This window comes from Ranitomeya variabilis, chromosome 4, assembly GCF_051348905.1.
Source record: "Ranitomeya variabilis isolate aRanVar5 chromosome 4, aRanVar5.hap1, whole genome shotgun sequence".
NCBI classification, from domain to species: Eukaryota; Metazoa; Chordata; class Amphibia; order Anura; family Dendrobatidae; genus Ranitomeya; species Ranitomeya variabilis.
The window spans coordinates 271,150,273-271,221,220 of record NC_135235.1 but is presented as its reverse complement, the minus strand read 5'-3'; the positions used below and the strand labels follow the sequence as shown (position 1 = coordinate 271,221,220).

At 47.0% G+C, this 70,948-nt stretch overlaps 3 protein-coding genes across 5 annotated transcripts in view; 1 reads left to right on the top strand and 2 right to left on the bottom strand.

Moving 5' to 3' along the window:
* Window positions 1-12,249: 12,249 nt before the first annotated feature.
* On the bottom strand, window positions 12,250-17,775 carry ATP5MG (ATP synthase membrane subunit g). The gene is made up of 3 exons (XM_077249929.1): window positions 17,577-17,775; window positions 15,083-15,243; window positions 12,250-12,442 (listed from the first exon to the last, which is right to left on the bottom strand). Exons 1-3 carry the CDS (start codon window positions 17,638-17,640, stop codon window positions 12,344-12,346), a joined length of 324 nt encoding a protein of 107 aa, XP_077106044.1. The 5' UTR covers window positions 17,641-17,775; the 3' UTR covers window positions 12,250-12,343.
* Window positions 17,776-23,280: 5,505 nt separating this feature from the next.
* PI4K2B (phosphatidylinositol 4-kinase type 2 beta) lies at window positions 23,281-52,872 on the top strand. The gene is made up of 10 exons (XM_077249928.1): window positions 23,281-23,761; window positions 29,075-29,229; window positions 37,414-37,614; window positions 38,101-38,232; window positions 38,698-38,851; window positions 50,877-50,968; window positions 51,041-51,131; window positions 51,665-51,798; window positions 51,887-51,946; window positions 52,193-52,872. Exons 1-10 carry the CDS (start codon window positions 23,452-23,454, stop codon window positions 52,364-52,366), a joined length of 1,503 nt encoding a protein of 500 aa, XP_077106043.1. The 5' UTR covers window positions 23,281-23,451; the 3' UTR covers window positions 52,367-52,872.
* An 8,859-nt stretch (window positions 52,873-61,731) lies between these two features.
* The window catches only part of ANAPC4 (anaphase promoting complex subunit 4), a 70,782-nt gene continuing 61,565 nt past the window's right edge, over window positions 61,732-70,948 (bottom strand). For 2 of the 3 annotated variants that reach the window (XM_077249927.1, XM_077249926.1), the window contains 14 exons: window positions 69,865-69,916; window positions 69,036-69,091; window positions 68,575-68,621; window positions 68,451-68,507; window positions 68,320-68,376; window positions 68,011-68,104; window positions 67,130-67,227; window positions 66,958-67,019; window positions 66,639-66,677; window positions 66,457-66,558; window positions 65,029-65,106; window positions 64,568-64,738; window positions 63,931-64,054; window positions 61,934-62,906 (listed from right to left, as the gene is read on the bottom strand). In XM_077249927.1, the coding sequence (XP_077106042.1) occupies window positions 62,715-62,906; window positions 63,931-64,054; window positions 64,568-64,738; window positions 65,029-65,106; window positions 66,457-66,558; window positions 66,639-66,677; window positions 66,958-67,019; window positions 67,130-67,227; window positions 68,011-68,104; window positions 68,320-68,376; window positions 68,451-68,507; window positions 68,575-68,621; window positions 69,036-69,091; window positions 69,865-69,916 (1,229 nt within the window). In that variant the 3' untranslated portion in view covers window positions 61,934-62,714. Of the gene's footprint in view, window positions 62,907-63,930; window positions 64,055-64,567; window positions 64,739-65,028; window positions 65,107-66,456; window positions 66,559-66,638; window positions 66,678-66,957; window positions 67,020-67,129; window positions 67,228-68,010; window positions 68,105-68,319; window positions 68,377-68,450; window positions 68,508-68,574; window positions 68,622-69,035; window positions 69,092-69,864; window positions 69,917-70,948 lie in introns of all 3 variants that reach the window. The other variant, XM_077249924.1, reaches the window with a different exon arrangement.

The window sequence follows — 70,948 nt, the reverse complement described above, 5'->3', positions numbered from 1 at the left end:
GACACCATTAAGGCCTATTTGAGGGGTATATTATCTAAAGAGATATCTAGACATAAAACACAAACAAGAGAAGCTGACAAAGTGATATTGGAGGAATTGAAGGCAGCAGAGGCCGCACTTAGTAATTTACGTTCACAGGACACCATGAATCGTATGAAAACGGCTCAGGAGGAGGTAAACAAATTACATCTACGCAAAGCAGAAAGGGCGAGAGCTTTTCAAAGAGAAGCCTTTTACGCGGAAGGAGAGAAGGTGGGTCACCTTCTCTCAGTGGTAACGTCTGCACAAAGGGATTCGTCACACGTACATGCTCTAGAATTAGAGAATGGTAGTATTGTAACACAGGGGGCCCAAATCTTAGATGGTTTTAAGGGATTCTATAGCAAACTGTATGAATCGCACACCGGGCAGGGAAAAGGTGACTGACAGATTTCTAGAGGAGGCAAGTTTACCTATATTAGAAGCTGAGGATAGAGATTGGTTAGATGGGCCGCTTACGGTGGAGGAGTTGGAGGGTGCCTTGAGGTCCATGGCGGGGGGGAAGGCTCCGGGGGCTGACGGTGTCCCTGTTGAGATTTATGGTGTCCTTTCTGAGGAGTTGTTGACCAGATTGTTGGGGGTCTTTGAGGAGTCACTGGAGAGGGGAATATTGCCTGATTCAATGAGGGAGGCCATTATTGTGGTCATCCCTAAACCTGAGAAGAACCCACGACTGCCGGAGTCATATAGACCAATATCACTCCTAACAACAGATGTTAAGATTTTGGCTAAAGCCTTGGCGAACAGACTGACCCGGGTGATAGAAAAGGTGGTCCATTCGGACCAATCGGGCTTTATGCCTAATAAATCCACTGCCATCAACTTGAGAAGGTTATTTCTTAATATGCAGATACCGGCGGAGAATGCTGGGGGGAGGGTGGTGGTCTCCCTCGATGCGCATAAAGCCTTCGATAGTATTGAATGGCAATACCTGTGGTCGGTTCTGAGTCGCTTTGGGTTTGGGCCGGTTTTTGTATCGTGGGTGAAGCTCCTGTACTCCTCTCCAGTGGCTAAAATCAGGGTGAACAATGCACTGTCAGATGGTTTTCAGTTGTTTCGGGGTACGCGGCAGGGATGCCCGCTGTCCCCGTTGCTGTTTGCTCTAGCGGTGGAACCTCTGGCAGCGGCTATCCGAAGGTCTCAGTTGGTAAAAGGGTTTGTGTATGGGAAAATGGAGGAAAAAATTGCTCTGTATGCTGACGACATTCTGCTTTTTCTTGAGGGTCCTGGGGAACCTTTGAGGAATGTAATTTCATTAATTGAAGAATTTGGGAAAATTTCAGGGTTGATTATCAATTGGGACAAATCAAGTGTTTTACAGGTGGATAGAGGAGTGGATTGTACTAGGGAGGTGGAAGAGGGTACAAAATTAAGGGTGGTTTCACAATTTAAATATCTAGGAGTCCAGGTGTCTCTCCCTTTGAATAGATTTGAGGAGCTCAATCTTGAGCCATTAATAACCAAATTACGTGCCAAAATCACAGCGTAGAATAAGCTGCATTTGTCGGTGGTGGGTAGAGTAAACCTTCTTAAGATGGTTGTGATGCCACAGGTTTTGTATATTTTACATAACTCTCCGGTTTGGATCCCACGAACTAGATTCCGTAGACTTAAATCATTATTTGGAGAGTTAGTATGGGGTGGGAGGTGCCCGAGAATTAGGCAAGAGATACTGCAAAGACCTAAAGACGAGGGGGGACTTGCCCTGCCTAATCCCTGGTTGTATTTTTTGTCGGCGCAGAGCCAACATCTTAGGGGATGGGGGAAAGGGCTTGAGGAAGGCCGGGGTCATAACAGTCTGATGTATATTATTGGCATGTGGCCCTTGGGTCAGGGCCTAGAAGCAGGACTATTCAAGAAATTGGGGGCTCGTCTTCACACTATAAATTTAATTCATAATGTATGGCAGACGCTTAAAAGAATAAGAGGGGTTGAGGGATTCACAGAATTTTCATCTATTTGGGATAACCCTTCCTTTCAAGAATTCAATCATATGGAAGGATTGGGGGAGTGGAGAGAAAAAAGCATTGGGTTGATAAGTCAGTTGATGCAGAATGGGAGCCTTAAGCCTTTTGAGATGCAGCAGCAAGAGTTCCAGTTCCTGGGGTTAAAACTATACCAATACAGACGGGTTCAACACGCATTTCAGGCACAGAAGAGGAGGGGGCCTATAGTGATCCAGAAGGATCTAATGTTGGACTTTATATTAAATAATAATGGAACAAAAGGGGCTATATCCGAAGTATATGGGGATCTGCTACACACATTTCTACTAGATTACCCTATAAAGGCCAGAGGGAAGTGGGAGGCCGAATTGGGGGAAATAGAAGATGATAGGTGGGAATCTATCTTAGAATACGTACCCAGGTTATCAATGAGTGAACCTGGGAGAATGTCACAATTGTATGTGATAAATAGGGCCTATAGGACACCTGATATGTTGTTTAAAGCCGGATTGAAAGACGATTCTGGGTGCCCTAGGTGCTCTCAGTCTCAGGCGGGCATACTACACATGTTATGGCTTTGTCCCAGACTATTTGCGTTCTGGGTTGTTGTGCTGAACCAAATTGGGGTGATCTATGAGTGTTCGATTCCCAGGGATCCGGTGGTTTGTGTACTTGGGTATGTGGAGGAAATCCTGACCGACGAAACTACCAAAATGGCTATAGCTAGATTACTGTTCATTGCGAGAAAGGTGATTGCAAGGTATTGGATTAGGGAGGAACCTCCTACTAGACGGGAGTTTATTGCACAGGCTAATCATATTGTCTAGCTCGAAAAAAGTATATATAATAAAAGGAACAGAATGGGCTTCTTTCAAAAGCTGTGGCAGCCATGGCTGGACGGGAACAATTAAGTGACTGTGGTAAAAAGTTGCATATATTATAATATGTATGTGTTGTATCTTTTCTTTTCTCTTCTTTCCAGGAGTAATGTGTGGGCGGAGTTGGGTCTTCAGAGGGGAGGGGGGAGTGGGGGGAGGGAGGTTTCTATTAAATCAAAAACACAAATGTACCCTGTTTATTTGTATGGATACTGATGTCTTTATTTTGCACAATAAAATATCTGATTAAAAAAAAAAAGGTTCAGGCCATTCATGATTGGATCCAGCCCACATCCATGAAGAGCCTTCAGAAATTTTTGGGCTTTGCTAATTTTTATCGCCGTTTCATTGCCAACTTCTCCAGCGTGGTTAAACCCCTGACCGATTTGACGAAGAAAGGCGCTGATGTTACGAATTGGTCCTCTGCGGCTGTTTCTGCCTTTCAGGACGCCGATTTACTTCTGCCTCTGTGTTGCGTCAGCCGGATGTTTCTCTTCCTTTTCAGGTTGAGGTTGACGCTTCTGAGATTAGGGCAGGGGCCGTTTTGTCTCAGAGGAATTCTGCTAGTTCCTTGATGAAACCGTGTGCCTTCTTTTCTCGAAAATTTTCGCCTGCGGAACGCAAATATGATGTCGGCAATCGTGAGTTGTTGGCTATGAAGTGGGCATTTGAGGAGTGGCGACATTGGCTTGAGGGGGCCAAGCACCGTATTGTGGTCTTGACCGATCATAAGAATCTGATTTATCTCGAGTCTGCCAAACGGCTGAATCCTAGACAGGCCCGATGGTCCCTGTTTTTCTCCCGTTTTAATTTTGTGGTCTCGTATCTTCCGGGTTCTAAGAATGTTAAGGCTGATGCCCTCTCTAGGAGCTTTTTGCCTGATTCTCCTGGGGTCCTTGAGCCGGTCGGTATTCTGAAGGAAGGGGTGATTCTTTCTGCCATCTCCCGATTTACGACGGGTTCTTCAGAAATTTCAGGCTGATAAACCTGACCGCTGTCCAGTGGGGAAATTGTTTGTTCCTGACAGATGGACTAGTAAAGTGATTTCGGAGGTTCATTGTTCTGTTTTGGCCGGTCATCCTGGGATTTTTGGTAACAGAGATTTGGTGGGTAGGTCCTTTTGGTGGCCTTCTTTGTCACGGGACGTGCGTTCTTTTGTGCAGTCCTGTGGGACTTGTGCGCGGGCCAAGCCTTGCTGTTCCCGCGCTAGTGGGTTGCTTTTGCCTTTGCCAGTCCCTGAGAGGCCTTGGACGCATATTTCTATGGATTTTATTTCGGATCTTCCGGTTTCCCAGAGGATGTCAGTTATCTGGGTGGTTTGTGACCGGTTTTCTAAGATGGTTCATTTGGTACCTTTGCCTAAGTTGCCTTCCTCTTCTGATTTGGTTCCGTTGTTTTTTCAGCATGTGGTTCGTTTGCATGGCATTCCGGAGAACATTGTGTCCGATAGAGGTTCCCAGTTTGTTTCTAGGTTTTGGCGGGCCTTTTGTGCTAGGCTGGGCATTGATTTGTCTTTTTCTTCTGCATTTCATCCTCAGACAAATGGCCAAACCGAGCGAACTAATCAGACTTTGGAAACTTATTTGAGATGCTTTGTGTCTGCTGATCAGGATGATTGGGTGGCTTTCTTGCCATTGGCCGAGTTTGCCCTTAATAATCGGGCTAGTTCTGCTACCTTGGTTTCACCCTTCTTTTGTAACTCTGGTTTTCATCCTCGTTTTTCTTCAGGGCAGGTTGAGCCTTCTGATTGTCCTGGGGTGGACTCTGTGGTTGACAGGTTGCAGCAAATTTGGGCTCATGTTGTTGACAATTTGGTGTTGTCTGAGGAGTGGGCTCAGCGTTTTGCTAACCGTCGTCGCTGTGTTGGTTCCCGGCTTCGGGTTGGGGATTTGGTCTGGTTGTCTTTCCGTCATGTCCCTATGAAGGTTTCTTCCCCTAAGTTTAAGCCTCGGTTTATTGGCCCTTATAGGATTTCTGAGATTATCAATCCAGTGTCTTTTCGTTTGGCCCTTCCAGCCTCTTTTTCCATCCATAATGTTTTTCATAGATCTTTGTTGCGGAAATATGTGGTGCCCGTTGTTCCCTCTGTTGATCCTCCTGCCCCGGTGTTGATTGATGGGGAGCTGGAGTATGTGGTTGAGAAGATTTTGGATTCTCGTTTTTCGAGGCGGAGGCTTCAGTATCTTGTCAAATGGAAGGGTTATGGCCAGGAGGATAATTCTTGGGTTGTTGCCTCCGATGTTCATGCTGATGATTTGGTTCATGCCTTTCATTTGGCTCGTCCGGATCGGTCTGGGGGCTCTGGTGAGGGTTCGGTGACCCCTCCTCAAGGAGGGGGGGGTACTGTTGTGAATTCTGCTCTTGGGCTCCCTCCGGTGGTTTTAAGTGGTAGCACTGCTGTCTCTGAATCACAGCATTTATCAGGTGTTTTCACCTTTAGCAATTTGGACAGGGCTATTTAGTCTTGCTTCACCCTTTAGTCAGTGCCAGTTGCCCATTGTTCCTGGAGGATTCACATCCCTACCTGGTTCCTTCTGCTTTGCAGTTCTTTTCAACAAAGATAAGTCTGGCCTTGATTTGCTGTCCACATATTGTGGTCTTATTGTTCAGTTCCTTTCTATGTTTTGTCTTGTCCAGCTTGGTCTGTATTATGATTTTTTTAGCCAAGCTGGTATCTCTGGAGATGCAGATATACCCTCCATATCTTTAGTTAGCTGTGGAGTTTTTGTATTTTCTGTGGTGGATATTTTCTAGTTTTTAATACTGACCGCATAGTACTCTGTCCTTCCTTTCTATTTAGCTAGAAGTGGCCTCCTTTGCTAAATTCTCATTTCAGTCTGTGTATGTTTTTTCCCTCTCCTCTCATAGTCAATATTTGTGGGGGGCTGCCTGTTCTTTGGGGATTTTCTCTGAGGCAAGATAGTTTTCCCTTTTCTATCTCTAGGGGTAATTAGTCCTCCGGCTGTGCCGAGATGTCTAGGGAGCGCTAGGTACATTCCACGGCTACTTCTAGTTGCGGTGTTAGGTTCAGGGTCTGCGGTCAGTACAGGTACCACCTTCTCCAGAGTACGTCCCATGCTGCTCTTAGGCCACCAGATCATAACACCCCCTCATTTAAAATTCATAGCATTGGCACCCCTGCAATTGTTCCAGAAAATGAAGTACAGGTGTTTCTCACAAAATTAGAATATCATCAAAAAGTTCATTTATTTCAGTTCTTCAATACATAAAGTGAATCTCCCATATTCTATAGAGTCATTACAGAGTGATCTATTTCACGTGTTTATTTCTGTTAATGTTGAGGATTATGGTTACAGCCAATGAAAACCAAAAAGTCATTATCTCAGTAAATTAGAATACTTTATAACACCAGCTTGAAATATTTAAAAATCCGAAATGTTCCCTACTGAAATGTATGTTCAGTAAATACACTCAATACTTGGTCGCGGCTCCTTTTGCATCAATTACTGCATCAATGCAGCATGGCATGGAGGTGATCAGCCTGTGGCACTACTGAGGGGTTATGGAAGCCCAGGCTGCTTTGATAGCAGCCTTCAGCTCATCTGCATTGTTGGGTCTCGTGTCTCATCTTCCTCTCGACAATGCTCCATAGATTCTCTATGGGGTTAAGGTCAGGTGAGTTTGCTGCCAATCAAGCACAGTGATACTGTTGTTTGTAAACCAGGTATTGGTCCTTTTGGCAGTGTGGACAGGGGCCAAGTCCTGCTGGAGAATGACGCTTCCACCTCCAAAAAGCTTGTCGGCAGAGGGAAGCATGAAGTGCGCTAAGATTTCCAGGTAGGCGGCTGTGCTGACTTTGGTCTTGATAAAACACAGTGGCTCTACAACAGCAGATGACATGGCTCCCCAAACCATCACTGATTGTAGAGACTTCACACTAGACCTCCAGCTGCTTGGATTGTGGTGTCTCCACTCTTCCTCCAGACTCCAGGACCTTGATTTCCAAATGAAATGCAAAATTTACTTTCATCTGAAAACAACACCTTGGACCACTGAGCAACAGTCCAGTTATTTTCCTCCTTGGCCCAGGTAAGACGCTTCTGGCGTTGTCTTTTGGTCGTGAGTGGCCTGACACAAGGAATGCGACACTTGTAGCTCGTGTCCTGGACACATCTGTGTGTGGTGGCTCTTGAAGCAAGGACTCCAGCAGCAGTCCACATCTTGTGAATCTCCCCAAAATTTTTGAATGGACTTTTCTTAACAATCCTTTCAAGGCTGCGGTTATCCCGGTTGCTTGTGCACCTTTTTCTTCCGCACTTTTTCCTTCCACACCCCATTCTTATACTTGGATACAGCACTCTGAACAGCCGGCTTCTTTAGCAATGACCTTTTGTGGCTTACCCTCCTTGTGGAGTGTGTTAATGACTGACTTCAAGACATCTGTCAAGTCTGCAGTCTTCTCCAAGATTGTGAAGCTTCTGAAATAGACTAAGGAACCTTTGTAAACGCTTAGGATGCCTTTGCAGGTGTTTTTTGTTAATTATTCTAATTTACTGAGATAATGACTTTTGGGTTTTCATTGGCTGTAAGCCATAATCATTAAGAGAAATAACATACGTGAAATAGATCACTAATGACTCTAAATAATGAGTTTCACTTTTTGTATTGAAGAATGGAAAACTTTTTGATGATATTCTAATTTTGTGAAAAGCACCTGTAATTTCCCAGAAAATTATTGCAATTAAACATGTGTTTTACAAAATGTGTTTCCTTTATGTGTATTGGAACACCACAAAAAAAAAAAAAAAAAAAAAAGACAAATTGAACATACGGTAACTTCACACAAAACCCCAAAAATGGGCCAGACAATATTGTTGGTACCTTACCAAAATTGTGGGTAAACAACTTTGTTTTAGCATGTGATGCTCATTCAAACTCACCTGTGGCAATTAAAGGTGTGAGCAATATGAAAATCACACATGAAACCAGATAAAAAGGGGAATAGTTGACTCAATCTTTGCATTGAATGCACCACACCAAGCATGGAGAACAGAAAGAGAAGAGAACCATTTGAGGCAGAGAAAATTTGTTTTCAAATTTGCAAAAATTGTTGTTATTTTTCAATCTCAAGGTTACAAGTCCATCTCCAGAGATTTTGATGTTCCTTTGTCCACGGTGCACAACATAATCATCAAGAAGTTTACAACCCATGGCACTGTAGCTAATGTACCTGGATGGCAAAAAAAAAAAAAAAGAAAAAAAAAGAAAAAAAAAAAAAAAAAAAAAAGTGTTTGAAATGTTGCAACGCAGGATAGTCCAGATGGTTTAAAAGTAGCCCCAATCAAGTTCTAGAGAATTTCAAGCTGTCCTGCTGGCTCAGGGGGCATCAGTGTCAGCGTAAACTATCCATCGACATTTTAGGCTATGTTCACACACTGCGGGTTTTGCTGCGGACCCGCAGCTGTTTTGCAGCTGCGGGTCCGCATCCTTTTTCCATGTAGGTTACAGTACAATGTAACCTAATGGAAAACAAAACCCGCTGTGCCGACGATCCTTTTTTTCTGTGGAAAATCCGCGCGGATTTTCTGCAGAAAAAAAGAAGGACCATGTCACTTCTTGGTGCAGAATCGCAGTGATTCTGCACCCATAGAAATGCATTGAACCGCTAACTTCCCGCATGGGGCTGTGCCCACGTTGCGGGAAGTTAAGCGGATAATGTGCGGGTGGTACCCGGGGTGGAGGAGAGGAGACTCTCCTCCAGGCCCTGGGAACCATATTTGGGTGTAAAAAAAAGAATTAAAATAAAAAATAATGCTATACTCACCTCTCAGCGCTGCCCGCGGCGTCCGGTCTCAGTTGCTGTGCCGAACAGGACCTGTGGTGACGTCGGTCACATGACCGTGATGACGCCCGGGTCACATGACCGTGACGTCACGAAGGTCCTTGTCGGCACAGCCGCTTGCAGCGCCGGGGAGATCGCGACGTCAGAGGGTGAGTATAGCCAATTTTTATTATTTTTAACATTACTATTGATGCTGCATATGCAGCATCAATAGTACAGCAGTAATCCCGCAGCGGAAACCGCGGAACAAACCGCGATAATTCTGCAGGGATAACCGCAGCGGTTTTGCCCTGCAGATTTTCAATTCCGCTGCGGGATTAACCCGCAGAGGAACCCGCAGCGTGTGAATGTGGCCTAATGAAATGAAACGCTATGGCAGGAGACCCAACTGCTGGCACACAGACAAAGCTAGACTGCAGTTTGCCACAATGTATGTGAATAAGCCAAAATCCTTCTGTGAAAGCATTTGTGGCCAGATGAGACCAAAGACAGGAGTTTTTGGTAAAGCACATAATTCTACTGTTTACCAAAAACAAGAACAAAGATCTTAGAACAGAAAACATCTTATACATAGTTATTTAATCCCTATACCCAGTGGTGAAAGGGGCTAAATTAGCACAGGATACTCCCATAATTACAGATATAAACAATGAAGGAAAAGGAGCAAAAGAATCCCAGATAAAATGTACCAAAAAATATTTTAAATATATTACAACAAAATAGCTTACATCAATCACATAAATAAGACAGTACCTTATTATTCTGCAGAGTGTTATATATACACACTCCTTGTCCTCTTTGGTATATGGTTATTTATAGGTGGGAATAATTGCTGTATATTTGCACTGGCACTTTATACGACTTGCTGCTACTTTTGCTTCTCCCACTCCATTTCACTTTTCTCTTTTGAGACCATTGGCTTTAGACCTGTTTATTAACTATCCGCTTTCACTATTGTCTTATTTATGTGATTGATGTAAGCTATTTTGTTGTAATATATTTAATAAAATATTTTTTTGGCACATTTTACCTGGGATTGTTTTGCTCCTTTTCCTTGCTTGTTTATATCTGTTTACCAAACACAGAACGAGGCCTACAAAAAAAAAAAAAAAAAAAAAAAAATCATCAACACTACCTACAGTCCAATATGGTGGAGGCTCTGACTGTGTGCAAGGCATCACGAAATCTGAAGATTACCAAAAGGATTTTGGGTGGCAATGTAGTACCCAGTGTCAGAGAGCTGGGTTTGCGTCGTAGGTCATGGGTCTTCCAGCAGAACAATGACCCCAAACGTGCTTCAAGGAGCATCCAGAAATGGATGGAAACAAAGCGCTGGAGATTTCTGAAATGGCAGCAATGAGTCTGGATCTAAACCCATTGAACACCTGTGGAGAGACCCTAAAGGGGTTGTCCACTACTAGGACACCTTCTCATTCCCCACGCTTAGTCCCGATAGAATTAAAAAAAAAACCCTATACTCACCTCCCGTGTTGGAACTGTTCCCGCGGTGTCAGCACTCGCGGTCCTGGGGCTCCCGTGCGGTTGTGATGACATGCAAGCCCAGTGCCCAATCAGTGCTGTCGTCACTGTCCCCATCTTCGTGTGAGATGAAGAGGAAGTCCGGGCTGCGGCTGCTCTCCATCTTCCTATTCATGTTCAATTTGTACGAAGGTGGAGACAGTGACGCCAGCGCTAATTGGGAATGACACTATGTTGACATTAGAAACCGTGGCTACACATTCAATTTTATTGCTTTTTTGTTTGTTTTTTTAGCACAAGCCTTGAGTGGATGTAGAAGAATTGGAAAATATAAAGACAGGACTTGATATCTACTTCCGACTTTGGCTAAAAATAAACGCATTTTATACATTTCCAACCTGAGGATATGTTTTCATGTAGCGTAAACGATGCAGTATTTCCACTATGAAAACTCCATTTAGGCTTCTAAAAAGCGTCAGGGAGAAAAAAAAAAAAGAAAAACTGTTTCTGCACAAAGGAAACATGGCTTAAAGGGAATCTGTCAGCGGGTTTTTGCTATGTAATCTGAAGACGGCATGCGGTAAAGACACAGATTTCAGCGATGCCTCAAGCTGAGCAGTTTTGTTTGCTTGCAATGACTGTTTTAGCAGCAGGAGCTTATCATTGCTGGGATACAGCAGCCATTGCCTCCTGATCCAGCAATGCCTCCCTCCTGTGACAGGCACATCACTCTCCAAGGACCTTGTACAAGTTTGCAGGCAATGCCTCAGGGTATGTGCACAAGTCCGGATTTCTTGCAGAAATTTCCTGAAGAAAACCGGAAATTTTCTGCAAGAAAACCGCATTTTTTTTTTTTGCGTTTTTTTCGCATTCTGCAAGCGTAATTAGCTTGCAGAATGCTAAAGTTTTCCAAGCGATCTGTAGCATCGCTTGGAAAACTGACTGACAGGTTGGTCACACTTGTCAAACATAGTGTTTGACAAGTGTGACCAACTTTTTACTATAGATGCTGCTTATATGCAGCATCAATAGTAAAAGATAGAATGTTTAAAAATAATCAAAAAAAAAATTAAAAAAAAAAAGTTATACTCACCTGCAGACAGCCGATCTCCTCGGCGGCGTCCGTTCCTATAGATGGTTTGTGTGTGAAGGACCTTCGATGACGTCGCGGCTTGTGATTGGTCGCGTGAGCGGTCACATGAGCGGTCACGCGACCAATCACAAGACCGCGACGTCATCGCAGGTCCTTCACCACACCATCTATAGGAACGGAAGCGGCAGCGTGCACCGGAGAGGCGGGAACACTCCTGGGGCCATCAGAGGGTGAGTATATGACTATTTTTTATTTTAATTCTTTTTTTTTTTACCAATTATATGGTGCCCAGTCCGTGGAGGAGAGTCTCCTCCCTCCACCCTGGGTACCAACCACACATAATCTGCTTACTTCCCGCATGGTGTGCACAGCCCCGTGCGGGAAGTAAGCAGATCAATGCACTCCTAGGTGTGTGGAATCCCCGCAATTCCGCATTTTTAATGAACATGTTGCTTTTTTTTCCGTAATGCGATTTTTTCGCGGAAAAAAATGCAACATTTGCACAAAAAAATGCGGAATACCCTGTAAATAATAGGAGGCATATGTTAGCGGTTTTTTCGCGTTTTTATAGCGAAAAACCGCAAAAAAAACCGCAAAAAATACTGAACGTGTGCACATGGCCTCAGTGTTTCTGAAGACTTGTGTGCTCAATCGCCCCAGCAGGTGGGCTTAAGCTTTCACATGCACGAAACAGAGCACTGAGGGACCGTGCACTAATCAAAAAAAGAGGTCTAATTGCAAATTGTAATCAGCTCTAACAAAGGAAAAAAAAAATCAAAAAAAAATCTGAAGAACTGATGCATAACAGATACTTAGTATGGTCTCCACTTTTTCTTGTTTCACACACCCTGTGATTTCTTACAGCAAATCAGACTAGTGCATACTTTTTTCACATGAATCGTGGGTATTCCCTGAATTGTGCCGTTGCATTTATCTGCTGTGAGGTTCGGTCTGAATTTACCAAAACAGAAAGCCCCCCCCAGACATAAATTGATGTAATGTATACGCTGATCAGTGGGAATGCCTCTTGGAGGTTCATTTATTGAGTCCATAGCTTTTACAGACACGGGTCAGCACACGACAAAAACTAGAACAGATAAACATGTCAGACGTTGTATCCGATCAGGCCGCCTTTCCCGATGCATTCTCCAATGTAAAACCAGAAGAGGACCTCGGTGGCTACCAGGCCATTCCTCAAGGCTTCCTGTACAGACACAAAATCATCAAGACAATTAATACATTATATATCCTTATATCAACAATCACAGATTGGTGGAGGGCCGGCACCTGGTACTCCCACCGATAGCCGGAGGTACAAAGTGTATGGCTCGGAACACTGGGCAGTGGCCGCTCTCGGTCCATCTTAGAGTACATTCCCTGGATGAAGAGCTGAGCTGCGGTACCCGGTGGTGGCCACTGTATGGAGCTGTGCTGATCGGCTCTGTACATAACTGGCCACCATCTAAGCTGACAACAGCTGATCGGTGGAGGTGCTGGGTGTCAGAACCCTCCGATCAGATACTGATATTACATAGTGGTCAACCCCTTTATAGAGAAAAGGTTACAACTCCAACTTAATCACTAATGGGAGGGTCCTGTTACAACTTCTCTGGAGATAGGTTGGGGAGCGAGGTGGTAAACTGTTGTAAATATCAATAAATTACAGGAAGGGAACCAAAGATACCGGAGGAGAGAAAACAAAGGAGACGTGGGACCAGAGATTACAGGAGTAGAACGAGCAGAACTGCGACAGAAGACCAGAAATTACAGGAGGACGACGAACAGAACCATGACAAGGGACCAGAGATTACAGAAGGAGGGCGAACAGAACCGAACCATGACAAAGGGACCAGATATTACAGGAGAAGAGTGAACAGAACCATGACAAAGGGACCAGAGATTACAGGAGGAGGACGAACAGAACCGTGACAAGATATCATAGGAGGCGGGCGAACAGAACCACGACATGGGACCAGATATCACAGTAAGCGGGCAAAAAGAAGCATGACATGGGACCACATATAACAGGAGGGACCACATATCACAGGAGGGCGAACAGAACCGCAACAGGAGACCAGATATCACAGGAGGAGGGCAAACAGAACTGCGACAGAGAAACAGAGAAGTTGAGATGAAAGTGATCTGCCTCCATAATAGTGAGGATCAGAGGTGGGCTGAGAAGACGCACTAGTGCAGGGGTGGTCAAACACGCCCAGGAATGATGACCTCCTCAGAGTAGTCTGGCTTCATTTGCATAAGGCAATCGGGGGGGGGGGGGGTTATAACTTAATTGAGCACAAGAGTGCTAATGAATATAACATTGTACACATTACTGAAATATCAGGAAAAAGTGCTAAACATAATAGGGTCGCCGGAATAACATTATGGGACCTGACAAACAGGGCTGTGGATTCGGTAAACCTAACCTCCCGACTCCTCATTTTCACTTGTAAATATCAAATAAATTACAGGAAGGGAACCAAAGATGCCGGGGAAGAGAAAACAGAATGGAGACGTGGGACCAGAGTTTACAGGAGGAGAGCGAACAGAACCATGACAAAGGGACCAGGGATTACAGGAGGAGGGTGAACAGAACCATGACAAAGGGACCAGATATTACAGGAGGAGGGCGAGCAGAACCACAACAGGAGACCAGAGATTACAGGAGGAGAGCGAACAGAACCACAACAGGAGACCAGAGATTACAGGAGGAGAGCGAACAGAACCACAACAGGAGACCAGAGATTACAGGAGGAGGGCGAACAGAACCACAACAGGAGACCAGAGATTACAGGAGGAGGGCGAGCAGAACCACAACAGGAGACCAGAGATTACAGGAGGAGAGCGAACACAACCACAACAGGAGACCAGAGATTACAGGAGGAGAGCGAACAGAACCATGACAAAGGGACCAGAGATTACAGGAGGAGGGCGAACAGAACCATGACACAGGGACCAGAGATTACAGGAGGAGAGCGAACAGAACCATGACAAGATATCATAGGAGGAGGGAGAACAGAACCACGACATGGGACCAGATATCACAGTAAGCGGGCGAAAAGAAGCATGACATGGGACCACATATCACAGGAGGGACCACATATCACAGGAGGGCGAACAGAAGCGCAACAGGAGACCAGATATCACAGGAGGAGGGCAAACAGAACTGCGACAGAGAACCAGAGAAGTTGAGAGGAAAGTGATCTGCCTCCATAACAGTGAGGATCAGAGGTGGGCTGAGAAGACGCATTAGTGCAGGGGTGGTCAAACACGCCCAGGAATGATGACCTCCTCAAAGTAGTCTGGCTTCATTTGGATAAGGCAATCGGGGGGGTTATAACTTAATTGAGCACAAGCGTGCTAATGAATATAACATTGTACACATTACTGAAATATCAGGAAAAAGCTAAACATAATAGGGTCGCCGGAATAACATTATGGGACCTGACAAACAGGGCTGTGGATTCGGTAAACCAAACCTCCCGACTCCTCATTTTCACTGACTCCCGACTGACTCCACAGCACTGGTAACTACTGAGCATGTGCATAAAGTGCAGGATGAATTCATCTCAACTAAAAACCGAGATCAGGAACAGAACAGATATTTATAGAACATTTCATAACTTTCCCATATTCTTATGAAAAAATATTCAGCACATCCTGCATTGTACTACTGAACCCAATTTATTATACATTTCAGGAGTCGGTCCATTTTATACAGACTCCACAGCCCTGCTGACAAATGCCCTTTAACAAAACGAATGCCTGCAAAAAAAAAAAAAAAAAACAGTCTTATAAATGAGGCCATAAAATCTGATCACAAAGGCTCAATCTTCCACCTTACCCTGACGGTCAGTTCAGACAACCGGCCCCTCTGGAAGGACTGTACCAATCCCTTGATGCCCTCAATGGCTTTTGGAATCTCTGCAGGGCTGGGTGGCGTCAGCTCTACACGGGCATAGTACCAGAAAGTGGCAAGTCGTGGCTTAGAGTAGCTGACGGCGGCTGCGGGAGAAAAGCAACACTTGCATTAACACAGACGCAGCAGAGTTTCCCCTTGCAGACTTTAAAGCAAAATCCAAAATGATCCACGGAAAGACGGACAATGCAGAGGGTATGCGAACCACGAGGAAGGTGACATCAGGTCACGGGTAAACATTTCCTTAGCAGTAATTACGCACTAAGTTCTTCAGTATGAACCAGACCCCCAACAACACAACAGTCAAACGGGGATTTCAATGTACGATCTGGGGACAGTCCAATCATACAGAGCGAAGGATCCGATATGTAAACGTTCTTACTCATGGGCCAATAACCGTCTAGAAAAACACGTTTCCAGCTTCTATCCTGTGTAAACATTGCATCAGCCGATTGACCACTCACCCAGACTAAAAAACAGGGCTGTTGGCAGCACATCATCCATGAGACCCAGAACTTTTTAGATTTTTCCATTGACGGAATGGTGCGAGGGCTTGATTTTTTTTGTGCAACGAGCAGACGTTTTATCGATACACTACTGGGGTAAATACAAGTTTTTGATTGCTTTTTTTTATTTTTTTTTTTATTACATTTTGAGGCAGAAAAACAAATTCTCACATTTTGATTTTTGTTTACATTATGGCATTAAACTTATGAGAAATAGTTGTAGATTTTCATTGATTGGACTTTGGCAGAATTGGCGATGCCGAATATGTTTTTGCATTGGGAAAGGAGGGGCCATCAATTTTTTTATTTTTTTATTTTAACCTAGAACAGCAGTCTTGCAGTATATGGTGAATTTAAGAAACCCCCACAACACCAAAAGCTGAGCTTTATAGGAGCACAAAGATGGCGCCATAGCAACTAACCAGCATACTGCAATGGCGTTGGGGGAAGGCGATAAGCATGCCTTCTGGACTATGGCACTTAAAAAATATCTGTTTCCCCCAGAACCCAAATTAAACCATTTCTCCATTTATACAGGAGACTTAGCCCCAATAAGAACCGCTTGTAGTGTAGATTTTACTTTAGTTTTATATGACCTGCTTTATTGGAGGGGTCCTCTGTGCACCCTCAGTAAACCCTTCTGCCCCCTAAATAACAATCCTCCGCTTGGGTTGACTAACAGCGCTGACTTTGGAGTTCTGCCTGATTTTTAGCCACAGCTCTGCAGGAGCCGTGGGCAAAAACAGCGTCAGATGAGTTCTGAGCCCCCTTCTTTCTGTAGCGGCGGCTCACACCATCACAGGTGCAAGATACTGTCAGGGAAAGGGCGTGCGCGCGCACCGACACTGCTGGAGCTGATCGAGTGCGTTCTCAACCCCATCTCCTGTCACCATCATCAGCTCGCTACTGTGTGTAGAGAGTGACTGCTGCAGACAGATGGAGGCGAGCGCACCCGCGCACACTGACACTGTGTCCTCTCGGCTCCTGTAGTGTCAGTGCACACAGGGCTGAGGATTCAAGCAGCGCTACACAATGAGAGCAGTCCAATCAACATCCGAGGATAGTAACTCAGTGTGCAGCTCTGCCCCCAGACCTTGGCCAGGATACGAGCCCACCAAGGACCCCTCAATTTAAATATGTAATAAAGCCGTTCTTTTTCTTGGGGGGGGGGGGGGGCACTCCCTTATTTATTTATTTATTTTTTTTTTGGGGGGGGGCACAGTCCCTTTCTGTTTTGTTGGGGGGGGGGGCGCTGTTTTTTTGTTGGAGGAAGACTCCCATTTAGCTACTTTTTCTTGGGAGGGGTACAGTCCCTTTGAGACATTTTGTTAGGGTGGGGGCCCACTATTGCATCTTGTTTTTTTGTTGGGGGCACACCCAATTTAAGAGTTTTGCTAGGGGGGGCCACTTTCAGTTTGGATTTTTGGGGGGCACATTCCCTTTGAAACACTTTTGTTGGGAGGGGGTACACTATTGCAGCTTGTATCGTTTTTGTTGGGGGGTGCACAGTCCCTTTCTGTTTTGTTTGGAGAGGTCACCCTCCCTTTGAGACATTGTTGTTAGGGTGGGGGGCCCACTTTCAGTTTGTATATTTGGGGGGGCACACTCCCTTTGAGCCATTCGTCGGTCGGGGGGTTCACACCATTTCAGTTTATTTTTTGTTTTTTTCTTGGGGGCGGGGAGTGAACTATTTTGCTTTCAAACGGGAAAATGTGAACTATTTTCTGGAAAATTTACCAAAAACTGCAGCATTTTGATTTTTCTGCTAAAACTGCGCCTTGCCCGGGACAAGTGAATGCTACAGAAACCGAACTGACAATTACCGCACCGCAAGACGGCGACCTATAAGGGTGGAGGCCATAGCTGTCCCCCGAGCCGCCTGCGTCCTCCACAGAGCCCTTCCCGTCTCTCACCGCTCACGAGCTGAGGGGTCTTCACCGCCAGGGTCTTCACCAGTTTCTGTGCCGCCTGCGCCATGTTGCTGCAGCCGCTGCCGGAGTCTGTGTGGTGAGGCCCGAGTGTGAGCGCGTCAGGAGCGAAAAGTGACCTCCAGCGCCGGGGAGCAGAGAGTGCGGGCTGGGGATAGAGCGTCTCCCAATGTCACCCGCCCAAAGCAGACGAGACCGGCAGAGGAGAGGGATAGAGCGCCGCTGCCTCGTCACGTGACTGCAGCCGCAGCTTCTCATTGGCTGGAGCAGGACTTAGGCTTCTGGTGCTACAGTCGGCGGCTATCTACTGCTAGTGACAGCTGTGACCAGTGACGGGGCGGGATGGCGACCAGAAATCACCGTCTACACAACTAGGCCATGTGCACACGTTCAGTATTTTTCGCGTTTTTTTCGCTATAAAAACGCGAAAAAAACGCTTACATATGCCTCCTATTATTTTCAGTGTATTCCGCATTTCTTGTGCAAATGTTGCATTTTTTTCCGCGAAAAAATCGCATCGTGGAAAAAAAGGCAACATGTTCATTAAATTTGCGGAATTGCGGGGATTCCGCACACCTAGGAATGCATTGATCTGCTTACTTTCCGCATGTGGCTGTGCACACCATGCGGGAAGTAAGCAGATTATGTGCGGTTGGTACCCAGGGTGGAGGAGAGGAGACTCTCCTCCACGGACTGGGCACCATATAATTGGTAAAAAAAAAAAGAATTAAAATAAAAAATAGTCATATACTCACCTTCGATGTCAACAGGGTTGACAAAGCCATTCCGCGAAACGCGCGTCCGGGGCCGCCGGGTGAAATGCAGATTGCTCCCCTCTGAATTTACTAATGGGTAAGCGTGCAATTTTAACTATTGATATGTTGTAACGGTGGGCTGCGGACCTTGTGCTCTATATAGGGCACGGGAGATTGTGTATTTTACACTGCCTGTGATAGTGCCCCAGCTGACACCTCTTTCTGATTTTTTGCACCATCACTCATGTTTGGGATGTACAGTATTTTGTAGTATGCATCTGATCCGGCTACCTCTAAGTTTCCCTCTTGATACCTCTGCTTTATTGTGTATTGGATATGTTAATAATGATTGTATTTTAACACTTGTTATTGTGTAATTTATCTAATAAAAATTTGTTCTGGTTTTTAATATGATGATTTGGATCTATATACTCCTTGTTTTGTGTTTTATATCTAATTGGAGTTGTCCTTTGTATTGGACCCATTTGGGGTGTCCAGGGAGGGTAACTTACCCTCAGCAACGAGTTTATTTGGTGGCTCATGGTTACATTTACAAGAATAAGTAAATGCCCGTCTGGTTAAAGCATGCCACAACAATAAATACCGTAATGTAGGCTGCTGTACCTGTATGCCAGAAAAAATGCCAAGGTATACAAACAGGGCAGAAGCAATGGCGCAGATGAATGTGTTGTCACACAATAACAAATAAACCACCCTGCAACGGTAACCACCGCAATGTTATGCCCCATATGGTACAGAAAAGCGTTGTGCCATAGTCTCTAAGCAAGAAAATAGGCTTGATGAGACGTATACAGGAACCAGAGACCAGCCATGTGCGGGACCCGAATCAAAAACAGGCAACCACCGGGGAGGAAAAGAAAGGCAAGGATCAGCGTGGGGACGAACCCTACGCGTGTCGCCGTTACAAGGACGGCTCCATCAGGAGAAGGTAACGAAGGAGCAATCAATAGCGGTTTAAATACCTTGTGATAAGAAAGGATCAGCGCGCGGAGCATGTGAGAGACCGGAACAGGAAATAACACATGAAGGGCAAAAGAAGAGGGCAGGCAGGCGTCCCTGCCAGTAGTACATAACACGCCGACAATGTTCTGAGCGGCGCATAATGAACGGTGTCAGAAGCAGCAATATAAGGGAGAGAAAACTAGAGGCCAAGATGAAAATAATAACCATACAGTCAGGACATGAAGCAAAATGCAGATAGGATGGATAATGAAGGACAAACAACATATATACAAAAGACACATATATACAGACAAAACATCCAACAAATACATAAGAGTACACGTATGAAAAAAGATAAAGAGTATAACAGTAGGGACACAAGAAGATATGATAAATGTTATAAACATGGTTATTGAGATTATTGTTTCATATTGTTTGCTTAGTAAAAACAATTGTACAACATATCCTTTTCATATCACACTGTGTTTATTAAAGAAAATATGAGATAACAAACAAAAACAGAGTAAATAAATAATGCGTCCCAAAGGAAAAAAAGGCCAGATGGCATGGGACCACTTGCCGGATACATGTTTGACAAGCCGGAGAGAAATAAAACAAACCCATAAGGTGAGGATCCCCAAGGTGAATGAATGGGACCCCCAGGGTGTTTAAAGCAAAAAAACTGGTCACAAAGCTAAAATGACCACACACAAAAAGATGGAACCTGAAAAAGGGGGCACAAACACATAAAGAATGTATGTTAGGCCCCAGAATCTGGAGCGAGCATGAAGGGACCATAGAAAATATAATAAAGCCTTCTTGAAGCACACAGACAACACAGAAAGTAAGCTGGATAAACCAGTAATCCAAATAAACCCATGGCATACAGGTGCAGTAAAAAAAAATATATTATTAGTGGAGGTCTGTTAACGGGAGGGGAAACAACCACCCAAAAACTAAAACCTATTGAGCCTGTTAACACGTCACTATGCCTGGGAAGCGTATGGATCTGAAGAGGTTCAAGGCGAAACCACACAATGCCCAATTGGAATTAAAAAAAACATGTGGGTGTAGACATGTCCCGTATTCTACTTCCAGAGTAACATGGAGAGATACTACAAAACAAATGTAGGACCATAAGTCACTCCCCTCCTTATCAAAAGAAGGCGTTCATCCTTAATTCCTTAAGCGTCTTCACTCCCTTTGCCACATTGAGAGGTCACAATTTCTTGGGGATGTTCATGCTTTTGTCATTCCTAAAGGCCTTTATTATATTCAAGGCCTCAGTAGATCTTGAGAGCCACCTAAAGGGAACACATGAAAGGCGTTATAAAATAATGATTCAACCAAGAAAACCCGTGAAGAGAAGATCCTCATTTACACCACATGGAGCGGTGGAGTGCAACAAGTAAATCCACCGGGCTTCCATTTGTAAAAGCTTGTTCTCCAGTGATCCGCCTCTACCCGAGCTCTTAACCTGTTCAAGGCCCACTATCTTAGTGTGGGAGCATCTGCCCGCATGCTGTGATAGATAGTGAGATGCCACTGTAGTAAGATCTTTCCCCCTCCGAGAGTCAGCCGGCGCAGTGTTAATGGTAGAAAAATGTTTCTGAATGCGTCGGCGTAACTCCTGGGACGTCTGTCCCACATATACAAGTGGACAAGGACAGATGATTGCGTAGACTACATTTGTGGCCTCACACAAAGCACAACTGGCCACAACAGTGGCTGACATCATTGATGCAACCGCACTGGGGCCCAAGACATAAAGGGGCCACTATCACCCCCAAAGCAGGTGGGATTGTGCATTATGTGCAGTTATTGGACTACAAAGAGCCATGTACTGTTTTACACAGGGGCCTCTCCTGTCTGTGTCCACCTTCGGCTGCGCTATGGTTTGGGTGAACAGATCTTGTGTATGGATTGATTAAATAGGCTCCTGACCTTGGATCCGGAGATGTGTCATGATTTTAGGCCACCTTTTCCTCGCTGATGCTGGACTTTTATTGAAGTATTACTCCCATTTCAGTACTTAAAGGGAACCTGTCACCTGAATTTGGCGAGACGGGTTTTCGGTCATATGGGCGGAGTTTTTGGGTGTTTGATTCACCCTTTCCTTACCCACTGGCTGCATGCTGGCCACAATATTGGCATTAGTGTGCATGCGCCGGCGCACTATGTCCTGGAACACAGCGAAATACTTCCGGGACATAGTGGGCCGGCGCATGCGCACTAATGCTTTTTGGCTTTGCCCGCAGTTGGGCAAAGCATACTGCGCGTGCGCAAGGCAAGATTGCCTTGCGCAGGTGTGTACTACGGAGGACAGAGAATGAACTTCAAGCCAATATTGCAGCCAGCATGCAGCCAGTGGGTAAGGAAAGGGTGAATCAAACACCCGAAAACACCGCCCATCGGGCCGAAAACCGGTCCCGCCAAATTCAGGTGACAGGTTCCCTTTAATGGATCATTGGGGTCTGACCTTTGGGACCCCCACAGTTAGTAATATGAAGCTGCCATAGTTCGACCTCAGCTTTGTGTCCCTTTCACAGTTTCTCCCTCTAAGGGCTCCTTCTCACTTGCGTAAAATACGTCCGAGTCTCGCAGGTTAAAACCTAGCTCTGCTGCCGGCACTCCAGAGCGGAGCGTGCGGCCGCACAGCAATACATGGAGCTGCACGCTCTGCTCTGGAGTGCCGGCGGCAGAGCCGGGTTTTAACCTGGAGACTCGGACGTATTTTACGCAAGTGAGAAGGAGCCCTAACAGTCGATCAGACCGTATCGCAGGAGACTGCAGTCAGCGGCTGGGAATGTCCCTGTCCATAGTGCCTGCGCCACACAGGGTCTATACTGGACGAATCAGCAAACGGCCACAGGTTCAAGACTAAAAAATTAGATACAAATTATTATTTTTTTAAAAATATAAAACAATCACAAAAGTTTGAATCGCTCCCTTCAAGACTAAAAAAAAACAAACTTTAAAATATGGAACAGTATCCAGTCCAGGTGAAAGATTGGAAAAAACTTTATTCCGCCACCATACAATGTTTTCAAGCATACTTGATAAAAAAACATTTGGTCGAAACATATGATGGCGGAATAAAGTTTTTTTCAATCTTTCACCTGGACTGGATGCTGTTCCATATTTTATTTTGGAGTTACTACGTCCAATTGGGTCTGTGGACTTTTTTTCTGATGTGCTGTCAGCTGTCTTTTTTTCTGAAAAAAAATTTTTTTTGTCACTTTTGCAAAAAACAAAGTCCCATCTATCAAAACATAGAATTCCAGGACCCCCAGAGTCGCTGTATTTCACATCCGTCCACTCTGATCACCCCCCATCGTCTGTGGAGAAAAGGAGCCATCACTCGGCTCTAACAGAAAACAATCGAAAACTTAGATCAGTTTTTGTCTTCCTTTAGGGGTTTTTTGCCACTGAAATATATATATATATATATATATAGATATATATATAGATAGAAAAGTTACAGGTTTGGTGTCACTGTAATCGCACTGACCTGGAGACTCTCATTCCCCGTTACTTTTAGGGCACAGTGAACCAAAAAACAATGGCACAAATATAGTTTTTGCAACTTTTCAGCAGACCTGTAATTATTGTTTTTTTAGTGTGAAATGAATGGGTTCATTCAAAACTATAACTCATCCCGCAAAAGACAAGCCCCTCGTACGGCCGCAATGAGTTACCGCTCACTGACCAATAAGAAGAAAAAAAGGGAATGCAGAAAAAAAATGAAGAATCATCAGCATTACACCTAGAGGGGGAAAGGAGAACTACAGGACTGAGAGCAGCGAGGGACAATCATCCTGCTACTAGGAAAGGCGAAACACCTGGTGGGGGAGGAGCGTCTCTGAGGGGCGTGGCTTAGCCCGCAGTAAATCGCAACCTGCCTCCAGCTATATATTATCGGAACTGCTGATTTGTCAATACATGTCATATGACCATCTCACTAGTGAAATGCGCATGTGCGGCAGTATTACGTCGGTTGCAACCAATGGGAGCCGCTTTTGTGCCACGGCTTAGCCAATAGCAGACATCTAAATCACTGTGGGGACGGTTCTCAGTGGTCAGTGCGCGGGATGCCTCCGGTGGTCGCAGTGTGTTAATGTTACGGTCCCTGGGCGGGTGTGATGGCGGAGGAGGAGAAGAAGAAGCCGGAAGAACGGGCTGCGTCCCCGCCATTGTTAGTGTTTCTGGAGTCGTCTGCGGAGAGTGAAGGAGCGGCGTCGCCACACACCCCGGTCACCACTCCACAGGCGGCGGGCAGAGCGGCTCCCGGCAGTGCGGTCAGGTTTTTGCCCGGCCGAACACGGGAAGATGAAGCAGGAGAAGAAGAACCGCTGCTAAAGAGGACCGGGGTCACCTCACCGAAGGCGGCGAGGAAGGGGGGAGCGCGGCTCAGCTCGTCCTCAGACCGGGAGAGTCTGCTGAGCAGTGCGGGTAAGTGCGGGGCGCCGCCTGGCGGTCAGTGCAGGAGGTGCGTAGCGAGGTGCGCCGCCTGGCGGTCAGTGCAGGAGGTGCGCAGCGAGGTGCGCCGCCTGGCGGTCAGTGCAGGAGGTGCGCAGCGAGGTGCGCCGCCTGGCGGTCAGTGCAGGAGGTGCGCAGCGAGGTGCGCCGCCTGGCGGTCAGTGCAGGAGGTGCGCAGCGAGGTGCGCCGCCTGGCGGTCAGTGCAGGAGGTGCGCAGCGAGGTGCGCCGCCTGGCGGTCAGTGCAGGAGGTGCGCAGCGAGGTGCGCCGCCTGGCGGTCAGTGCAGGAGGTGTGTAGGGCCGGTGGAGCACAGGCTCTATATTTAGTAAATATGTGTAAAGCCGCCTTATACTATGCATGCATACTGTTCAGGTTTTCCAACTGGCAGAGGGTAAAACATGTCATCACATTTCTACTGACCTCGTAACTACATAGTCCAGACCTCCTCAGGTATAACATCGGCCAAAAAACTGTGCTGCTGGGAGCTTCATGGCGGAGCAGCTGCATGCAGCCGTACATCACCAAGCACAATGCGGATCGTTGGATGCAGAGGTGTAAAGCCGCCACCACTGGACTCTGGAGGAGACTTGTTCTGTGCAGTGACGGATCACACTTCTCTATCTGCGTCTGATGGACGAGTCTTGGGTTTGGTGATTCCAGGAGAACATTACCCCCTGACTGCATTGTAATTGTAGCTTCAGCTTTGTGGGGACAATTTGGGGAAGACCCCTATCTGCCCCCATGATTGTGCCCAGTGCACAAGGTCCATACAGACATGAAGAGGGAACATGAGCACAGAACCTGGACCTCCGCCCCATCCTATAATGGAGATTGTGAGCCCGACCTCCCCCCAACATCAGGGTCTGACCCCACAAATGCTCTTCTGGATGAAGGGGAAAAAATTCCCACAATCTTCAAAATCTTATAGAAATCTTTCCCAGAAGAGCGGAGCTGTTATATCTGCAGAGGAGCGATTCAATATTATGTCTATGGATGTAGGATAGGGGTAAGAATACCACTTGATGATGAATCTGGTGGGGGCACATACTTTTTCTCATATAATCTTTATTAGGTTTCCACTACATGTTATAAAAAAAAATTGTGCTGATTTTTCAGCTGTTGTGGCAGAATATCAGGTGCATGTCCCTTATTATGGTATAAAATGCTGAACAATGTTGCCCCATTGAGGGACTAGAGGGCCGCGCTTTGTGACTCTGCTGCGCACGGTGCTGCCTTCCGTTTCTGTTCTGTATGTACACACCAGATCGCAATCTGCCTTTTAAATGGGTTGTAAAATTTTAAAGGAATCTGTCAGAAGGGTTTTTGCTGTGTAATCTGAGGGCAGAATGAGGTAGGGGCCGAGACACTGATTCAGCGATGTCACTTACTAGGCTGTGTGCTGTTTTATCAGGGGTCAAACTCTGCCCCAGCACTGATTAGCATCTTACTGTCAATATACAATTTGAACAGAAAGCTGCTATCAGTGGTTTGGGCAGGCATGGCTTTCTGAGCTCTGCTACATCTAATAGGTCTGAGTTTACTGGGTGCGGCTGTTGACACCGCTGGAATCAGTCTCTTCCCCTCCATCATGCTGCTCTCAGATGAGTAAAGGTACCTTCACACGAAACGACATCGCTCCGTGACGTTGCAGCGTCCTCGCTAGCGATATCGTTTAGTTTGACACGCAGCAGCGATCAGGATCCTGCTGTGATGTCGCTGGTCGCTGAATAAAGTCCAGAACTTTATTTGGTCGTCCGATCGCTGTGTATCGTTGTGTTTGACACCAAATGCAACGATACCAGCGATGTTTTACACTGGTAACCAGGGTAAACATCGGGTTACCAAGCGCAGGGCCGCGCTTAGTAACCCGATGTTTACCCTGGTTACCAGCGTAAAAGTAAAAAAAACAAACAGTACATACTTACATGCGTCCCCCAGCGTCTGCTTCCTGACACTGAGCGCCGGCCCGAAAGTGAAAGCACCAGCGGTGACGTCACCGCTGTGCTTGTTAGGGCCGGCGCTCAGTCAGTGTCAGGAAGCAGACGCTGGGGGACGCATGTAAGTATGTACTGTTTGTTTTTTTTACTTTTACGCTGGTAACCAGGGTAAACATCGGGTTACTAAGCGCGGCCCTGCGCTTAGCAACCCGATGTTTACCCTGGTTACCCGGGGACCTCGGCATCGTTGGTCGCTGGAGAGCGGTCTGTATGACAGCTCTCCAGCGATCAAACAGCGACGCTGCAGCGATCGGCATCGTTGTCGCTATCGCTGCAGCGTCGCTTAATGTGACGGTACCTTAAGCGAAAACAAGGTGACAGATTCCTTTTAAGAGTCTCCATGCAGTAGCCATGCTTGTGGCCACTGCTGCCTCCTGAGGGGGTATTTCAGAGCCCCATTCTCTGGGATTCCTGGAGATTACAGCAGCCGGACCCCCATCGGACCACATGCAGGGCGTGAGGTTGGCAGTGTGCAGGGGGATACAAAGCCTCCTGGAGAACATTATCGCTGGAATTTACCTTGAGTGTTGACATTACACTAATCTTTGAGTACACGCTCTTATTGTCAGGCATGGATGAAGGGTGCGCCATAGAAAAGTAAACATAACTTTATTTTTTTGAGTTTCACGGTGAGAGGCCAACAGAATTTATCTGAAAATTTATCACTGATGCCCCTGAAAATCCCTGCTGTGATACGTCCCACAGATCTTTCATCACTTAGTCCATAGGTTAAAGGTACCTTCACACTCAACGAGAACGACAACGATCCGTGACGTTGCAGCGTCCTGGATAGCGATCTCGTTGTGTTTGACTCGCAGCAGCGATCTGGATCCTGCTGTGATATCGCTGGTCGGAGCTAGAAGTCCAGACCTTTATTTCGTCGCTGATCACCCGCTGTCATAGCTGGATCGGTGTGTGTGACACCGATCCAGCGATGTGTTCACTTGTAACCAGGGTAAATATCGGGTTACTAAGCGCAGGGCTGCGCTTAGTAACCCGATATTTACCCTGGTTACCATTGTAAAAGTAAAAAAAAACAGTACATACTCACCTTCTGATGTCTGTCACGTCCCCCGGCGTCCACGCGCTGCTGCAGGGAGCTTTCCCTGCACTGACTGTGTGAGCGCCGGCCGTAAAGCAGAGCACAGCGGTGACGTCACCGCTGTGGTCTGCTTTACTGCCGGCGCCGCTGACGCATTCAGTGCAGGAAAAGCTCTCTGCAGCAGCGCATGGACGCCGGGGGACGTGACAGACATCAGAATGTGAGTATGTAGTGTTTATTTTTTTTACTTTTACAATGGTAACCAGGGTAAATAACGGGTTACTAAGCGTGGCCCTGCACTTAGTAACCCGATGTTTACCCGGGTGCTGCAGGGGACTTCGGCATCGTTGAAGACAGTTTCAACGATGCCGAAGTCTTTCCCCTGATCGTTGGTCGCTGGATAGAGCTGTCTGTGTGACAGCTCCCCAGCGACCACACAACGACTTGCCAACGATCACGATCGCTGGTCGTGATCGTTGGTAAGTCGCTTAGTGTAACGGTACCTTTAGTGCGGTGGTCTCACTAGGATGCCCCATTCAGCTGACATCCGACCCCCTGTGAGTAGAGAAGCGGCAGCGTGCGCCCGGCTGTCCTAGTGTCACATCTGATGATGGTGTGTAGTAACTGTCGCATCACATAACTCTCAGATCAGCTGTTCTTACACCTCTGGTGTCTCGGAGGGTGGTTATAACGCCGTCTTCATAGGTGTGAGATGCGAATTGCTTTTCTGTACATGGATATTAATGAGGACGTCAGACATCGGGGATGTGTGATCTGTGAAACTGAAGGAGAGCTCAGGAAAAGAGAAGAACGCTGCTAATTAAAAGCTATTAATAAGTCTCCTCCTCAAACCCCATGTATTACCCCATGGCTTATGTTGTCTGCATTGCAGGCGTTTAACGTGAAGTCCTTGATGTTGTTCTGTCGGAACCAGAGATAAAACGGGCAAACGTAAGGTTCGAAGCCAAATTTTAATGGCTATGTGACAGTCGGAGGAGCATCTCCAAAATGGCAGGACTTGCGGAGTGCTCCTGGTGTACAGTGGTTAGTACCTAGGAAAGTAAGGACTGTCGTGAGATGATAAAGGGTTCTTGAGCTTACAAGGCATATGGGGAGCGAAGGTCATTAAGAGCGACTGTAGAACAAATTGCTGAAAAATGTTCCTGCCGGCCATGATACAGATGCTGGAAGTCGTAGAGCATCGCAGCTCGTCGTGATGCTGCTGACTGTTCCGTGAACCCGTGCTGAAATCAGAGCTCGACTATGGAGTAATGGAAGGAGGTGACCTGTCTGATTGTGTGGACACGATCTGGGAAACCCGGAGTCCTGATATATCGTGGATGTGACACTGACCAAGATATTCCCTAATGTCCTCCTTCAGCAGATAATGGCACATGGTGAGGTCCAGGAATGGACGATGAGGTCCAGATGACAACTTCTCCCCAAAGATCTCAGCCCTATCTAATGTGTTGAAAAAAAGTTAGATCAATAAAGGCCACAACTAGCAACTTACTAGACATAAAAGGATCTGCTAGGGCTAGATATGGACGAACTCCTCCGGGGGTCTTGAGCCTCGTTGGGTGGCTTCAGAGTTGCGACTGATCGTGCGCGTATTGTAGATAGGTCTGGATTTTCTGATGTCATTGCACCGTTGCACACCTGGCAGCCCTGTACGCTCCTATTTATGGCATCTGACATTGCACCTCGGCAGTGATTAGGAGGTAAGTCTCACATACAGGAGTATTTTTTCACTGTGAGATGGATATATGGCTGACAGAAGGGAAGATGTCTGGAGCACGGATGACTCAGCCAATGGGGACTGAGACTATGGACTCAACACAGACCTTGATGTAACGATCGCGGCCGAGGTTTTCAATGTAGTTCACACTGATCTTCCTAAATAATTCCTGTGTTTATTCCCCTACAAAACATCATTTGGCAGCTTGAGCTTAGCCCTTAGATCACTGCCAGCCTCTCGGGAAAAGTCCACGTGACGTCTGCACTTTCTGTATCCGGCGTTTCCTTCTGTTGTTCGAGAAGGCTGCAATCCTATAATGAGGTGTATCAGGACTCGTTATCCCACAGCTAACGAGGAGCAGACAGTAAGGGAAAATCAATGAGCCGGTGACTTCCGATGTCTGAGCGTCGCCGGCCCTGAATCGCATCATTATGTTTATTATAGATGTCTGCTTGTTTCGTGGTATCGCCATTAATGGCATATATTTTGTTTAATATTTCATCTGTAGGTCACGCTGCTCACGAAGAGCTCAATGTCATTCTAGATGACATTGAATTTGCTGATATCATTCACAGAGCGGAGCAAGCCATCGACAGCGGGGTCTTCCCAGAGCGAATATCCCAGGGATCAAGTGGAAGCTACTTTGTTAAAGATCCAAAGGCGGTGGGTATTGTTCAGCACCTCGATATGTTTGCGTACCTCCAGCTTTTGGCGTTTTCACAGCAGTCCGATCTGTCAGTGAAGGGGGTATGGATGAAGGTGGACACTAGTTTTATTTATTTATTGTTATTAAATTTCAAAGAAAAATACATAAGGGGTTCAGCAGGTCAAATGTAGCCACCGAGAAAGAACAACCACATTATCACAATATCTGAAGGCTGAATGCAGTTGACGGTAATGTCACAAGATGAGTAACTGGATGTACAATCTTACCAGTGTAGTGACTCGGAGGGTTTACGTAATCATGTAGAATAGTAAGAAAGAAGAGAGGAAACATAAACCCAGAGACACTCAAAGAAGGATGGATGGGATGGAGGGAGAACGACTGTGAGGCTCTAAGAGTACAGCTCATTTTTCTCCTATAAGATCGAGGTAGTCAGCAGAGGATCTAATCTCCAGCCAATATAACCAGGATTTCTAGAGTCGGCCATAGGAGTTATTAATCGTAGACGCAAGTTCCTCCGTTATCATAACCTCATTTATTTTGAAAAGACAAAGGGAGATTCTCACAGCCTATCTCTTTCCATAAGAGAGGAATGCATGCCCTAGTAGATGCTAGTGGGTGTCTCGGTATCAAATTTTTGTAAATTTTTTTTTTTTTTTAAAGGGACGTTGCTGTGATGAAGGATGAGAGCCGGATCCAGGGCTGAGATGAGATCTGTGATTTCACGTATCACTAGTAGAGTTGAGCTAATGTTTAAAAATTCTTTTCCGATTATGATCTTCGGCGAATATTGGTTTTGCAATATTTGCTGGACGTCATTGGGAGTTGAAATTACCATATATGTTCGGAACCAATCATCTAATATATAAAGCTGAATGTGTGTATGTCCGGGATTGGCATCTGAACCGTCGCAGCTACAGCCACAAAATTTTGCACAGTCACACGTCTGGACCCCGAGAGCGTCATAGGCTATGTTGTGAGGTGAAATTTTAACCCCGCGCTTTCCAATTCACCAAACAATTTTGCCCCTATCTACATAATGGGGAAAAAATGAAAGGAAAAGTGTTGGAGGCAAATTAACAGCTGCCAGATGTGAACAAGGGGGACTTAAAGAATGAGAGCGATGGCGCCAAAGAGTATATACTGTACAGTTGCTAAGGTGGGGCCCCTACATGGGATAATCACCACACCACCACGGGGATATGAACACGCACACAAAATGCGCCACACACTACCACGTGCTCGAACACATATACCACCCTCAGCGCACATTTCACCACACATACACCAACCTCGCCACATAAAAGTCGAAACACAAAAGTCGCAGCTCAAAACTCGCGACGCGCAAAACTCTCCACATGCAAAACTCGCCACACGTGCAAAACTCACCTCATGGAAAACTCGCCACACGCAAAACTTGCACAAGCGGAAAAATTGCCACATGCACACAAGTTGCAACACATGCAAAAGTTGCCTCACACAACTTGCACATACTCATAAAACTCGCCATGCGCAAAACTTGCTGCACACAACTTGCTACACTAACCTGTCACATGCAACTCGACACACAAAAAGTTGCTACACGCATGTCGCCACACAACTCATCTCACAAAAGTCGCTACATGCATGTCGCCACACGCAACTCAACACACACAACTTGACACACGAAACTCGCCCTAAAACACACACAAGTCTGATATTATCCTTCAAAAATAAAAATCTGATTAATAAGCAGACAAACTACAAGAGCAACAAATGTACCATATAGGAATCCGGCAGCTGTCAGTCACATAACCAGTCTATTATGTGTATGTGTGAGCTAATATATACTGCCAGGGGGTGGGCTTACTGTTGGCTGGGGATTTATCAGGCTGCCAATTTAGCTTACAAATACTGAGGTAAAAATACTGACCAAATAACGTGTGAACGAGGTCTAATACAGGAGGAGATGACATACAGATATATACTATATACAGGAGGAGATGACACACAGGTATATACTATTTACAGGGGAGATGACACACAGGTATATACTATATACAGGAGGAGATGACACACAGATATATACTATATACAGGAGAGATGACACACAGGTATATACTATATAGAGGAGATGACATACAGGTATATACTATATACAGGAGCAGATTACCTACAGGTATATAGTATATACAGGAGGAGATGAGACACAGATATATACTATATATAGGTGAGATGACACACAGGTATATACTATATACAGGAGATTACATACAGGTATATACTATATACAGGGGAGATGACACACAGCAGGTATACACTATATACAGGGGAGATGACATACAGGTATATACTATATACAGATGACATACAGGTGTATACTATATATAAAGGAGATGACAAACATGTATATACTGAGGTGAAAATGAAAAGGTGTGAGTGCAAAATGAGGGGAGTGAGGGAAAATAGTGGAGTGATCGGAAAATGACAGATGTGAGGGCGAAATGACAAGTGTTAGGGGGGAATGAGAGGAGTGAGGGGGAAAATGAGAGGCGTGATGGGAAAATAAGAGAAGTGAGGTGCTATAACTAACCACAGATATTTACTATGCCCAGGCAACGCCGGGCTCTTCAGCTAGTCATATAAATTTGGCACAAATGGGGTAGCAATATGGCACGAATATGGCAAATTTCGATTCAGCTACCAAATCTGAACATATTCGCTCAACTCTAATCACTAGTTGTACTTTTTCCCAGAAAGGAGAGAAGTTTGCAAGACCAAAAGAAATATGTAATGGATCACACTCCTCCCCGCATCTACCAACACATGGGACCGGAGTATAGTGTAATTTTTTTGACAGCCTCATGTAATTGTGTGCAGATGGATTGTTTGTGTCGGGGTGCAGACATGTCTCCACTAATCGTTCGTCAGGGTACGACCCAGATTGCCCTCCCATTGGGCCTAAACCGGGTTTTAGGCTGGTCCAGGGGGTCACTCAGAAGGGGTTATGAGAGACAAAATATCCCTTAAAGGGAAGGTGCCGTAAAAAAAAAATTTTTTTTACAGCAATTGTAAAAATGTAAAGAATTAATGTTTAAATTTTCTTAAAAAATATTTTCATTTGTTTATAATTTAGTAAAATATGAAAAATAATTTGAAAAGTTTTGGAATTTCCACTTTTAAACACTAGGGGGAGCAGCTGCTGAAATTTCAGAAAAACCTAGTGTACAACTAGCTCACATTACTGCACTGCAGTAATTATGGGCGGAGTCTGCTGACGTGTGTGATGTCTCCTCTCCTTCCATGTGTTTGCTAAGGGATGAGAGGATTCAGGAACCCAGTGAGCAGCCATTTTGTTGGTGACTGCAGAGTAAGGCTGCCGTCACACTAGCAGGATTTGGTCAGTATTTTACCTCAGTATGTGTAAGCCAAAACCAGGAGTGGAGCAATTAGAGGAAAAGTATAACAGAAACATATGCACCCACTCCTGGTTTTGGCTTACAAATACTGAGGTAAAATACTGACCAAATACTGAACGTGTGACCGCAGCCTTATACTGACAAGTAGACAGTCACCGAGGATGGCAGGCAGCAAGGATTCTGGGAGATATGTGGTGGAGGGAGCAGGGTGACAGCAGCACAGAGTATTTCAGGAGAGCAGTGTGCTGGTCTATGGGGGGCACCATGTTCAGTGCGCGGAGCAGCCAGGGATTGTACATAGAGCGCTGTCTTTTATACACATGGATGGACCGTCTGCTCCACAGAAATCCAGGAAACATTTCTGCGGATTGATGGCCTGTTCTGATCCAGACTCTGCATGCAAAGACCCCATTCCCCTCCTCACATCCTGTCTTCTCCATCCTGTCCTGGCGATGTGTGAAAGTGAGACGACAGGCGAAGTACGGGGTGACACTGGGGGAAATGTAGCCATAGAGTAATGATAAAAATGAGACCCCTCTCTTCAGCTGCCTCACCAGCCCTGACTGCACCTAACTGGAGGTCATGCTGCCCCCTCTATTACCCCAGACCCGCGTGCAGGTGCTCAGCCAGAACCACCATAGAATGGGTCCGCTTTCTGAAGATAATACTGCCATAGTGTTCTCACATAATACCGCTATATAGATCACACATAATACCGCCATATACATCACACACAATACTATCAAATAGATCACACAATACTGTCATACAGTTCTCACATACCATATAGATCACACATAATACCGCCATATAATTCTCACCTAGTACTTCCACATAGATCACACATAATCCCACAATATAGTTCTCATATACCACCGTCATATAGTTTTTACATCATTCCACAACACTGAGCAAACATAATATTGCCATATAGATCACATATAATACCGTCACATAGATCACACAATACTTGGCGGCATAATGTGTGGTCTTTATGGGAGTATATGTGATATATATATATATAATCTCGGCATTATACGTGATCCATATGGTATTGTGCTGCTCTAGGGAGGTGAGAGACGTATGGTGGAAGGAGCAGGGTGACAGGAGCACAGTATTTCAGGACAGCAGTGTACTGGTCTGTGGGTGGGAGGGTGTGCTCACACTCACACGCTCGCAACTGTATAATAGCCTTTACTGGCTATTAAAATGGGGGCCCCCTTATAATTAATAACCATCAAATATTATGCAGACAGCTGCGGGCTGACATTAATAGCCTAGAAAGGGGCCATGGATACTGCCCCCCCCCCCCTAGGCTAAAAACATCAGCTCTCAGCCGCCTTTTACATGCGCCTTTTCTGGCGCTTTGCCTGGCAATTTCCACTTACCCTGTAGCGGTAGCAAGTGGGGTTCATATTTGTGGGGTTAATGTCACCTCCATATTGTCCAGTGACATCAAGCCCACGGCTTAGGCTTCTTTCACACTTCAGTCGTTTGGCGTCAGTCACTTCCGACAAAGTGACGGATCGACGGATCCGTCACAATTGTTGAAAAAACGGATGTAACGGATCCGTTTTTTTGACGGATCCGTTACTCGGGGGTTGTATATACTTTTTGGAGCATGCGCAATTGAAAAAAATTGAAAAAACGGATTGGGGCGACGGATCCGTCGAAATAACGGTTGCGACGGATCCGTCGCCCATAGGTGGCCATTCTATGGAATGACGGACGCGACGGATCCGTCGCGATCCGTCATTTCAACGGAGACAAAAAACGTTGCAATGACCGTCAATGTCTAGATGACGTCCGCTAAATTTTGACGGATCCGTCGCATGACGGATGGAACGGACGACCATCCGTCACAATCCGTCGCTAATGCAAGTCTATGGGGAAAAAAACGGATCCGTTGAAAAAAAAACGGATCCGTTTTTTGAGGAAAATGGCGGATTTAGACTGACGCCAAACAACTGAAGTGTGAAAGAGGCCTTAGTAAAATGGAGAGGCGTCTATAAGGCACCCATCCATTACTAATCCTATAGTTGTATTGTAAATAAAAACTCGGCCAGAATAAAGTCCTTTTATTAATCTTTTTTAAACCATACCGAACGCATAATCCTCGACTCCCTCATCTCCCACAACAAAAATAATAAACCACATTGAGGAAAGACACGCAGGGGGGAGAGGAGTGCATAGGAGAGGATTAGATACTGACTGCTGAGCCGTGTATCTAATCCTGGCCTGTGTGATACCGACAGCTGAGCCGTGTATCTAATCCTGTCCTGTGTGATACCGACTGCTGAGCCGTGTGTCTAATCCTGTCCTGTGTGATACCGACTGCTGAGCCGTGTATCTAATCCTGTCATGTGTGATACCGACTGCTGAGCCGTGTATCTAATCCTGTCCTGTGTGATACTGACTGCTGAGGACACAGTACACGGGACAGGATTAGCTACCCAGGACAGAGGTAGCAGTGGTAGGTGTATACAGAGGCAGGCAGGCAGTGGTATACAGAGGCAGGCAGGCAGTGGTATACAGAGGCAGGCAGTGGTATACAGAGGCAGACAGTGGTATACAGAGGAAGGCAGGCAGGTAGCAGTGGTATACAGAGGCAGGCAGGCAGTGGTATACAGAGGCAGGCAGGCAGTGGTATACAGAGGCAGGCAGACAGTGGTATACAGAGGCAGGCAGGCAGGTAGCAGTGGTATACAGAGGCAGGCAGTGCTAGGTGGTATATAGGGGCTGGTAGCAGTGGTAGATGCATAAGAAAATAAAAACGCTGTACTTACCTTCTTTCCTCTACCAGGAAGTGCTGAGTCATGTTCAGGGCAGAGCAGTGTGACGATCTCTCTGCTCTGCTCTGAACAGGTCGGCAGTGATTGCAGCCTGTAATGTAATACTAAGTACAGGCTGCAATCACAGCTCCTCGCTGCAGATACTTACCCTGGACCCCCGCTTCCCAGCAGCAGCTTCTCCCAGCAGCAGCTTCTGCCATCGCACGCACTGAGCTGTGTGTGCGATGGCAGAGGGAAATAAACAAAACGGCCGCGATCTCCTCTCACAGCTGTGACGTGGCAGCTCAGTGGGCGTGGCCAAGTCATAGCTGAGAGGCAGGAGATGCGGTCGGAGCCCGACCATTGGCTCCTATGCCCATGGCTGCCGTAAGTGAGGTGTGCAAGTGTCGTGCCCAGACACTTACACCCACACTAATGAAAATGGCGGCCTCCAGTAGTGAATGTAAAAGTGAATAAATAAAAAAGTATGAAAGAGGTACATTTACTTTTGTATTAAAAATAATTGATTGTATAATCAATAATTATTAATACAAAAACTAAAATCACGGCACCCTCCCTTTAAGGGACCTGTGTTCAGGCACTCCACTTAAGCCATTTTTATAAAAAGCCCTAGGTGAGGAGTGGCGGTAGTGAGAGAGCTGAGCAATTCTCCAGAATCCCAAGGAACAAGGACAGAGGGGCGCGGAGGATGTGCCTTTGAAGGCCATATGTTTTCAACTCTGAAATGCGTCACTCTAAAACAGCCACTGTTTAGCCAAGAACAAAAAACGTCATCTTCTATCTCTGGGGGGTAAAAGTGGATTACCCAAGATGGGGTGCTTGGAGGGGGATTGATGAACGTAGTATGGGATTATTGCAGCATGAAAGAATGGCCCCAATCGTGGGATGAGTTCTAAGTGCAGTAACTGTAGACAGGTCTGACCAAGGAGTAGTAATTGGAGGGATGTTTGTAAAGCTTTGTGTAATCCTGACCTAAGCTTTCCTAGAACCAGTCGTCCACCAGTCCAGAACTCTAGCGAGGTGGGAGCCAATGTAATATGATCTGAAGTCAGGCAAGGCTGAACCCCCTGATGACATAGGACGGTACAGTATGGCTCTACTGATGCGGGAGGTCTACCAGATCATATGAAAGTAGTCTGAACCGCAGTAAGACTCCTAAAGGACGAGGGGATGCCAATCGGAAGAGCTGGAATGACACCTAGTACTGGAGGGGGAATATTAATTTTGAAGATTGCACTTCTACCGAACCATGTAAAGTTGTGCGCCTGTTAATAAATTAGGCGGTGGCCCGCATCCGAAACTCCAGCCGTGTGTATATATATATATATATATATATATATATTTTTTTTTAATTGATGTTTTGAAAAATGATTGCCCGGTACTCTCTTCAAGCATCTCCTGATGGAATCCCCTCCGAACTAGGCACTGTGCAACTGAGCAGCTGCAAAAAAAAATACAATTTTTCCAACCCCCCCCCCCCCCCCCCAAAAAAAACAAAAACAAAAAAAAAAAAAACCCTCAAACCGTTTCCATTTGAAAACTTGTCATTAGGGAACGGATGAAAGAACTGCGTGTGAACATGGCCTTAAGTTCCTTTGCTTCTGGTCATGGACGTTCACTCTGCAAGTTTGGCTGCAGCTCTTATGCAAAGTCACTCTCCATAATGAAATATGTAGATGTGGGAAGTGCTTTCCATCCGTCTCAGACTGCAGAGCTGCCGCAGCCGCCGGGACTTTCTGCTAATGGGCTGCCAAGAATAGGGAAGAAATGTGACACCTGCTCCGTGCACTTCTCCAGCTCAGATTTATACTCCGAGTATATCCTATTCTATGTATTATAGTTCGCCGATATGGGTAAAGGGCATTGTACAGGAGGGGGAGGTGGTGAGCTGTGACCACCTATTGTGATTGGTGGATGCTGTGTTATCAGCCATTGTGATCCTGTCCTTTTTTTTTCTTTCATATTTTTAATTTCTTTTGCTACTTTTTTCTAGAAAATAATTGGAGTGTTTAAACCAAAATCCGAAGAGCCTTACGGTAACCTTAACCCAAAATGGACCAAATATTTTCACAAAGTCTGCTGCCCCTGCTGCTTTGGACGCGGTTGCCTTGTCCCGAATCAGGGATACCTCTCTGAAGCTGGAGCATATTTAGTAGATGAAAAGCTGGGCTTAGGCGTTGTACCCAAAACCAAGGTAATGCCATTTGTGTTTTATAGTTCTCGGACGTGTGGGCCGTATATTGGACCGTATTCCTCATTTCAATCACCGAAACTGTTCATATGTTAATGGATTTACACTGCGAGTGTACAGGTGAGAGATGACTGGGACAGCCTGATCATCCTGCTGTCCCTGCTCCCCCCCCTACACAGATAACAGAACCTGGAAGGAAAAGTTCATTCTGCCTCCTGATGTTAGATGAGGACTGAGCCCCCACAATTGCAGCTAGAGCTGTGGAGTTGAAGAGCTCTGCCATATTATAGTTTTCATAAAACCCTTTGACTGCAGGTCACTGCCTGTTTGGCTGTGATCCCTGGCCTAGTGTAAATGTTTGTCTTGTTGGCAGGCTCCTCTCCACCAGCCTTCCTGTATAAATTTTCAGATTTCACTTTTTAACTCTTACCTGTGGCTGTTTTTTTTTTTTTTTTTTCTTATTATTCACCTTTTGGTCTTCTTTTCAAGGCAGTCTGGCTCGTCAGCGAAACCTTCAACTACAGTGCAATAGATCGTGCTAAATCAAGAGGCAAAAAATACGCTTTAGAAAAAGTGCCAACAGTGGGTCGCAAATTTCACCGTATCGGTTTACCTCCCAAGGTAAGAAGTTGCCTGAGCCTCCGTCATAGAAAGCGACAATAATGCAGCAAGAGAACCGACAGACCCGGCTACAAGTAGGGTCCTTGGATGTTTTGTGTGTGTGACGGAGCTGGTCCAGTCATGTCTTCTGTTTTAAAATGGAAACCAGGATGTGAACAGAACAGATACTGCTCTGATTTATGACCACATTCCTGCTTTTATTGAAGCACCCCAGTCCTGAAAACTGGACCCAAGGGCGTAGCTGCAAGTTCTTTATCAGATGCTACCTGTAAAGTTGACTTTGCATATATGATGCTTTTCTTAGAGTTTTCATAATTTCTTCTGTAGCGATCAGTTCCTGAACAGACGGAGAGGATTTGTTTTGTTTTTGTTCTTTTAAAACTGTTGCACTTCACATTTACAGAGGTTGTCTCAAGTGATGCCGCTTAGATTGCAGACACTCTCATCTTTGCTTATTTTTTGCAGGTCGGTTCCTTTCAGCTTTTTGTGGACGGGTATAAAGAAGCAGACTACTGGCTCAAGAGGTTCGAAACTGAACCTTTACCCGAGAACATCAGGAAGCAGCTGCAATCTCAGTTTGAGAGGCTTGTCATTCTAGACTATGTGATAAGAAATACCGGTAAGTGGTAGGAAGGCACAGGGGTGAGAGGACACGCACACATCGCTGTTTAATACAACTGTACGGTTTTATTCAGTCGTCATGACAGCACTAACGAGAGAGGGGATCCGCCCTTCAGGGACAGGAAACCTACAGAGCTAAAAGGGCGGCACCTCTCTCCCGCATCAGTTGGTTTCCTGTCCCTGACAGGGGACTCTACAGAGGCCTTTAGAAGAAAGGCGAAGAAAGAAGTTTTGACCCAGGTCCAACTCACCGATCCTGGAGGCGGGATGGCCCCTTCCCCGGTGTTGATCGCGACGCTGGAAGTGCCGCACCACAGAGGGCTGTGGAGGTAGGCAGCAGCACGGCAGAAGCAGCCTTCAGGGGGAGTGCTGTCTCGAGCGGTGTCCCATCGCCAGGTACAGGTAAGTACTATGTGGGAGGCCCTCCTGAATTGCGAACGCCGTCGGTAATTTAGGTACTCCTCTGGTGGTGGTCCCCTTGGCGGGCACATCGCTTCGGCGACATAAGAGACAACGGTGCCCTTGCGGTCGGCTCTGGCGGCAGCGCTAGCGTTTCCCCTCTGGCACCGGCGTTCTAGGCGGCACAGGCGCTGCGTTCGGCGTCCCGGATGCGTCGCACCGGAGTTGACGCGTGTGAAGGGGCGGGGCTTAGTGCGGTAGCATGCGATGACGCCCGGCACAGTGCGTCTCATCGGTGAAAAAACATGGCGGCGCCCGTCGGTCTCCCCTGAATAGACTGCGTGGACCTTTTTCGTTTGGAAGTTGCGGTGGTGCTTCCTGGCTGACAGTGTGAGTGCCATTGGCGGGGGTCTCGGGGGGGGGGGGGGGGAGAGGAGGGGCCTCCCACATGCCGTATTGTACCAGGCAGTTCACCAGGATTGGCCGGCTGTCCCCCATCTGGGGGAGGTACCTTGAGTGGGCCGGCTACTTAATGATTCAGTGGTGGCTTCCTCTTGCTTCATATCCATTGTTACAATGGAGTCTCAGGAGCAGGATCCGTTGCCTTCTGAGCAACAGTGTCAACCCCTGGAGAAGCCCCATGCAGCAAACACCCAGCGACGTTCTAGTGGCAGTAGTCGTCCTGGAGGTAGAGCTGATCAATCTTCTAAAGCCGGAAAGTCCTCAAACCGGATGGATATTGCTTCGGTGGAGAGGGTCCCCCCGCAATCTTCGGTACCACTCAGACACTATAGGGGTAAGTGATCCTCGTGAAAGTTCACTTAGTGATTTGTGTCTCCCCTTATTTCCCTTTCTCACATCAGGGAAAAAAGCGGTCCTCTAAGTCCAAGCACAAGGAATGTGCAGAATGTGGTATTCCTCTCCCAGACGAATACGTTAAACTATGTGGTCCGTGTATCCAGCGTCTAATAGCGGAGGAGACACCAGATTTCGCTACTAGTCTAAGACAAATTGTTAGACAAGAGATTAGAAGTTCTTCAAGATCCCAATCTCAGAGTAGGGGGTCTAAAATAATAGACCCTGGATCCCCAAGTTCACGTGAGGACAGTGACTTAGGAGATCTAAAGTCAGAAGCTTCTCACACATCGGTATCCTCCTCGGACACTGAGTACGGACATTCTTGTTTTTCTTTTGACCGGATAGACCACCTCGTAAAAGCGGTAAATAACACAATTGGAATTGAGCAGACGCCGCCAGAAAAATCCATGCAAGATGTCATGTTCAAAGGTCTGGACCGTAAATCCCGCCGATGTTTTCCGGTGGTAGAGAAAGTTAGCGCCCTAATTTCCAGAGAATGGAAAAAACCGGAAAGGAAAGGTTCTCTTCCTCCATCCTTTAAACGGAAGTATCCATTCAAAGAGTCCGCATCGGCGACGTGGGATAAAGCCCCGAAGCTCGATGCAGCGGTAGCCAAGGCTTCCAAAAAATCCTCTCTACCGTTTGAGGATCTGGGGACTTTAAAAGACGCACTGGACGGGAGGGCAGATGTGTTTCTCAAGGGAGCCTGGGAAACTTCAGCAGGGGCTCTTATACCATCAATTGCTGCCACCTGCACAGCACGCTCTATGATGGTGTGGTTGGATAGCCTGGAGGATCAGCTGAAAAACAAAACCCCGAGAGACGAAATGTTATCCTCCCTCTCTATGATTCAGGGCGCTGCGGCGTATCTGGCTGATGCTTCGGCGGACTCGGTCAAGTTGGCAGCCAGGTCGGCCGCTCTTTCTAATTCAGCCCGTAGAGCAATCTGGCTGAAGTGTTGGCAAGGGGACATGCAGGCCAGATCTAAATTATGCAACATTCCGTGCGAAGGGGCGCACTTATTCGGTCCAGTGTTAGACGAATTATTGGAAAAAGCGGGGGATAGTAAGAAACGTTTTCCCTACTTTGGTAGACCCTCTTACAGGCGTGGCACTAATAGGAGGTGGTTTGACCGAACAAGATCAAATAGAGATATGACGCCAATAAAAAGAAAGGTAGAGGCTATATGTTTAATTCCTTTCGAGACAACAGGAAGCCACAATGACTGGCGGACCGGGTAGGAGGCAGGCTTCTAGCCTTCTATCCGGCATGGCGTATTATTTCCAATAGCCCGTGGGTCCTGAACATTGTTGAGTCTGGACTAAAGTTTGACTTTCAATTCACTCCGGACGACAGGTTTCTAGTAACACCAATGCGTTCTTCCTCCACAGAACAGCTGGCATTAGAGACTGAGGTCCAGGAACTCCAACAGAAAGGCGTTTTGGTGGAGGTTCCTGAAGTACAAAGGGGTAAAGGATTCTATTCTCCCCTCTTTTTGATTAAAAAACCGGATAATACCTTTCGCACAATCATAAACCTTAAGGGCCTAAATAGGTTTTTGTGCATCCCGTCATTTAAAATGGAGTCGGTCAAAACCGCAATAAAGTTATTGTTTGACAGGTGTTTTATGGTCGTCTTAGATCTTAAAGACGCATATTATCATGTCCCCATACACGTAGACCACCAGCGTTATTTAAGAGTTGCAGTCCTTTTAGGGGAATCAGTCAAACACTTCCAATACAGAGCACTTCCCTTTGGTGTTGCAGTGGCCCCTCGGGTGTTCACGAAGATAATGGTAGAGGTTATGGCACATCTCCATGAGCAAGATATTCTCATAGTTCCATATCTGGATGACCTATTGATAATAGGTAATTCTGAATCAGACTGCACGTCCCAACTACACAAAGTAATTGCAGCCTTGCAAAGGTTGGGGTGGATAATTAATTTTAAAAAATCGCGGTTGCAGCCTCTAGAGGTTCAAGAATTCCTGGGTCTCATATTGGACTCAGTTACAGGAATGCCGTCTACCTGTCGTTAAGTTGGAAAAAATCCAACGACAGATACTTAGAGTGATTCATAATCCGTTAATAACATTGAGGGGAGCAATGTCACTGTTAGGCTCACTCACGTCTTGTATCCCGGCAGTACTTTGGGCCCAGTACCACACCAGAGTCCTACAGTGGGAGGTTTTGTACAACACTCGTCTGTTAGGGGGTCGCTTGGATAGTTCTTTTTCCTTGTCTGATTCCACTATTCAGTCCTTACGTTGGTGGTTACACACTCCAAACCTACGTAATGGGGTTCCCTGGATAAACCACATATCGCGTGTAATAACCACAGATGCTAGTCCCACGGGATGGGGGGCGCATATGGGTGAATTGTGGGTCCAGGGGGTCTGGTCACACTCCGAACAGAATATGTCATCTAACCTTAGAGTTATTAGCCGTAGAGCGAGCTCTGAGCCATTTCCTTATATCCTTGCAGGGCCATCACGTCAGGCTATTCTCAGACAATCAGGTAACGGTAGCTTACATTAACCACCAAGGGGGAACCCGATCGAGATCTTTAATGGAGGTATCGGGTCGTATCTTACAGATAGCCGAAAATCATCTACGGTCGCTCACTTCACTGCATATAAAAGGGAAACACAACGTCGTAGCCGACTTTCTAAGTCGTAGGAAGCTCGGGCAAGGAGATTGGGTGCTCAATCAGGTCATCTTCGATCAGATCACCCATCGTTGGGGGTACCCACAGATAGACCTCTTCGCCAACAAAGAAAACAAAAAATGTCGTCGGTTTTGTTCCCTAAACCCCAGAGACAATCCGGAGGCGGTGGATGCCCTCCTAATTCCTTGGCACTTCAAAATAGCCTACGCCTTTCCCCCGTTGAACTTGATCCCGATTGTTCTAAGGAAGATTCGGGAGGACAAAGCTCATGTAATTCTGATAGCGCCGTTCTGGCCCAAGAGGCCGTGGTTTCCTTGGCTGAGGAAAATGTCCATTTCTCAACCGTGGATTCTCCCAGAGCTCCCAGACCTCCTTTCACAGGGTCCAATTCTCCATCCACAAGTGGCCAATTTACACTTGACGGCGTGGGATTTGAAGGGTCATTACTAAAGAAAAAGGGATTTTCAGATGGACTCATTAACACTCTATTAAAGAGCAGAAAAAATTCCACGACAAACATTTATGTTAGAATCTGGAGAAAATTCATGTCGGTTTCAGGATCAGTGATTGGTCAGAAAGCTAATATTCCTAAAATCTTGGAGTTCCTGCAGAGAGGTCTAGAGATGGGGCTAGCTACAAGCACCCTTAGGGTCCAGGTGTCAGCCTTAGGTGCATTGTATAATTGTGGGTTAGCTAAAAATTATTGGATTGCTCGTTTTATTAAAGCGGCAGCTAGGTCAAGACCCATCGTTAAGGAAAGACTAGCCCCATGGGACTTAAACCTGGTCCTCTCAGCGTTAACGGAACCCCCCTTTGAGCCTTTAGAATCTGCTTCTATAAAGATCTTGTCCTTAAAAACAGCTCTCTTGGTTGCTCTTACGTCGGCTAGGAGAGTTAGTGATTTACAGGCCCTCTCTAGACTGACTCCATATATGCAGATTAGAGAAGATAGGGTAGTATTAAGAACCGATCCCCTCTATCTTCCGAAGGTAGCATCAAAGTTCCACAGGCTTCAGGAGATAAATCTCCCCACTTTTTGTCCTAATCCTAAAAACCCAAAGGAACTCAAGCTCCATACATTAGATGTCAAAAGATGCCTTCTTAAATATATTTCTTTAACAGATCCCTGGAAAAAAGATAATTCCTTGTTTATATCCTATCAGGGAGTCAGGAAAGGGTTTAGAGTATCCAAGAACACCTTATGTAGATGGATTAGGGAGGCAATTTCTTTGGCTTATTCAGCAGGTGGCCTACAAGTCCCGGAAGGCGTAAGAGCCCATTCCACCCGTGCCATGGCAACTTCCTGGGCGGAGAGGTCGGAGGTGTCGGTTGAGGATATATGTAAGGCGGCCACATGGTCATCTCCGTCTACTTTCTTTAATCATTATAGATTAGATCTTGGTGGCTCCAGCGATCTCACATTTGGTAGAAGGGTGCTGGAAGCAGTAGTCCCGCCCTAATACTCTTTTCTCTGTAATTCTCTCGTTAGTGCTGTCATGACGACTGAATAAATACTCAAGCTACTTTCCAGGTAGCAGTGTTTTTCAGGAGTCCATGACAGCACTCCTATATTCCCTCCCTTTTTCCACTGGTATGGCTTTCACCACATTAAGTATATTTTTATATATAAATTTTCTAAACTTTTAGTCACAAGGTGAATTGTGTTAGATATTTTTCTCCTTCGCCTCATTGGGGGACACAGGACCATGGGTTATGCTGCTGTCACTAGGAGGCTGACACTAAGCTGAGACAAAAAAAGGTTAGCTCCTCCCCTGCAGTATACACCCTCGTACTGGCTTCCAGACACCCAGTTCAAGCTTAGTGTCCGTAGGAGGCACACTGATTTTTATTTTCACGGATTTTTTCTTTTTAATCCATTCCGGACGAAGGGGGCGACGGATTCTTTAGTGGTCCGATCTTCCCCGAACCAACAACAGGCGAGCACGGGAGTTTCACCTCTCCGTATCCTCTCCTGCGACGTGGGAGCCACTGCCTGAGCTGACCATTTTTGGGCGACGGTTTTTTCCCTAAAAGGGACGCCGATCTCCCCATGTTGTACAGAGGAGCACTGGTGTTTTACCTCCAGTATCCTCCTCTGCAGCCAGGCCTTTTTATTGCCGGACATTTGCCCTGTCCACCAGGTTTTACCCTCGGCTGTACAGTGGCCCCCTATTCCGTGGCGTCCGTGCAGACCACACTGCATCACCAATGCTCTGTGTGACTCAGGTGGTGGACGGTTCCTCTCCACTCCCCTCTGGGGCTGGTGGATGGAGGCTTCCCATCCCCTGCACCGTCCCAGCCATCCTTAGGCTCCTCTCACCTCCTCGGGTAAGTGTCTCGTGGGGGATGGGGGGGGTCGCCGGCGGTCCGGAGGGCTCCTTCTTAAGCAGGGCACATTAGGGGCTGTAACGTCGGCACTTTGCGGCCGCGCGCCGGGCCCAGGCCGCAAATTTAGCCCCCGGCTTCGGCCTAGCCGCTGGTCGCTGCCGATAGGCTCCGCCCACTCCTGCGCATCATCGGCGGCGCCGCCCCTGGTTCCTGGCGCTTCTCACAGCCGTCGAGATCTCCTTCCTGATCTCGGCGGCCATCTTCACTCCACATGCCGCAGCTCCTGCTCGGAAGCACCTCAGTGTCACTGCGCCCACGTGCAGCCAGTCTACTCTCAGGCTTCTCAGCTTCCCAGGACAGCGGGACACAGGACCGGGGTAAGGAGACATCGTCAGCTTCTCCCCTGCAGCGTCTCCCTCTGCTTCCCAGTCCAGTTTATAGTCCCTGTGGCCTCTTTCTGCATTAGAATCATGTCGCAGTCAAGGTCTAAAAAACTACCTAAAGTACATACGACCTTTTTTTCTGCATGTACCACCTGCCAGGCCCCACTTCCTAAGCCTCAAAGTTCTCCCCTCTGCTCTGCCTGCGATGCCCCAGGTGCCCAGGAGCCCTCCACCGCCACCGACTCTGGCGTACCTAGTCCCCCCCCCCGTGGGTCGCTTCACTCACACAGTCCGTGGATTTTTTAGCCAACGCCATCAAATCCATTCAAAATCCTCCCGGGGTTCAGGGTAATCCGCTTCAGGCGTTAAGAGATCCCTTCATAGCAGGGGAATCGTCGGCCAGCAGGGGCCGCTCTCCACTTAGAGAGACTCGGTCATCCAGAAAACGGATCCGCACTACCTCTCCTGAGCGCTCTCCTCGCCGCTCAGACTCTGCCAGCTCCACCTCTCGCTCACCCTCTTTGGGGGCTCACAGCGTTCACGACTCTGAACATGAGTCCGAGGTATCATTGGACCCGGAGGCTCCGGAGTTCAGAGCTACGGTTGACTCCCTCATTGTAGCTGTCAATCACACTCTTAAGGTGGATGATGACGCTAATTCCGCTCCGGAACACGCGGTCTCTTTTACCAGATCCAAACGTTCCCACAAATCTTTTGCCTCTCATCCAGCTTTTCTGGATATAGTCAGGCGTCACAGGGAGCATCCAGATAAGCGTTTCACGGGTAAGAAGGACCTGGCATCCAAGTATCCCTTTTCAGCGGATCTCGTGAAGGACTGGACGGATCCCCCTTTAGTAGATCCGCCGGTCTCACGCCTAGCTTCTAAAACGCTTCTTTCAGTTCCGGAGGGCGCTTCAATTAAGAGTCCCACTGAACGCCAGCTAGACTCTCTAGCTCGTTCAGTGTATGAAGCCTCTGGCTCTTCCCTGGCCCCCTCCTTCGCCGCTGCTTGGGTGACCAAGGGTATGGTTTCCTGGGCGGATGCTCTAGCGAAATCCATTAATGAACAGGACCTCCCGTCTGAGATGGCAGACCTAGCCAAGCAGTTAGCCATGGCTAGCGATTACGTGATGTTCGCTTCCCTCGACGCGGCGAATTGCGCAGCATCGGCGGCTTCCAACGCCATTGCTATCAGAAGGGCTCTTTGGCTCAGGGAGTGGCGCGCAGACTCCTCCTCTAAGAAATCTCTCATCTCCCTCCCTTTTCAAAGCGGGCGTCTTTTCGGCGAAAAGCTTGACCAGCTTATTTCCGACGCCACAGGGGGAAAGAGCAAGTTCCTTCCCCAACAGAGGCCCAAGGCGGCTTTCCAGCGCCAGCCTTTCTTTCGTTTTCGGCCTTTTCGTACCAGCCCAGCCTGGTCCAATCCCTCCGGGCTTTCCAGATCAGACCGTTCCTCTCGCAATGACACTCTCGTCCCTCCTTCAGGCCGAATCCTTCCTGGCGCGGGAAACCAAGGCAGCCCAGAACCCGAGGTTCCAGACCTCCCAGATTCCCGTCTCAATGACTCGGGAACGGTGCCAGTCGATACCATCAGAATAGGCGGACGCCTTCTCTTTTTTCAGCAAGCCTGGCTCTCCGTCGTGCACGACGAATGGGTCAGGGATCTGGTATCGTCCGGCTACAAGATAGAGTTCTCCTCTCCTCCTCCAACTCGGTTTTTCCCCTCTCGTCTTCCCAGTTCGGCAACTCAGACTCGCGCCCTTCTTTGCGCCATTCACATCCTCCGCCAGAGCGGGGTCATTGTCCCGGTCCCGGAACACGAGAGGTTCAAAGGTTTCTACTCAAACCTCTTCGTCGTGCCAAAGAAAGACGGAAAAGTGCGGCCCATTCTGGATCTGAAGCTCCTGAACAAGTGCGTAAGAGTCCGGCACTTCAGGATGGAATCGCTCAGATCGGTCATCTCTTCGATGGAAAGAGGGGAATTTCTGGCCTCGATAGACATCAAGGATGCCTATCTTCACATCCCGATTTTCCCGTCTCATCAGAGGTTCCTCCGCTTTGCCATTCTGGAGGATCACTTCCAGTTCACGGCCTTACCCTTCGGTCTCGCCACGGCGCCCAGGGTATTTACCAAGGTCATGGCGGCTGTCATGGCCATCCTTCATTCTCGAGGAGTCGTCGTGTTACCTTACTTAGACGATCTCCTCATAAAGGGCCCGTCTTTTCAGGCCTGCGAGTCAAGCGTCCACATTACTCTGGATTCTCTTTCGCGCCTAGGTTGGTTGATCAACTGGGACAAGTCCTCTCCCGTTCCTGCCCGTCGGATCTCCTTTCTGGGAATGATCCTGGACACTTCGAGGGGGCTGGTCTTGCTTCCTCGGTCCAAGGCCCAAGCACTTCAGCAAGAAGCCCAAACGCTCTGTCATCCTCGCCCGCGAACCATTCGGTTCGCCATGAGGATCCTGGGAAAGATGGTTGCAGCAATCGAAGCAGTTCCTTTTGCTCAACTCCATCTCCGTCCCTTGCAACAGGCTTTGCTAGACAACTGGGACAGGAGCATCTCTTCTCTCGACCGCCCTTGTCCCCTGTCCCCGCGGGTCAGACAATCTCTCGTATGGTGGACCCTGGGCCCATCTCTCCTCCGGGGGAAGTCCTTCCTCCCGATCCGCTGGTTAGTGGTGACTACCGACGCCAGTCTTCTTGGCTGGGGGGCGGTGTTCCTTCACCACTCTGCCCAGGGCCTCTGGACAGTTCGGGAATCCAAACTTCCCATCAACATCCTGGAGATTCGTGCTATCAGACTTGCTCTGAGTCGCTTTCACCCCCTGCTCGCGGGTCACCCTGTACGAGTCCAATCCGACAACGTCACGGCGGTGGCTTACATCAACCACCAGGGGGGTACCCGCAGCAGGGCCGCTATGCAGGAAGTCTCCCTCATCCTTCGTTGGGCCGAAACCAACCATTCCATCATCTCCGCGGTGTACATTCCGGGAGTCGAGAATTGGGCGGCGGACTTCCTGAGCCGCCAGGGCCTTGCCTCGGGGGAGTGGGAACTCCACCCAGAGGTTTTTCACCAGATCTGTCTTCGCTGGGGGACCCCGGACGTGGATCTGATGGCGTCCAGATTGAACGCCAAGGTCCACAACTTCATTGCTCGATCTTGGGATCCCCAGGCCATAGGAGTGGACGCGCTGATTTCTCCGTGGCATCATTTTCAGCTCCCATACGTGTTCCCTCCCCTTCCTGCCGAAGGTGATCCGAAAGATCAAGATGGAGGGAGTTCCAGTCATTCTGGTCGCCCCAGACTGGCCTCGTCGCGCTTGGTACGCGGAGCTCGTTCAGCTCGTAGCCGACGTTCCCTTGCGGTTGCCAGACCGCCCAGACCTGCTTCGCCAAGGACCGATTTACCATCAGAGCTCAGGGGCCCTACGTTTAACGGCGTGGCTGTTGAAACCTGGGTTCTAACTCGTGCCGGTTTCTCTCAGCAGGTCATCCCCACCATGTTAAGTGCTCGCAAGGCGTCTTCCGCCTCCATCTACCACCGCGTCTGGAAATCCTTCTTCTCATGGTGCAGGCTCCGGGGTCTCCCTCCCCTCGTTTTCTCTATCCCTTGCATCTTGAATTTCCTTCAGGCTGGTCTGGACTCCGGTTTGGCCCTGAGTTCCCTCAAGGGTCAGATCTCAGCGTTATCCGTGCTTTTCCAGCGTAGGATCGCCACCAACCTTCAGGTCAAGACTTTCATCCAGGGAGTCTCCCATGTGGTCCCTCCCTACAGGATGCCGCTGGAGACCTGGGATCTCAACTTGGTCCTAGGGGTCCTTCAGGAACCTCCGTTCGAACCCCTGCAAGACGTTCCGCTCTCGGTCCTCTCCTGGAAGGTTGCCTTCCTGGTTGCGGTGACGTCCATCAGAAGGGTTTCAGAGCTCGCCGCTTTATCCTGCCGGGCTCCTTTCCTTGCCTTTCATCAGGACAAGGTAGTCCTTCGTCCTTCTCCGGCGTTTCTTCCAAAGGTGGTCTCTTCTTTCCACCTCAATGAGGACATCATTCTTCCTTCCTTTTGCCCACAGCCCAAACATAGAGTCGAGAAGGCTCTCCATACTCTGGACGTGGTTAGGGCCCTCAGGAGGTACATCTCCAGAACGGCTCACTTCAGAAAATCGGACGCCCTTTTCGTGCTCCCGGAGGGTCACAAAGGGTTTGGCTGCGTCTAAATCCACGATAGCCAGATGGATTTGATCTGCTATCCAGGAATCCTATCGAGTCAGAGGCAGTCCTATCCCGGCGGGGATTAGAGCTCATTCCACTCGGTCGATGGGTGCTTCCTGGGCCATCCGGCACCAGGCAACAGCGGAGCAGGTTTGCAAGGCCGCAACGTGGTCTAGCCTGCATACCTTCACAAAGCATTACAATGTCCACATCCACTCCTCTGCGGACGCGGCCCTTGGCAGGCGTATCCTGCAGGCGGCCGTTGCGCACCTGTAGTCAGTTGGTACATGGAGGTATTTGGTTGTATTGTTTCCCTCCCAGGGACTGCTTTGGGACGTCCCATGGTCCTGTGTCCCCCAATGAGGCGAAGGAGAAATAGGGATTTTTGTGTGTACTCACCGTAAAATCCTTTTCTCCGAGCCACTCATTGGGGGACACAGCACCCACCCTGGTAGCCTTTTTCGGCTCGTGATCTTGTTTTTTGTTCTTGACTGTTTGTTTGACATGTTATATTCTAATGTTACTGGTTATATTGTTTCTATCCTACTGCTTTTGCACTGAACTGGGTGTCTGGAAGCCAGTACGAGGGTGTATACTGCAGGGGAGGAGCTAACCTTTTTTTGTCTCAGCTTAGTGTCAGCCTCCTAGTGACAGCAGCATAACCCATGGTCCTGTGTCCCCCAATGAGTGGCTCGGAGAAAAGGATTTTACGGTGAGTACACACAAAAATCCCTATATGTGTTACTAATCAATGGAGGTCCTCTCATGCTCTGTAATCCAACTGATGCGGGAGAGAGGTGCCGCCCTTTTATCTCTGTAGGTTTCCTGTCCCTGAAGGGCGGATCCCCTCTCTCGTTAGTGCTGTCATGGACTCCTGAAAAACACCGCTACCTGGTAAGTAGCTTGAGTATTTCACCATGGGGCGATGTTCTGCCTATAATCATCAAATCGGTCGTCAACGAATGAACACTTTGTACAGTCACAGGATTCATGTTTACATGAGCCGATGATCTGGAACGAGCTGTATAACACTTTCGGCAATTATAAGCCCATATCAGTGGACCTTACATTCTCAGCGAGTCTAGCTGGCACTGTGGAAGTGACCAGATGTTTTTTTTGGATGTGATTGCTATTATTATTGGTTTATCATGCTGATGACATGTCCCTTTATTTTCCTTGCAGACCGAGGCAATGACAACTGGTTAATTCGATATGAAAGCCAAGAGGATTTCATTGAAGGATCTAAAAAAGCCAACGATGGCCCCGTACCTAAGGCAAGATGTTTTCTGTGTAGCGTGAGGATTTTCCTGCTTGCTCAGATGCTCATTGTTTTTTCTTGGTTTCAGGATTGGACAGATAAGGAGCCGATTATTCAGATTGCTGCAATTGACAATGGTCTGGCATTTCCATTTAAACATCCAGATGAATGGAGAGCGTGTAAGGAGTGCCTTTTAACTTTTTTTTGTGATGTGTGCTAATTTGTTCAGCAGAAAATATCTGCATTTTCTTACATCCGTTCCGCTTTAATGTAAGTTGTAGCCTACATGTATAAAAAGTGGTGACATTTAAGCCAATGACTAAGTTGGGTCGGTGCAAGACAGCGACACACTACACTCGGAAAATGCATCATCATGACGTGGGTCTTAAATCGCCCCACAAATGCAATGACTAATATGTTTAAGGTTCAAGAAAATCAGATTTGGATTTCTTGAGATGTGTCTCACGGTTGCCACAACTTGCAAGACTCCGAGCGACCCGTTCACTTTCATCATGGTGCTATGGAACAGTGCCATTCTGTCATTTTTGGCTAATTTATTAATGTATGTTGCAGCAAATTGTCACTTATACATCCTACTGTTCACCATGCCATGCACTATCTTCCCGGGCTTTTTCTATGCCATGATTTGTTGACACTGTATAACAAACTGCATAAAAAAGTACATATTTGCTCCATTCTCTCCCCACTTCAGATCCCTTCCTCTGGGCTTGGCTTCCTCAGGCAAAGGTTCCCTTCAGTCAGGAAACGAGAGACCTGATCCTCCCCCGCATCTCTGACATGAACTTTGTACAGGACCTTTGTGAGGATCTGTATGAGCTCTTCAAAGTAAGTGGGGGAAAGTTTTATTTCTGCGCTTGATAAGAACCATCTACCTGGTCAGCTGATTGCGAATAAATCGTGTTTATTTCTGCAGACTGATAAAGGGTTTGACAAGGCTACGTTTGAGAAGCAGATGTCTGTAATGAGAGGACAGGTCAGTCGTTTTTATTTTGATCTTTTACTGATTGTGGACAAGATGGCTACAGGTTCGGTTGTAATAAATGTTTTTATCAATATCCCTGCGTACATCTGGCCCCCCTGGGAACTAGATCCAGCTGGTCAGTGGGGACATGTGATTGCTCCAGTTCGATACCCATAACCTTTTGAGACCATAACCCTGGACAACCTCTCCTACATGCGATATTGATGTTTTCAGCCTAAGTTCCTTTCTCTCCATCAGATCCTGAATTTGACTCAAGCATTAAAGGACGAGAAGTCGCCCATTCAGCTGGTCCAGATGCCCAAAGTAGTAGTGGAGCGAAGTCGTAGCGGGAGCCAGGGCCGAATCGTCCACCTGAGCAACGCGTTCACACAGACTTTCCACTGCAGGAAGCCGTTCTTCTCCTCCTGGTAGCCGGGAAGGGAACAGACCTAATGTCTTAAATCTATAAAGCTGCTGTTTTGCACAAACACTGCAAAGAGTGAAAACTGCTGTCAGTCCTGTATAGCTGCCAAACCGCCGGCCTCCAGAAGGGAAGCAGTGACCTATGAATGTAATTCAGTTTACAGTCCTGTCGTATTCAGAGGTGGTTTTGTCAGGGACGCTGGTAGGACTGCATTGACATGTACTGTATTTTTATATATTCCCTTTTCTTTTAATATATGAAGTAGTGCATTCAAGCCAATCCTTCTGCCGTCCCCTCTATATGCTGGAATGATGCCTCCTCTATTTCCAAATTGCTATTCTGGGTTGTGTATAATTTATAAAAATGAAATTATCTAGGCCCCGTGGTAAATAACCACGTGGGTATTTGGGATTTCACTATGAGATGCATTTTTGTTTTTTTTTCTTATTGTATTTTTCTAAAGTGCCCGGTCTATTTGTCAAGATAAGAGAAAATAAAACCCTTCTTGGATCAACGTAAGCGGAGAATGTTTAAGCCTTGGGATGGTAATGCTGTACATGTTCCATATCACTATAGTGTCAGTGTGTAGGTCACTTTTTTTGGGGGGGGGTGGGCTGCCATAGTATAAAAGAACTTAAAGGATATTGTGATGAACCTCACTTTGCCTCCCCGACTGATGTTACTATTACGTTGGACGGATCGTGTAGTACAGTTTCCCCACCAATATCCTATTCCGCATCACTAGGGACATGTAAGATCAGCTTGGCACAGTGTTACAGATACACAGATACCCCCTGTCCACACAGGCACAAGGAGTGAGAGAATGTGGCTCATGTTGCCGCTGATGTGGCACCTCACTCGCTCACAACCCTGCAAGGCCCCTTTCACTGCACCAGAGAAACAGAAACTTATCAACCCAGTGGGACTGCCATCAGTTCCTTGTTGGATATAATCCTGTTAATGGACCGGGCGTATATCGAGCCAGAAACCAGCCCCGTTGGCATGGAAAGTTTGAGAACCGGTTTGATGTTAGACCATGTGCTGGGCTGCATGAGGTTCCCGGCTCTTCTAGCCTTTTTAGAAGTGAACAGCAAGCATGGCAAAGAGAAGGGCGCCTTACAGAAGCGTTTTAACCAGTAGGTTGGTCACACCCTTTTCTGGTGTGGCTGAACCACCTGCTGAGCCAGGTGTCCTGTTACCGTTACACATACTGAAGGAATGTAAATCTGCCATTCAGTCCCCCACCCCCAACCCAATAATGATAGGACCTGAAAGCACTCCTGACTTTGATTAGTGGAGGACTTGGGACCTAAATCTGCAGGGCATTTCTGGCCGTCTTATATTGGGGGAGAGTAGGCACCCTATAAGGTCTTCAAGGCCCCTAGTCACATTAGTGTAAACTTTGCCAAAAGGACTAATTTCGTCCGAACCTGCCAACCACAATGTGAAAGCTTGCTCATCCCCCATGTGGCGTAGACAATTGCTGCTTACAGTTATATGTGGAGTATTTTAGATCCAGCACCTTTTTTTTTTTTTTTTGGGGGGGGGGGGGGGGGTAATTGAGTGGATTAAAGCAGTTTACTGTGATGTCCATAGAATCAGACTTTTTTTTTTTATTATTAATGTACAAGAAAAATGCACAACCAATCCAGGCTTGCAGTGACATGGATACCGATGACTTGGCCTTATGATAGGCGATTGAAAGTCGAATTGTAGCTCGTCAATTATCAGCTCTATATTGGCAGTGGGACAACTTCTTTAACCCCTTCACCCCCAAAGCTTGCTTCGTTTTTTGCTCCCCTCCTTCCCAGAGCCATAACTTTTTTTATTTTCCATCAATATGGCCATGTGAGGGCTTATTTTTTTGCGGGATGAGTTGTACTTTTGAACGATACCATTGGTTTTACTATACCGTGTAACAGAAAACGGGGAAAAAAATTCCAAGTGCGATGAAATTGCAAAGAAAGTGCAATCTCACACTTGTTTTTTGTTTGGCTTTTTTGCTAGGTTCACCAAATGCTAAAACTAACCTATTATGATTCTCCAGGTCATTATGAGTTCATATAGAATATAAGTAACTAGCACACTCCAATAAATTGTGATGCAAAACGGGGGGGTTTATTTACATACAGTAGTCACAAACGTTTCGGTCTGCACTTGACCTTCATCAGTGTGCTAAATGTAGTGGTACACTTGGTAGGACCCCGGTGGTAATTAATTTTCATCCACTTGGAAACTAACTGGGAAATATATGCCAGTATGGGCAGCAAGTCAGTCAACTTGTGGGAGGGAAGGAAGTATGAACGTTACGCGGTGTCCACCATTTAGCACACTGATGAAGGTCAAGTGCAGACCGAAACGTTTGTGACTACTGTATGTAAAGAAACCCCCCTGTTTTGCATCACAATTTATTGGAGTGTGCTAGTTACCTATATTCTATATATCAAGGTTTGGGAAATAATAACTGTGCACCTCCCCTCCCAGGCTGTGCTGAACATTCTTTATACCACATTGAGTTCATAGACACCAAACATGTCTAGGTTCTCTTTTATCTAAGTGGTAAAAAAAAAAAATCCAAGGTTTGCAAAAAAAAAAATTGCGCCATTTTCCAATACCCGTAGGGTCTCCATTTTTCATGATCTGGGGTCGGGGGGTGTTTTTAATGATACCATTTTGGTGCAGATACGTTCTTTTGATCGCCCGTTATTGCATTTTAATGCAAAGTCACGGTGACCAAAGCGGTTTGATTTTTTTTTTCCTCGCTATGCCGTTTAGCAATCAGGTTAATCCTTTGTTTTTATTGATAGATCGGGCGATTCTGAACGCGGCAATACCAAATGTGTAGGTTTTATTTTTTATTTATTTTTTTTTATATTGATTGGGGCGAAAGGGGGGTGATTTGAACTTTTATATATTTTATTTTTGTAAATATTTTTAAACACTTTTTTTTTTTTTTTTTTTAAATTTTGGCATGCTTCAATAGCCTCTATAGGAGGCTAGAAGCATGCACTACACGATCGGCTCTGCTACATAGAGGTGAAGCACAGATCACCTCTATGTAGCAGAAATGCAGGGTTGCTTTGAACGCTGACCACAGGGTGGCACTCAAAGCAGTCGGCCATCAACAACCATAGTGGTCTCAAAGAGACCTCTGGTTGTTATGGCAATGCACCGATGACCCCCGATCATGTGACGGGAGTCAGTGGTGTGAGCAATTTAGGCCGCGAGCGCTAGTTAAAGGCCGCTGTCAGCGTTTGACGGCGGCATTTAACTAGTTAATGGGCGCGGGCAGATCGCGATTCAAAACAGCTGACATGTTGCGGCTTTGAGGTGGGCTCACCGCCGGAGCCCACCTCAAAGCGGGGGTTAGCCCTGAATGCAAACTTTGCAGTAATGCCCTGCACTACGAGCTACAGACTAGGGCCGGGTAGATGGTGAGATGGATGTGGTACTTGATAAGTGCTGCAGACAATAAGACCCTGGGAAGGATGAGAGAAGAAATTTTAAGCAAACTGCAGTCAGGGGACAGTAGATTTTCATTTTTTAGAAATTTCTCTTAGACCTCAGACTGGAGCCTCTCACCTAGCCAAATCAGTTCCCATACTTTGCACTCATGAGGGGCAACACCCCCGAAACACGTCTCTGCAAATGGAGATTCTGATTTGGCTTTTATCTTAAGTCATATTGCAAGGCTCGTAAAAGAGTTGATAGTGACTTGTAGGATTGCTGATGCCAACAGGTGGCCCTATACAGTTCAATCATCTTCCTCTCTGAAGAGGCAATTTTGCATTCTCAGAAAAAAAAAAAACAAGCTCCATTTTTAGGCCCCATACACACGTTCAGGAATTGATGCAGAAAATTCCTGGGAAAATCCTGACATTTCTGCCGGTTTTCTGCATGAAAACCGCATGCGTTTTTTGCGCGGTTTTGACGCGGTTTTTCCCAAACATTTCCCAATGCATTAGACAGTGGAAAAACCGCAAAATTAATGAGCATGTCCGGATTTTTACCGCAATGCGTTTTTCATGTGGAAAAACGCACATCACGTGCACAGAAATTGCGGATTTCATTAAAAATGATAGGATGCTTAATGTATGCAGATTATTTGCGGTTTTATAGCGCAAAAACGCAAAAAAAACGCAAATAATCTGCACTGTGTGAACATAGCCTTAAAGGCACTCTGCCCCCCAGAATGACTGTTCAAACTAAGTCTCGTCGCTTGGTGCTCCACGATAGGGCCAATCCACTAAAATACACCTTCCGTCTCCACCCCACCATTCCTTGACAGCTCTGATTGATGGAAGATGTATAAAAAAATAATTGGCCTCGCCGTGAACCACAGAGCGCTGGGACTTGGTTTCCACAGTCCCCTCTAGTGGTGGCTTCAGGCACGCAGAATGAGATCTTTTAGCCATCTCTGCAGAGGGTTTTTGGAGCTCAGATTAGAAGATGAACTTTGAGCCAATTAGCACAGAACCTTTGCCCTAAAATTGACAGATAAAGGGTGCAGATACTTAATGGACAATCAAATACATTTTTCTCTTTCGCCTCTCATTGGGGGACACAGGAACCATGGGTGTATGCTGCTGCCACTAGGAGGCTGACACTATGCACAAAAAAGTTAGCTCCTCCTCTGCAGTGTACACCCTACCGACTGGCATTATACACTTCAGTTTAGCTTAGTGTCAAGTAGGAGGTGGACACGGGTCTTTCATTAGACCCTTATCTACCTCAATGTGCGTCTGTCTTCTCCCTGGATCGTCCGATCCGACTCTCTCCCCGGGTCAAACGGTCTCTCAACTGGTGGCTGACGTCACCTCTCATCTCCCAGGGCAGGTCCTTCCTTCCAGTTCACTGGCAAGTGGTGACGACGTACGCCAGCCTGCTCGGCTGGGGTGCGGTTTTTCGCCACCTGACAGTTCAGGGCCGTTGGTCGGCGCAGGAGTCAACTCTGCCGATCAATGTCCTCGAGATTCGGGCCATCTTTCTGTCCCTCCGCCACTGGGAAAGGATTCTCAAGGGGCCTACCAATCCAGGCTGACAACGCCACGGCTGTGGCATATGTCAACCATCAGGGGGGAACTCTGAGCTCCTTGGCCCTGGCTGAGGTATCCAAGATCCTCCTCTGGGCAGAGGCAACGGTTCCGGTGATATCCGCGGTATATATCCCCGGTGTGGACAATTGGGCCGCTGACTTCCTCAGCCGCGAGGGCCTCGTGGCAGGGGAATGGTCCTTGCTTCAGGAGGTCTTCCATCAGATTTGTCTTCGATGGGGGACTCCGGACGTGGACCTCACGGTGTCTTGATTGAACAGGAAGGTTCCGCAGTTCGTCTCCAGGTCTCGTGATCCTCTGGCAGTGGGCGTCGACGCTCTGGCCATTCCTTGGTCACAGTTTGTGCTACCCTACCTGTTCCCACCCCTTCCATTACTTCCCAAACTGCTAAAAAAAAATCAAAGCGGAAGGGGTGCCAGTCATTCTGATTGCCCCAGGAGAGCTTGGTTCGCGGAGCTTGTCAACCTTTTCGCGGACGCTCCTTGGCACCTTCCAGACAGGCCCGATCTGCCACCGGGATTCTCGGTCGCTCAGTTTAACGGCGTGGCTGTTGAGACCGCAGTTCTAAGAGCGTCCGGCCTTTCGGACCGGGTGGTTCACACCATGATCCAGGCTCGGAAGCCTTAGTCTTCCAGGATCTACTCTCGTATCTGAAAGGCTTACTAACGTTGGTGCGAGTCCAACTGCGTTTCACCTATGTCCTTTTCCCTGCCTTCCATCTTAGCCTTCCTTCAGGCAGGACTGGATTCGGGCCTTGATCTGAGTTCCCTCAAGGGCCAGGTTTCTGCGCTTTCCATCCTTTTTCAGAAGACTATCTTGTCGGCCACAGGTTAAGACCTTCCTTCAAGGAGCAGCCCATGCTGTCCCTCCGTATAGGGCCCCTGTGGATTCATGGGATTTAAATCTGGTACTGTACGTTCTGAGGGTTTTCCCCTTTGAGCCTCTCAGGGAGATTCCCCTATCAGTTCTATCGTGGAAGGTGGCCTTTCTTGTGGCCATCACTTCTATCCGCCGCGTTTCCGAGTTGGCGGCCCTCTCTTGCCGACCTCCGTTCTTGGTCATTCACCAAGACAAGGTGGTCCTCAGGCTTCCGCCTTCCTTCCTTCCTAAGGTGGTTTCTACCTTCCACCTCAATGAGGACATCGTGCTACCTTCCTTTTTGTCCAGCTCCGACTCATCCTCTGGAGCGATCGTTGAACAAGCTGGACCTCGTCAGGGCGGTGAGGATCTATCTGGATAGAACGTCCGCTTTCCGAAAGACGGATTCTCTTTTCGTCATTCCTGATGGCACGCGTAGAGCTCTACCGGCTTCTAAAGCGACTATTGCTAGCAATCCAAGGCAATATGCGATCCATATTCAGCGTTGCTCTCAACAATTCATAGGGGAGAGATCAGTAAATGAAAACTTCCGTTTTCTAGACTACTGTACGTTTTCTTAGAACACTTGCGGCCCCTGCTAGCCGACGGCTCCCATGTAGGAGAGTGACCATATATATCGGTCCTGCGAGCACTCCGAGCCACAGAGGGTTCACAGAGGGATTCAATCTCTTGGTCAGAGAAACCATGGGTTGTGGTTAGGGGATGAGCGGCGGAAGGCTCCAGAGCTCAGTTAGGATGACCAGCTTCGGATTGATGATGTGCCCCTAAGACCAGTAAATACTGGTCATGCGCCTTTAAGACTAGGGAATACTGGTCTTGTGCCCTTAGGAGGAGGGCCTACTGGTCATGTGCCTTTAAGAACCAGGACATACTTGTCATGTACCTTTAAATCCAGGACATACTGGTCATGTGCGTTTAAGACCAGGGCATAACTGGTCATGTGCGTTTAAGACCAGGGCATACTGGTCATGTGCTTTTACGACCAGGGCATACTGGTCATGTGCTTTTACGACCAGGGCATACTGGTCATGTGCTTTTACGACCAGGGCATACTGGTCATGTGCCTTTAAGACCAGGGCATGCTGGTCACGTGCCTTTAAAACCAGGGCCTACTGGTCACGTGCCTTTAAGACCAGGGCATACTGGTCACGCGCCTTTAAGACCAGGAATACTGGTCACGCGCCTTTAAGACCAGGAATACTGGTCACGCGCGTTTAAGACCAGGGCATACTGGCCATGTGCGTAAGACCAGGGCGTGCTGGTCATGTGCCTTTAAGACCGGGACATTTTTCAAGGATTACGCCAGAGGTGAAGCCCCTTGAGGGGAACTAGGTACTCTGGGAAGAGCCGGGATCGGCGGAGGGCTCCTGAGCTCATTTGAACTAAGTACTCTGTGGAAGGTGACCGGCTCCTGGTTGGTCATGACTTGAAGAGCAGAGAATGCTGGTAATGTGCCCCTTTCTAAAACTAGGGAACCTTTAAGACCAGGGAATGCTGGTCATGTGTTGAGGTCCCCGGGTGGACAGGGCAGGTTGTCTGGCGTTAGGCCTGACAAGCTGGACATGTACCTATAAGGGGCATGTGTCTTTAAGACCAGGGAACGCGGTCATGTACCCTTAAGGCCTGTGCCTTTAAGACCAGAGCTTGCTGGACAACCAGAGATTGCAGGTCTTAAGTATTAAAAACAGGGAACGCTAGTCCCTTTATGCTGCCGGGGTGCGTGCGGGGGAGGGGTGCAGAGGGAGGATTCTCCTTACTGAGATTCTGAGTCCCCCGTCTGGAATAGCGCTGTCTTCAGTGCTGAATACCACCGGGGCGATGCAGCAGCCACTTCCGGATAAGCTCGTGTCCGGAAATGGCAGGAGGATGAAGATGGCCGCTGAGAATAGAGTTCTCGTCCTGAATGAGAGGCGCCTGAAGTGCGGCCTAGCATGGGCAGAGTTCCGGGTTGTGGCCTACACAAAACCGTAGCCGGGGGCTAAATTTTGAAGCCAGCCGGCGTCGATCGAGGCAAAAAGCCGCCGGATGCGCAGAGCCCTCCAACCGCTCGAGTCCCGGCACTTACCCCAGTATGCAGCTTTGTTCAGCAGGTCAGAAGGTAGAAAAAAAGATCCTGTGCTGTTGCTGCTGTTTGGACGGTGCAGGGATATAAAAAGTCCTCAATCCATCGTCCCCTTTAGCAGGGAGGTGGAGAGGAACCGTCCGCCTCCTTGTACCATCCGCTCTTAATAGTGGTGGTGCAGTGGCGGCTGCTCGGACGCCACGCTGTAGAGTGCCTCTGAACAGCCGAGGGTAAAACCTGGTGGGCAGGGCTGAATGTCCGGCAATGGGCCTGGCTACAGAAGAGGATACTGAAGGTGACACTCCAGTGCTCGTCTGATAAGGGAGGGGGGAGATCGGTGCCCTTGAAGGGGCCCGTCGCCCCTAAAATCAGCTCAGGCAGTGGCTTCCCACGTCGCAGGAGAGGATACGGAGAGGTGAAACTCCCGTGCTCGCCTGTTGTTGGTTTGGGGGAGAGCGGAACATGAAAGAATCCGTCGCCCCCTTCGTCCGTTGTAAAAGTAAAAAGAGTTCTTTGGGTCTGAATAGCAGACCCGTCCGTGAACTGGTTAGCTGGGAGCCAGCAGGAGGGTGTATACTGCAGGGGAGGAGCTAACTTTCTTTGTATTACTTAGTGTCAGCCTCCTGGTGGCAGCAGCATAACACCCATGGTCTGTGTCCCCCAATGAGGCGAAGGAGAAAATCCTGTTATTCTGCTTATGACCCTTTTATTGCAGATATTAATGGGTCACTTATTTTATGTGAATGGCAGCACATCGTCCTTTGTCCCACATCTTGTGATCCTGGAGAATGTAAAAAGAAAAAAGTACCTTTAAGGGGTTTTCCCCCAAAAAACGGGGATCTGGTAAATGCTGCAGTGAGCAGAGTGCATCGCTGGGCTTTTTCCGGCAGTCTCCGACATTGATGTGGAGGCCACGCACCTCTGCTCCATCCGGGCAGAGCCCGTTCTCGGGATCACCGGGTGTCCCATCATTTGCACCTCCAGCGACCATTAATTTGGGCATAAACCTTTTATTGTATGAAGGAGGACAAATGCCAGTGGATAATTCTGTACCATACGAGTCTTTAATGGACCCTACACTTTCTCGGTTGTTTGGTTTCATAACGGATTAAAATATTTAATTTGAAAAAGTTACGGTAATTATTTTTGTTATGTAAAACTTTGCAGAAAAAAATAAAACCTTTTTAAGATCTTTAAATGCACAAGATTTGTTTTTTTCTTTTCTAATAACTAGAGCAATAGACCCGATAAGTCATCAGTATTGATCCTGGGACTGCCATGACTTTTTCTTCCTTGCCATTTCAATATTAAGTGTGGATAGACTCTGCTGGGCAAAAGTTAATTGCTTCATTGGGGGACACAGGAAACCATGGGTGTATGCTGCTGCCACTAGGAGTTTATTTCCTTTACACTTCACAAATATTTGCTACTTTTGTGTTGATATATCACATGAAATCCCAATAAAATGCATTTGTTTGTGGGAGTTACATGAAAAATAAAAAAAAAGCGGACAAGGTCATAGGCTATGAATACCAGTTCAAGGCTTTGAAATCAACCGCACAATTCCACAGGACCGAAGACCAAAAAAAGAAAATATTTGCATTTATTACCATTACAGAACTGCAGGCAAACGCGTCAGTTTGTTGACACCGGTTATTACTGGGATCGGCTCTCGGAACACAAGCGATATATTGGACCCCCGGTAGCAAACCGTGCAAAATTCCTCATAGAGGAAGGCAAATCGGAGATGTGGAGGTCCCACCTCTGTGCATTTCTGATTACGGTAGAGGGTTGAAGCCTTTCTGCCCCATGGTGTATACTGCAGGACGGCTCAATGGATAAAGACTAGTGATGAGTGAACATGCTGGGATAAGGTGTTATCTGAGCATGCTCGGGTCATAAGTGTCTTTGGCGTGTTCAAATAATATGTTCAAGTCCATACGGCTGTTAGACAATCCCTGCATGTGTTGTGCCTGTCAAACAGCTGTGATACATGCAGGCACAGGGACTCAAACATATTATTCGAGCACGCCGAAGGCACTCTGTTAGGACTCGAGCATGCTCAGATAACACCTTATCCCCAGCACATTTTCTCATCACTAAAAACAAAACTAACCACCAGCAACAATAGATATGGTGCTGCTTACTAGCGTTGACCCAAGTGGTAGTTTATCGTATACGCTCCATAGTTTTGTGGGCAGCAGCATCCAGAACCTTGTCGGCCATTAAAGCGTAAATGTTTTGGCTCTTACACCAACCTAGGTCTGGATGCAGTTGTCTACCTGTTTATTGTGGACTTCACTGCATCATCTTCACAGAAGTCTACTGGACGTGAGCCGAGGGCCACGCTTTCTAGCAGCGTCAGGGCTCCAGACTTTCTTCTGTAACATCTACAGCTTCCAGGCAGTTGTTCGCTGCCTCGTCCGTAGAGTGATCCAAGTCTTCCTCTGTGACTTCTTGAGAATGGCATTCTTCTTCCTCTTCTTCGTCAGCTTCTCCATCGTCTTCCACGTCCATTTCGAACACTCGTACGTGTCGCAGATTGGAACTTAGCTGCAAAATAAAGAGGAAAAACCTCAGCCAATTCTGCCATTTTTCAGTACCCGGAGAACCAATGCAGTTTAGATTTTGGGAAGAAATATCTACAGAATTGGAAAGAACATTGACCCTCCACGAAGATGACCCCACATGTATCCCCTGTTCTTCCCAGGAAACACCACAGCCAGGAGCAGGTAAATAGATGGTGGCAGGTATCATTCTGCACCAACTGCAATATTCAGTTATATTCGTTACTTTTTTTTACAAACTTGTAATATGGCGTCCAGGTGCCTGCGCGACGACTGCTCGCACAATGGGAAATTGTGGTGGGATCAATGCTAAATTGTAAGATATGCGATAACTTTCTTAAACTGGAATACCCCTTTATGGAAACAAGTCTAATATATAAACTGGGCGAGTGATGGACAGGATCTGTAAATGTGAAAAATCCATCTTTGCAACAATTGTTTTGTGCCTCCAATACAGGGAATTTTGTGTACTCACCGTAAAATCCTTTTCTCCGAGCCACTCACTTGGGGACACAGGACCATGGGTGTTATGCTGCAGCCTCCTAGTGGGAGCAGCATAACACCCATGGTCCTGTGTCCCCAACGGAGAAAAGACGACTCTGCAAACAGTCTTACTAGAAATCCCTCTGTTTTGTGTCTACAGCTCTAAATTTACACCTATGCGTTTCCATGGAATCAGACTACAAACACTGGTGTAGTCAGGACCAACCTTACTAACTAGGGGAATGTAGGATTGAAATAATTAGGGGAGATATAATTGTAGGTCCAGACGACTCAGCTCTTGCTGTTAACTTGGAGACACAAAGGAGGACACTTCATTATGGCATCGGATGAATAACTAATTGGATCTAAAAGGTGAATCTTCTCATTGAATAGTTCTGAAGCACAGAGTAATAGTTATCATTCTGTATGCATGGTTACAAACAGGTGTCAGTGTGGCTTTGCTTGGCACTGGCGGCGAGCGTCGGCACTCGCGGTGTCTTTTGGGGGGTCGACACCGAGTCACTTACCACAGATGCCACTTTGCGTATTCCGTTCACAGACACATAATGGGCTTTGATATTCTCCAGGACACGCCACTGATTTTCCAGGTAAGCCGTGCGAGACGGGATGTCAGCACACTGCTCCTCCAGCCTGTGCAACAACAGATGTAAAATATCAAGGTCCAAATGTAATATGTGTCCCCTACAGACATGGCAGATACAGGAGCTCTGTATCATTATACCATATCATTGGCACCCCCACCATAGCACTGGAGGGAGGCAGATGGGAGTCAGAAGGGATGCCCTTCCCATTTCTAAAACCTTAAATGCAGTTACAATTGACAGTGGCATCTAAAATGTTAAACTGCTGCGATTGGAGCACCTAGGACTTGTTCACACCTAGCGTTTGTGATGCATTTTTTTTTTCTCTTTTTTAAGTGTTGGCCAAAATAATTAACACTCGCCTGGGTAAAAAGTGCAGTGATCAGCCATCAAACAAGCAAGACACTTGTTGGCCGACTGGATCATTTACATTCCGCAGCACATCTCCCTCCAGCCAGGATAGCACTTTTCATTCTAGTATACAGCTGACGAGCTTACTCCGTCCTCCGCCCGCATCTACCCCACGTGGCTCTATATACAGAATACGTTCACCTCTTCTCACCTCTTACTGGCATCTCTAATGAAAGGACGATCTGCCTGGTCGGCAGAATACACCACAGACAGTGGGAGAAGAGCCAAAACCCGGTCTTTCCCCTCCGGCTCACTGTGATCTCTTAGCACCAAAGTCAAAACTTCATCTTCATAAAAACGAGCATCGAGACAGCTGTAATGTCTGAGGAGCAGAAATGGCGGCACTACATAAGTAACCACAATAATGATGGCGATTTCACAGCACCAGTCACTCTCTGGAGCGCCCCGCTACTCCATTTATTGGCTGTGGCACGGTCGTCTGTATTCACAGAGGCAATGAATAAAGCAGCAGCGTGAGTACACCGGCCCCATTCAGCCCCTCCTGGCCGCTTCACTGACCATAGTGAGGGTCTCTGCTTTATTACCTACAGAATGGATGGGCGATCATCTTTTGGCCCCTTTAACAATGTAATAACACTAATAAAAACCTACATGGATTCTGGATTTTCACACGAGCTTCTGTTTAAGGAACCTCCAAATTCTACTGCAACAAAAGCATCGTTCACAGATCTAGAGAAAAAAAAAAGAAAGCAAGCGTTAATACACAGCAGATGAGCAATGTCCGACAACAACTCCAACCGCCTGAAATTGTCCGTCCTGTGTGACGCAGTCTGCACACGACTCTCAGCGGGAACGATAAAATGGTAACACCCAGTCAATCCAGGCAATACCCAAGGAGAGGAACACACATCAGATCCTCCTCCTCTGCCCGTCAACCCCTGCTGTCCTCCCTTCTACTGGGTTGTGATGATAGAACAATTCTGGATCATCTTTTCTTATTCGTATTATGTTGTACCTCTGTAATTCCTCCTGGACATTTATTAATAGACAACTGGGAGTTACTACAGAAATAGTGGGGCTAGGGCACCCCTGATTATTGTGGTAGGCTTCAAGGGGTGAATGTTCAGGATAGTGACTAGCCAACCACTAAGCATAATCCGATCAATGGGGTATCCACTCCACAGACTAGGGGTCGGCCTCAAGACACTTTATTGTTGAGGGAAATCCAAAAGTGCTCACTGCACAGGGAAAGATGAGTATCTACAATGTTTTGGGATTTTTACCCTTCCTCAGGTCGATACAGAATCATATAAAAAGATTAGGCAGCCTATGGTCCAGGGTGGTATCCCCTGCGGTAAATCGGTACAATGGCACCTCTTACCCTTAGACCGCTCCATTGGTGCCCTTGGACCGCTACGTTGGCGCTCGTTGACCTTAGACCTCTATATTGGTGCTTTTAGACCGCTACATTGGCGCTCCGTGCCCTTATGCAGTGGTGCTGAATAAGGACACAGAGTACCAGTCTACCGCAGGTGATTCCGCCCAGGACTATGGGCAGTCTACCATGGGCAGGCTACCACGGGCAGATTTTATGACTGTGGACAGACTGAACACCTTGAACTTTTGGATTCTTCTCAGCCATATGGGGTGGTCTTCAGGTGCTGCTCCCCCAATATTCCTAACATACTTGTCAATTTATGCAAACATTTCTAGGAGGAATAACAGAGGAACGGCACAAGTAAATATTATGACAAAAGATGCTCTGGAATTAATGAAAAATACAAACATTTACTAAAATAGACCAGTAAGGAGAGACGATGGGTCAGGGAATGATCAAATATTAAAGCGAGGAAGGGAAAATAAAATCCCCCATGGTTTCATTGTCTGCAGATATGGGAGGTTTTGTTTGGCCATGTGGAAAGTGCATAAAGAGCAAATAAAGGCGCCCAAAAAAAACTAACATTGTGACTTTCTCTTTGAACACGTTACAAAAAAAAAAAAAACGCACAGGATCTATAAATCCTGGAAAAATGTATAGAAATTGTAAACAATTATTTTTGTTTTTCCGTCTTGTAGTACCTGGTAACATCTGTCGGCTGCCGGAAGATGAACAGCTTGGTGTCTGAGCTTTCCTTCATGCGGAACATGACGTAATGCAGATTCTGGGATTTATCATTCCAGCTGTGAAACGAGACAGAAAAAGTGGCAGTAATCCGGAGATCACCCCGAAATATGTAGCCCTAACGTAGTGCAGAACTTACAGGGACGGCAAAGAAATCAGCCGCGGAGAGGACTCCTCACTGTGAAAAAAGCAGAAAGACAGTCATCTATTCCACGCTAATCATTACAGGAGGAGGAGGTGAGCTGTGACATCACCTATTGTGAATGGTGGATCCTGTGTTATCTACTGTATATAGAGGTGTTATCAGTCATTGTACAGGAGGAAGAGGAGGTGAGCTGTGACATCACCTATTGTGAACAGTGGATCCTGTGTTAAGTACTGTATATGTTTAATACATATATTTTGTTGTATTCCACTGATTTACAAATATAGTAAAAAAATAAAGCAGCAGAAGTTACCTCTTGGATGCATGATATAAAGGAATACACACTCTCTGTTGCACAGATTTCCCTATAATGTCCTGCGAGATAACGTACATATAAGAAAAACTCCACTGCACTGTATAAAGTTTCATTGTAAAACATAAAATAATAAAAAAAATACAAAGGTAATAAAGAAGCACAGTGTTACCGCCGGCTTTTCCAGACATTGGTCAATAACGGCCTCCATCTGTCGTTTCACAAAATGAAGTGACTTTTCAGGATAGTAAGGAAACAGCAATGGACTCTCTGCGGAAGAAAAAGGCCGACATTAAAGCTGCGCCCTTCTTGATTCATGTCCCGTAATCACGGCCTATACCACGCGGCTGCATCTCTACTGCAATGTGTGCCGGACGGCGAGGCTTCACGTGTCCTGGGTGGAAGCTGCCAGCACCATCGTACGGGGACGAGCCTGTGGTCGCTGCAGTTTGGCGTGACCCGTACATCCCTATATACATATATATGTTTCACGGGAGAACGCAGAGATCACGATTTAACCTGTTGAAGTAACGCTATGGCCATAATGCCACTGCTATACTGGTTTAATGGATACCTATAGTGAAAAAAATGAGTAGCCTGGTTCTTAATTCACAGACATTTTGGTGAAATAGCCTTTTTGTGCATCGGGGTGGGACGGTGGTAGGATCTTCGCCTCTGGCGTGGCCCCTCCGCATATGTAGGAGCCTCCTTTTTTAAATTTTGTGCAATTGCTGCCCGCGCACATTCATGTCCTGGCTTTCTCCAGCAAAATGGCGTTGGAGGTGGCGAGTCCTCAGATCAAACTCCGGCGTTCTGCAGCAAAATGGTGCTGGAGGAGGGGAGTGGTCAGATCAACCTCCGGCGTTCTACAGCAATGTTGCGCAGGAGGAGGCAAGTGATCAGATCAACCTCCGGCAGTCTCCAGCAAAATGACTCCAGTGGATGCACAGGCGCAAATTGGGATCTCAGCTCAATGACAAGCACAATGGACCCCCATACAACAGTAAAAAAAAAAAAAAAAAAGAAAGTTGAATTCCAGTTTTGGGTGATTACCTTTCAGGGGAGCACTGTCCTGGAGGAAGTTAAACCACTGGTTCCCTTCAGTGCTGGGGGGCGACATCAAGGTGTCATCTTCATCTTTTAAATACTAGAAGAGATTTCAGAGAGAACGGTTTCACCTTTTCACACGCTATGTCATGCCACATGATACAATAATGGGCCTGTATCCCTCCCCTTGGACAATGGCCACTTTGTTTTCGGACTTGGAGAGCTAGGGGGCATGCACAGGAATAGGTAAAATTGGATTCAAAAGGTTTCCCAAGTGATAAAACAAATCTCCGTTCTAAGTGATAAGAGTCCTACCTGTCCGACTCGCTCCACGTTGAAGTATTTGCCCTTCTGGTTATATAGATCAGGTGCCTACAACAATACACAGCATCATTAAATATGGCACCCGGCGTATGATCAGCCATATAATGGTCACCGGGACTCACCTCATTGAAATGTTCTGTAAGGAAATCTGCCACAAAGGTGATGTCTTTCTGCGTCATCTGCACACAAATAATATATGTAGCCTCCATCCCGCAGCCATCGGGGCGCAGTCAGACGGTACCTTACCTTATTCAGCTCAGGAAGGACGTGATCCTCTGACATCCGCAACATGGCTGCAGAGACACATCGTCAGGGAGCTTTACTCAAGGGAGTGGTGATAGGACAGACCTTTATGGCATATCACAAGTCAGAGACATTTCCTCGTCCTAAATCTTCCATTACCTGTGAGTGATGCAACAACTCGACCCCGAGCAGGGGGCAGACAGGGCAGAAAAGTCACCACCGCTCTGCTGACCCCATAACTGCAGAGTCCAGTACTCCTTTTGTATCAGCACAACCACTGCGCCCCCGCCGGGAGCTTCATGCAGCCTTACATCACAAAGCACGATGACAAGGTCCATACAGACACTGTTGGGGGGAGTTTGGTGGGAGGAACATGGCCTGCCTCACAGACCCCAGACTTCAACCCCATCAGTTCCTATCCGCTACTGTATTATCCCTGTATAAGAACGGATTATTCTTCTTACCTACATACAGCCATCGAAAGAACGCCTTGAAATTTTTCATACCACTGTCTATGACTCTGAAAGAAAGTAGAAGATAATGGTCACTGCCGGCCGATAATCAGTATTAATAATGCAGATGTTGCATCCTGCCTACAACCACAAATCATTATAATCTTACATATATGTACAGGTAATTTCTAATGACACCTAATAGCAGCACATGTTATCAGACATGCGGTGGTATAATCGGTCCGATCCCATCAGTAATCTATATCAGCCAACAAGACTGGAACGTCAGGCTCCAAACCAATCTGACTATCAAAAATTCAGGCACAACAGCATAGCCAGCCACTAAATAAATATAAAACTTAGCCTTTAATATGTATACCTAAAAACAGTTTAAATAAATAAAACATTTGCTGAAAGTGCTCATGGTTAGCAGTGCACTAGAAAAAAAATGGCACAATCTCACCCAATTGTCGCCTCACGATCTACTGGAGATTTCTGTAACCTCAGGATCCGGATGCAGGAGGGGGGAGGTACACTAGGTTCTACTTTCCCTGTCGTGCCCAGTGTAAAAAAACTCCCGCCCTGACAAGGGCAGTACCCAAGTGTGAGCCTGTTTTTCTATAATGCCCTTGATAGATGTAGCCACCCTGGAAAAAATGTCTCCCTTCTTCTTCCCAACGCGTTTCCTCCCCTGTTCAGGGGGTTCATCAGGGGAAGTTGTCCAGGTTAGTAAGGGTATTCTGCAGTGGCAGACATAACCTCTCTAGAATATAGGTGCCTTGGTGTAAAGGTAGAGCAGTGGTATAATCGGTCCGATCCCATCAGTACACGCGCCACTTACTGGAGAAGCTCATTGGCTTTAAGAATGAAGGAACCGACTGACGTCACCGCATCTGCAGAAAAAAAAAAAAAAAGAGTAAAACGCAGTCATTACCATGTAAAGCATTACTGAGGGTAATTTATTTTACATTCATCCTCTGATTATTTTTCATTTATTGCCACAATTAGGACACACAATCTCATTTTTCACTGTCTTTATAGCTCATAGTTTTGCTGACTTCCAGGCACATCAGCTATGTGTGTCACAGAACCCGCCACAACTTCCCTCGTTCTCATGTTAGGGCCAAATAAGGTGCCTAGCAACAGGCTAAAAAGGAGATTTTTGTGTACTCACCGTAAAATCTCTTTCTCTTAGCCTCTAATTGGGGGACACAGGACCATGGGTGTTATGCTGCTATCCACTAGGAGGCGACACTATGCATAATCTGAAAAAGATTAACTGTGGCTCCTCCTCTGCAGTATACACCCCTGGACGGCATCAGCCTTCTCCGGTTTTGTGCAAAAGCAGTAGGAGGAACGTAACATGAATAACATAATTATGCCTGTAAGAAGGCAACTATGTAACATGAATAACATAGACATGCCTGTAAGAAAGCAACTATGTACGAGCTCAAGAAAACAATATGAGAACTCAACAGTTACAACGGCCCGGAAAGGGCAACAGGGTGGGAGCGGTGTCCCCCAATTAGAGGCTAAGAGAAAGAGATTTTACGGTGAGTACACAAAAATCTCCTTTACTCTGTCCCCTCATTGGGGGACACAGGACCATGGGACGTGCTAAAGCAGTCCCTGGGTGGGAAGCAATGGACGAATATTGTGTAGACAGGCCCCTATACTTAGGGTACCGCCGCCTGCAGAACACATCTACCCAGGCTCGCGTCCGCTTAGGACTGGGTATGAACCCTGTAGTGTTTAGTAAACGTGTGTAGGCTAGTCCAAGTGGCCGCCTTACACACTTGTTGTGCCGAAGCCTGGTGCCGAATGGCCCAGGAGGCCCCTACCGCCCGTGTAGAGTGTGCCGTAATACCGGCTGGAAGAGGAGAATTCTTAAGGCGGTAGGCCTCTTGTATGGTGGATTTGATCCA

Coding starts and splice junctions, on each gene's coding strand:
- ATP5MG (XM_077249929.1), bottom strand. CDS start 17,640: ATGGCGCAGGCGGCACAGAAACTGGTGAAGACCCTGGCGGTGAAGACC. Junction 15,244..17,576: donor GACCCCTCAGCTCGTGAGCG/GTGAGAGACGGG, acceptor TTTCTCCCGCAG/CCGCCGTCAGCTACTCTAAG. Junction 12,443..15,082: donor TGTCTGAACTGACCGTCAGG/GTAAGGTGGAAG, acceptor GTGTCTGTACAG/GAAGCCTTGAGGAATGGCCT.
- PI4K2B (XM_077249928.1), top strand. CDS start 23,452: ATGGCGGAGGAGGAGAAGAAGAAGCCGGAAGAACGGGCTGCGTCCCCG. Junction 23,762..29,074: donor GAGTCTGCTGAGCAGTGCGG/GTAAGTGCGGGG, acceptor TTTCATCTGTAG/GTCACGCTGCTCACGAAGAG. Junction 51,132..51,664: donor TCCAGATGAATGGAGAGCGT/GTAAGGAGTGCC, acceptor TCCCCACTTCAG/ATCCCTTCCTCTGGGCTTGG.